Below are 72,089 nucleotides of genomic sequence, written 5' to 3'. Positions count from 1 at the left end.
GTAGAAAATTGAGATAGCTGTTGAGGAATGATCACTAAATATGTTCAAGGCTGAGATGGACAGAGTTTTAAACAAGGGTTGCAGGGAAAATGCTGGAAAATGAAATTGAAGGTTATCAGAATAAATGTACCCTAATTGAAAGGAAAAACTGAGTCAGCGAGCGGATGGGCATTATATCGCTCATATGTCTAATGGTAAACCTTTTCAAATAGCCTGTATTCACTGGAACACCAGCATCTCTTCCTCCAGAATGAGACACAGTTTGGAAAGCAATCAATAGATTCAAAGAATTCACAAATGCAGTACTAATAGACAGAAAAGATCAGAGGACTGCGACAACGTGGATTGGCTGTCAGGGTGAATATTTGCATCTGTGCAGTCACCACGACGAGAAAGAAAACCTCAGCAAGACACTCTCCAAGTCCAAGTATTTTGGTCTGGTGTCAAGGGGTGCTTAAGTCCCAAACAATGCATCACTGTCGTGTTTCCCTCCTGCCTTAACCAAAACTAAATGTGGAGTGGTCTATTGACGTGCTGTTAGTGGCAGAATAGGTCGTAATGCTTTGGTTCCAGAGGCTTTGGTGAGCAGAGGCTCAGCCAAAGGTACAGGTTCGCTCACGTAAAGTCTTTTTAATGCTAGTTTGACAACAGTTGAGATGGCAGTTAGGGCAGTTGCACGTTCCACCTGCGGGATGTGGAGCTCAGGGAGATTTCCACTGTCCCTGATGACTACACGTGTGGGCAGTGCAACCAGCTGCAGCTCCTGGGAGACAGTGTTCAGGATCTGGAGTTGGCTGTTCTCCGGATCATCCAGATACAGAGCACTTCAGAGGTAAGAGCTTTCGTGAGGTGGTCACACCCAAGTCCCTCCCTTCGCCGTGTTTCTTTAAAGACTGTCATATCCCAGTCCCATGTAAAGATCCACGCCCTGAGTTCATCAGCCTTACCTGTCAGCCGTGTTGCATTTAAATAAACGCAATTTAATCCAACAGGCGTTCCTTGCTTCCTGTCGTGTTCCAGGCAGAGAGTAGCTGGACGACAACCAGGAATGGGGAAGGGAGTAGGCAGAGAGTGCAGGAATCCCCTGTGGGATTCCTCTCGAAAACAAGTATACCATTTTTGATACTGACTTTGTGGTGATGGGAAATGGGTATCAGGAAATGACCGTTTAGGGGAAAGCAGCAGTAGCCAGCTTAGTTGCATTACGACTGGGTCTGGGGAGCAATGGGAAAGGATAAAGCTAAACAGGGTCTTCGATATAAGAGATTCTGTGCCCTCAAACGGCAAACCAGGATGGTGTGTTGCCTCTCAGTTGTCAGTGTCCAGGATGTCTCTGAGTGTCTGCTGGAGTTGGCGGGGTGGAGGGTGGGGGGAGGTGTGAACTGTTAGAAGTCATTATGCACGTTGGCACAAATGACACAGGTAGACATAGGAATGTGGTCCTTCAGAGTGATTACTGAGATCTCGAAGAAAAGTTAAAAGAACAGGACCTTGACAGTCACCTGATGACTTCCATTGTCATGAGCTAGTGTAGGTAAGAAAAGGAAGATATGGCGGATAAGTATGTGACTAAAGAATTGATGCAGGGGGTGGGATTCATATTTTTAGATCATTGGGAGCTTTTCTGTGACAGAGTTGACCTGTTCAAGAGGGACTGGTGGCACATGCACTGGACGGGGGACCAATATCTTCGCAGCCAGTTTTGATCGTGCTACAAGGGAGTGTTTAAACGAGATTGGCAGGAGGTGGTATCCTCAAGAGCAGGGAGGCAAATATGAGGCTGGAAGGAGATACAGTATTCAGAAATAGTACGTTGAAGAGACAGACCAGGCTGGAACATGATAGGGAGCAAGGAATTTCCTGTTGATTAAATTGCATTTATTTCGATGTGAAAGGGCTGACAGGTAAGGCCAATGAATTCAGGGTGTGGATAGATAATCGGCACTGGATAGTCTAGCTATTACAGAAACATGGCTGAGGGATGGGTAGGACTGACCTTGAATGTAAAAGGATAAATGCATTAGGAGGGACAGAGATGGTGGAAAGTGGGAGGGGAGTAGCATTTCTAATCAAGGGGAGTAGAAAGCACTGATCAGAGATAAAATAACTGATGAATCATCCAGTGAGGCTTTGTGGGTGGAACTAAGAAATAAGAAGCGGATGGTGACTTTATTGGGGTGGTACTATAGACCCCCTAACAGTCAACAGGAATTACAGTAACAAAAATATCTAGAGAGGTTGGGGAGACTTGCAGGGAACATTCGGGTTGTCATAATAGGGGTTTTAATTTTTATAACACAGACTGTAACTGCCAGAGCATTTAGGGATTTGATGGGATGGAATCAATTCAGTGCGTCAGGGAAGTTTCCTCCAGCAGTATATAGAGGGTCCTAATCAGGAAGGGGCAATATTTGACCTACTCTTACGAAATATATCAGGATAGGTGAGTGAGGTGACAGTAGATGTGCACTTTGGGACCAGTGACCATAGTTCTGTTAATTTGAAAATAGTTATGGAGAGGGAAGAAATTGGTCCACAGATTCAAGTTCTAAATTGGGGCAAGGTTAATTTTGATAAACTCAGACAGGCATTTGCAGGGGTTGATCGAAGTAGTCAGTTTGCAAGCAAATGGACCTCCAGCAACTGGGAACTTAAGATCTATATGTTCCTGTGAGGATGAAAGGAACATTGACAGGAATGAGGAACACTGGATAACAAGAAATGTTTATGCTTTGACCATACAAAATGTGGAGGCATGGCTCAGGTAGAGGCAGCTTGGATCACGGAAATCCCTGGAGGTGTACAGGGGATATCGGAGTTCACTGAAGAAGGAAATCAGGAGGGCGAAAAAGGGGGTATGAGATAACCTTGACTGAGAAAATCAGGGTGAATCCAAAGAGGCACTTTAAGTATATTAAAGGAAAATAATTAACTAAAGAGAGAATAACACCCCTCAAAGACCAAAGTGGACATGCATGTGTAGTACCAGAAGAGATAGGTGATGTCCTCAACAAATATTTCTCCTCTATATTTACATTGGAGAAAGATATGAATATATGGGAATTTGGGGAAATTAGTGGTGATATCTTAGGGACAGTCTGTATCACAGTAGAGAAGGTAATTGATGTACTAGAATCTTTGAAGTTGGAGAAATCTCATGGTCCTTACCAGATATATCCAAGAACACTGAAAGGGGCAAGAGAAGAATTTGCGGGGGCCGTGGCTGATAATTTTGACCATCAGTTACCACAGATGAGATCCCAGAAGACTGAAGGAGAGCAAATGTGCACTTAATCAAGAAGGACTGAAAAAATAAAGCCTGGGAAATACAGACCAGTCAGCTTAACATCTGTGGTAGGTAAATTACTTGAGAAGATTCTGAAGCATAAGCTTTACATGCATTCGGAAAACAGGGTTTGATTAGGAATAGTGAGCATGGCTTTTTGAGTGGAAGTTCATACCTGAAGAATTTGTTCAATTTCTTTAATTATGTGACCAGGAAGGTTGACTAGGGCGGGCCAGTAGACGTCCAAATGTGTGGTGCTGGACAAGAACAGCAGGTCAGGCAGCATTGGAGGGGAAGGAAAATCGACGTTTTCGGCATAAGTCTATCATCAGGAATGTCCAAGGTTTCGATACTCCTGCTTCTTGAATGCTGCCTGACCAGCTAGGCATTTCCAGTGCCACACTTTGCAACTCTGATCTCCAGCATCTGCAGTGTTCACTTTCTCCGAGGGTGGTAGATCTGGACTATATGGATTTCAGTTACACCAGAACAGGATGAGGCTTTTCAGCCCCTGGAGTATGATATACAGTTACAGGAGGAGGCCAATCAGCCCTCAAGGCAATAGAACTAGACCCATTCTAGATCATGCAGCAACATGATCAGGCTATTCAGCTACTTGAAGTCAATAACACAGGAAATGGAAGAGGCAACAAAATGACTGGCCTATGTGGTACACTGGAATAACACCAGACTATATAGCCTGTAAAGCCTGCCCTTCCCTTCAATAAGGTCAGGGCTGATCGCTTCCGGCATTAATTTCTCTTCTCTGCCCAATTCTTTGTCGCCCTCAACTCCCTGATGTGTCAAGATCCATTAACACCATTCTGCTCCCCAAACATTTCAGAGATGTAGCTGTCTGGGATAGAGAGGCCAGAATAGTCACTACCCTCTGAGAGAAGGAAACAGTCCACACGGATTTACCTTGACCTTTGACATGAACAAAATATATGAGCACAGTATCAGAGTGACTGGCCCTGACATCACTGCAGGGCGTAACTGAGGAAGGTGTCAAGGAGACTAAATAACATTGAATCTAATGGGAAACAGTTGTCAACTCCCAGGTGGTTGGGCCATTCAGGACACCATGTGGCTGGTGCAGATCAATCCTCTCAGTCCCTAGATATCTATGTTGGTGATCTTTAGGGTAGCTTCCTCGGCACAAACATCTTCAGCGGGTTCATTAACGTCTTACCCTCCGTCATTAGATCAGAAAGAGGAAAGAGAAAATATCGCATAAAGCATCAAAACCTGGTCAACATTCAAGCTCATGCTGTTAATATCTAGGTAACATTCATGTAACAGTACTACTAGACCCTGAACATTTCCAAAGAACTAAAAAAGAGTAGCTCATTCTGTATCCCAAGCTGGTGTCACAGAAATGTGAGAACGCCATTCAGCCCATTGAAGCTATTGGATAAGAAGAGGCACAGCCCATTACAAATGTTGGAATGCAGGAGACTGGAAGAACACAACAGGCCAGGCAGCATCAGGAGAAGAAGTCCACTCCTTAGGCATAAGCTTTCTTCATGACTGGGGGTGGGGTAACGGTGTGTACAGATAAAGAGTCGAGGTGCACGAGTCGGAGGAGGCAGTGTGGTGAGGTGGGGAACACAGGTAGAGGGTACCACTGGGTTGGTCAATGGGAGGAATGAATCCAGTTGACAGCTGGAAGATGGGTTGATCAGAGGAAAGGAAGGAGGAGAGGCTGGGAAGGGAGTCGGGGTATTGGAAGGGAGGTTACTAGAACTTGGAAAACTCAATGTTGAGTCTCCCGGGCTTTAGGCTGCACCGGTGGAATATTCAATGTTCCTCCAGATGTGCTTTGGTTCGTTGTGGCAATGGAGGAGGTCAAGGATGACCATGTCGGAAATGGAGTGGGAGGGGGAATTGAAATCGGAGGTGATTGTGAGGTCAAATCAGCCTTTCAGGCCCAGCTGAGATGCTCAGCAAAGCATTCCATTTAGTTTATATTTGGTCTCCCTGACATAGAGAAGACCACATCAGTACCACCAGATACAGTTAACTAGGTTGGATCCCATCACCTGACACATCTTCCACAAGGACCAATCTCTTCGCCAATTTTGGTTCGTGCCACACTCCCCACCAAACCCGCCACGCCCCACTGGCAACTGACCCTGCAGATGAAAATAATGCATCACCTGCTGGCACACCACCTCCCTCATCTCATCCAAGGCCCCAGACAGTCCTTCCACGTGAAACAGAGGTCACATGCCTCTCCTTCAACCTAGATTACTCCATCAGGTGCACCTGGTGTGGTGCACATCGGGGAGAGCAACGTAAATTAAGGGCTCATTTCGCCGAGCATCACGACAGGGCCCACAGCGGCCGACCTGAACTCCCAAGCACCACCCATTTCAATTCCCCTTCCCAATTCCTTTCCAACGTGACCTCCTTGGCCTCCTCTGTTGCCACAGTGAGTCAGACCGCAAATTGGATGAACAACATCTTACCTTCTGCCTGGTTAGCCTACAACCTGAAGGACTCAACATTGGGTTCTCCAATTTGGAATAAACTTCCCAGCCATGGCCCTACTCCCTTTCCAGCCCCGCCTTCTCCCTTTCATTGCACCAAATGACCCACCTTCTAGCTCCCAACCGGATTCATCCCTCCCATCGACCAACCAGGTTGCACCCACCAATTGTGTCCACCTATCTGCTACCTCACCATCCTGCTGCTCTTCCCACCCCAACAACTCCCTTCCCTCTTTATCTGCAGTTCCCCCTACCCCCACCCGCAGTCCTGAAGAACGGGTATACTTGAAGTGTTGACTTCTCCACCTCCTGATGCTGCCTAACTTGCTGTTTCTTCCAGCCTCCTGTTTGTCTAATGTTACACAGGAAGATAAGGAATCTAGTCAGCACAACACGCAGGTAAGCAGCTACCACGGGTCACCCAATAATGAAACTCTTCCCTGGAACGAGGCAGAGGACATTCAGCCACCCGAGACATTGACAAATGAACAGAAGAGGCCATTCAGCCCGTCCAAACAGTTACACTGAAATTGGAGGATGTAATTGATGCTGCAACACTACAAACTAATGAAGCAGAGGCTGCATAAACAGATTGCTCCATGTTGTGCCTCCTGGCTCCTTTGCTAATGTTTCACACGTGTTACATTAACATGGTTTGCTGATGGTAAGGAGGCACACCGGATGGTATGTGGCACATCTCAAGGAGTAATCTTCCATCTCCGAGAAGACAGGGCTAGTCTTCTGTATGGATGTCAGAAGCCTTTGAGAATGACCAACCCTGTCAGAATGTGGCTGCTGACAAGTTTGTGAACAACATGATGCTCAGTGCAGGGTCTCACTCCAACTGTGCGTTGAGACGGAGAGAGTTTGGTCAGAGCATGGAGCTGTCTCTCAACCAACATGTGGGCTCCACAGGGACATGTAAACTATCACAGAGTCATAGAGTTCAACAGGCCCTTTAGCCCAAACTGGTCAATTCAGACTAAAATGTCCATCCATGCGAACTCCATTTTCCTGTACTTGGCCCATGTCCTTCTTAACATTCCCTATCATATATTTGTCCAAATGAGAAAACATAAATTGCGGGAAACACGGAATATTTAACGGTATCAATGCTTAGTTTTGAAAATAATGAATACTGGTCCATAACGCTCAAGTTTTATTGCAATCACTTTTTATTCTTTTTCCGCATTACAGATTAATCACTCATTTCCTTCACACTCTCCTTGTTGTACCTTCAACGCAGGGATTACTCTGGCGCATTGCCTGTATTCTGTCTCATTGTGGCAAGGAGATCATTCCTCATAAAGGAGAGAAAATCTGTTCACAGCGTCCCAAGTACTGTTTCAATAACACTTTACCAATTCAGTAAGGTGTCTTCATACTTATACTTCCATCATTTTACAATGAAGGACACTGTACATTACTGTGCTGATTACCTACTGCTCCGTATGAATTCTATCAGTGGCTCATGACCAAGGACACCCACCTCCTTTTCACCAAGAACACTTCCCATGATCTCACCTTCGCATAAATACAAACTGAGAAGGATGGTATGTTTTGCCAAATCATTTTGTTGCCTTGAAAAACGCTAAGCTTTAAGCACAGCCACGCCAACAACAACACCACTATTGCCATTGGAGATGGTTGGAGATGGTTGCAGATGCTGCAGAGGTGATGGCCTAGCTGTATTTTCTCTGGAATAATAACCCAGAGACTCAGGTGATAACCGAGACCCCGGTTTCGAATCCCACCACGGCAAATGTTGGAAATTGCATTCAATAAAATATCAGGAATTGAGAATCTAATGAAACCATTGTGTTTGTCCTACCTGGAACACTAATGCACTTCAGAGAAGGAAATCTACTGTCTTCACCTGGTCGGATTTACCTGTGACTCCAGACCACAGCACTGTGGTTAACATACAGTTGTAGTTTGAAATGGCCAAGCCAGCCGCTCCGTTATATCACTCACTAAAATTTTCAAATAAATGAAACCGGGCGGACCACAACACTGACTACTTACAGCCCACAGGCTGCAGTGGGTCAGGGAGGTGGCTCACCAACACCTTCTCAAGGACAATCAGGAAAGGAATTAATTACAGGCCCAACATCCCATTACTGAATAAAAGAAGATGATGACACTCAAGGAAGAGAGACAAAGGGACATAGCTGACTTCAAACTGGGACATGGAGGTACACCTCACATGGGCATGCATTTCAGTAATATGGGAACAGGAGAAAAATAAATAAGATTAGTCTGGACTATTATTTCCATTCCAGCTAATCATCAACATTCCCTCTGTTTGTCTCTTTCTCTCTACCTCTCTCTTTCTCTATCTATTCAACTCACTGCTTCTCCCTTTCACAACAGCCATCCCTGTCATCAACAACAAACACACTATATACCAACTGCATTCAGTTCTGATGTATGGTCATTGGACGCGAAATGTCACTTCTATTATTCTCTCGACCTGAGGCTACCATATCTGTTCAGTTTCTCTGGCACTTACTCGCTCCTTTTGTTTCTAATCTCTAGCAACATTCTTTTTTTTTGCCTCTACCTTTCATGGGATGTCTGCATCACTGACAGGGCAGCATTTGTGGACCTCACTAAATGCCTTTTACTGTGAGGCCATACCTTAAGGTATTGGGTCTGACGTCAGTTTTAATTCAGACCAGACAATAATGTGAGATTTCTTCACCAAAGGGCAACAGTGAAATAGATAAACTTATTGACAAAGTGCTGGTGGGATTATACTAGTAAAATTCACTTTTATTTCCAGTTCCTGTCATTTGAATTTAAGTTCTGTCATCATCTGTGATAGGATTTGAAACAGTGTCCATGGTGTAGTTACCTGGGCCACTGAATTACGTGGCCATCGACATTACTACTCTGACACAGTGTCCCTGTCATGAATTTAATTTACAGACAAGAACAAGATTTTGATGGAAACATTTGTAACGGAAAGACTGATTAGAAGAGAACAGGAACCATAAAGTCTGACTTTTACAAAGGTATAGATAATGGGTTATTTAGCACTCGCACTGACGTCAAGACGGCGTCTGGCGATACCATGGAGCTGGGAGTGGGTAGCTTTGGTGATGGAAAGAATACCAAGACATAAATCAATTCGGGGAAAATAGGTACTTTGTGATTGTGAACAGTCTTGTTTTCAGATGTTTATGTGTGCGGGGGTGTGGGCGGTTCTGAAATTTGTGGGTAATGAATGCATTTGCATTTAAAACTGAAGATAACAGTTTCAGCATTTACTAAATATAGATAACAGAAATAGCACTGAAGTTCATCATGGGATTAATAAATCGATAGTGATGGGAAGACTTACCAGGAGCACCAACAATAGCGAGCATTGGATAGTAACCAGCCTGAATAATCAGCAGTACACCGTATATCCTCTCTGGTAATATGTGCCAATATCAGGAAAGATACAAAAGACCCCAAGATAAACTCCTGTCCATTGTTGCAGCATTCCAGTCTATTTTTCTTAGATTCTGAACCATTGATGCGTCATTCCTGTCGACTGTTCTCAGATTCAGATCCATTGTTTGCATATTCCAGTCTAATGCTGTCAGATTCTGATCCACTGTTGAAACATTCCAGTCTATGGTTCTCAGATTCTGATGTTCGCTGCAACTGCTGATCCTTGTCAGTGTTGCTGCTGATACATCTGCAGCAACAATGGGGTAAAGCATTGGAAGAAGCCCCGTACAAAGAGAAGAAGAAAACCATCCAGTGACATAATTAGGAACCATGGAGAGTGACATCAATCACAGTCACTGAACAAACAGATCCAGATAACTCCTTTTGGAATGCGACCTTCAGTTCAAAATAACAACTGGATTGAACTGAATGTTCACATTGCTGGCTAATGGTCACATCTCCCATTTCCATTTGCTCTCGAGAAGTTAATTGTGAGGGAGAATTATTGACGTTTTCTTATCGCGGGTTAGATGATTCTGCTGTGTTATTCATTTGCAATGCTGTAACCACCTGAACGCTCCACCATGACCATCCACAAAAGAAAAATCACAATCTAGATGTGGTTTCCATGCTGGTCTCTCCTCGACTAGAACAGGCGCTAAGCAACAGATTCTCAGTGGATATATTTGCCCTGACCATACACAGGAAGTGTGGATATTTCTGGACATTCCACTCGTGACAATGCTGAATCTTCAACACACAATATGATTGAGCACTGTTTTATGTAAACTAACAAACACCTTAATACATTATATTGGCTTCAAAGCGGTAAGACTTACATTTTTGGAATTCAGTCCAACGCCAAATGTGCATGTTCTCACAAAGCCAGTCCTTTTACAGGGTTATGTTGTCCTTGGTTTTTTTGAAAGAAGGTCTAAAGGACCCAAGATTCCAAGATGTCAGAATTTTGAAAGGTTCTTTGTTGTCCATTTGTTTATACCTAACAGATAATGCCTCATCCAGAAGCCTTTCAAATCTTTAGAAAGTACCCTGTATAATCAGGAGGACCTGTGCTGCTCCCTAGCTGGACAGGTTGGATCAGTTCGGGGTTAGTTGAGTCAGAGTCACTGGACGCTCTCTGCCTCCTTCTGCACTTCCGACATTATAACCTGTAAGCAGTTGTGTCAGTTTTATTCTTGGTGCGAAGGGGTTTTGTTTATTGGAATTGTTGAAAGTATATTGGAACAGCATCCTTAAATCGGGATAGACTGTCAGGTTCGGATACGATACGTTATTCAGGTATTCTGTTTTTGGTTCCTTATGTTTAATGGGCGGCACGGTGGCACAGTGGTTAGCACTGCTGCCTCACAGCGCCGGAGACCCGGGTTCAATTCCCGCCTCAGGCGACTGACTGTGTGGAGTTTGCACGTTCTCCCTGTGTCTGCGTGGGTTTTCTCCGGGTGCTCCGGTTTCCTCCCACAGTCCAAAGATGTGCAGGTCAGGTGAATTGGCCATGCTAAATTGCCCGTAGTGTTAGGTAAGGGGTAGATGTAGATGTAGGGGTATGGGTGGGTACGCTTCGGCGGGGCGGTGTGGACTTGTTGGGCCAAAGGGCCTGTTTCCACACCGTAAGTAATCTAATGTAATTTGGCAAATAAATGTCATTTGTTTAAAACTCGGCAGTCTGACCAGCTAATTCACTCTGGGAATATCAGCTATACACTAACCTTCAACAAGTAGCAAATTTACCGTCCGGCTACCTGCTTAAAATGTTTTGAGGGTTCGGGTTTGGTCCATAACAGATTAGGGGCCTTCGCGGGATTTAGACAGCGAGTGGCGGGTATTATGTCTCTTATTTCGTGTGTTGATTTGGTGAGTAAACAGACCTTCAGACAGCAATGGTTCTTGCTGGAACCAAGCTTGTTTTGGAGGTGGAGGAAGTGACCTTGGGGGTTTTACAAAATGCACATAAGTCCAAGCCGTGGGAATTAGAAGACAAAGGGAGTTAAAGCTACCCTCTGATGTGAGGAAAGAGGAGATGATTACAGCAGTAGCTCGGCATTCCAATTTTCTGCAAACTCCATCAGGATCTGTGGAGATGACTAAACTTCAATCGCAAAAGAGGCAGCTTGAGTTGGAAGCAGAGGTGAAGCAGTTTGAGCTACGAATAAAATCAGAAGAGGAGGAAAGATAACGAATAGGTTTAACAGAGGAAAGAGAAAAAAAGAAATAGCTTCAGCAGGAGAGAAAGAAAAATAGGGATCATTTGAGCTTCCGAGGTGGACACTTAGAATGGAACGTCAGCTGAAAAGGATGAGGATGAAGGCTGAAGGTCAGCTTAGTAAGGTACAGAGTGAAGATGGGTAAACCCATGGTCGTCCAAAGCCTGGTGAGAAATGTGTTTCAGTATATTCACAGCTTGCCTAGATTAATGAGGAGGAAAGTGGCTAAAGAATTTCAGTGGGCAGTGACCATGTAGGTTTTGTTGACCCAAACAAAACTTGTAGGTAGAGCTAGTGAGGTATGCGCAACACTATCAGAGGAGGGATCCGGGGAGTATGAGGAGGGGAAAATGTACATATGAGCATGTGCCAAAAGCCTACAGACAACGTGAGGAATATAAGGAAGGATCCTGGTCGAACCCATATTGAGTTGGAAAGAATCAAACAAAGTAATTTTCAGAGATGGATAAGAGATTTAAAAAGAGAGCAAACCTACAATGCTCTGAGAGAGACAATTACTTTGGAGGAGTTTAAGCATTCACATAGTGCAAACTCATTTGGAAGATACTAGAGTAATAAAGGCAAGACTGGCAGCTGAAGTGGCTGATGATTATGACTAGTGATTATTGTTATGAAACTTGTTTTGGCTTCCAGAGTCAATTTCAGTCCATGATGGATAAAAATTGGGGCAAAGAGAAATCCCCACGTAGAAAGGGAGACGTAGATCTCGGTGAAGGCAATACTTGAAGGAGGCAGAGAAGATTTTTTTAAAAACTCCGGTGTTTTCATTGCAACAAATTAGGGCACATGAAATCACTGTTTTGGTGGATTCAGAAAAAAAACACAGACGTAGGAAAAAGGAATAAATCTGGGAGTTTTTATGGAGCGGTAACAGAAGGCACAGTGGAAACTAGAAAGCTGCATCAGAGTGTATAATCTGATTGGAGGTTTGTTACGGAGGGAGTACCAGATCTGCTTATAAAATATACCTGCAAAGGGAAAATTTATTCACATAGGGCAGTTAAAGAGGATGCAATATTAAGAGAAACAGGATCCTCTGTGAATAGAAAAGGAGATATGTACTCCTGAAGGAATATTTCCAGACAAGGTACAGCGAAAGGCAATTCACCATGAGTTAAAAGGTGCAAAATCATGTAAAGTGAGCATAGCGTGTCCAGAAAAGTGTGGGGAAATTGCGGTAGAGGTATTGGACAAACTCTCAGCTCCAGGAATACAACTTGTCCTTGCGGAAAATATAGCTGATTCATTGGTAGGATTACTGCTACTCTCGTTGGAAAGCCAGTGGATATGCAGGCAACTGAATCAATGTAGGAGTCTTATCCTTGAAATTTTCCTGATTGTGGGTAACAAAGTCCCAATGTCACGAGTCGAAACAGAAAATACCAAAAATGTAAAGATAAGGAAGCTGAAGTGGCATGAACAGATACTTTGTTCCATCAGAAAGTTGAGACAAAACAGGAGCAAATAGGTGATCATGTAAATATTTTTTGCTCAGCTAAACTAACTGAGTCACAGCAGAAAGATAAAAGTTTAAAGCAGTTGTATCAAAAAGCACATATGTTAGGAATTTTGAATGTATCCCTGAGCTTTATTACCTTAAAAATGATGTCCAAATGAGGAAATGGAGACTATCATATATTCAAGGAGATGAGAAATGGGAAGAGATTCATCAAATCATATTGCCAATAGGTTGCAGAAAGGAGGTGGTGCGAATGGTGCATCAGTTCGGAGTGATGAAAAAACAGACTGAATACAGAGACATTTTACTGGCCTGGACTGCAACAGGATGTAGTTGAATTTTACCAGATGCATCATACATGTCAGGTAATTGGAAAAACACAAGCGATAATAAAACCTACACCTTTCTTAACTATTCCGGCATTTGAGGAACCTTTTACAAGAGTCTTAAATGATTGGCTAGGTCCCAGACCACAATCAAAAGATTGGGCATCAGTATTTTTTTAACAATAATGGATGCATCGAGTAGATTTCCAGAGGCCATCCCAAGGTGCAGTATCACAGCTAAAAGAATTGTAAAGGAATTAGTCTTTTTTAAAAAAATAGATACGGACTACCAATGAAGATACAGTGAGATCAAGGTTCAAAGTTCACATCTAATTAATCACGATAATGTCTTAGGAATGAAGCAATTCAAATCTACTTCAAACCATCCACAATTGCAGGGAGCACTAAAAAGGTGACATTAAACATTAAATACCATGTTGAGGGCTTATAATCAGGATTATCCAGATGATTAGGGTGAGGGAATTCCATTTCCACTTTTTGTGATCAGGGATACCCCAAATTAACAGAGCAAATTCGTTCCATTGGAATTATTTTTGGGGCATTAAGTGAGGGGACCATTAAAATTGATTAAGGAGAAAATAGTAAATTAGAGTTCAAAGGCCACACATTTGGACTAGGTCTCAAAATTTAAGGAACGATTAATAGCGCTGGGGAGTTGGTTCGACAGCATTTAAAAGAAATGCAACATACAATAAAACAGGAAGTGGACAGGGAATAAAAAAATGCAATTTTGCGATCGGGGATAAGATATTACTGTTACTTCCAGTTGTAGGTAAACCTTGAAAAGCAAGGTTTAGTAGACTTTATCAAACACAACGGATATTGAGTGAGAGTAACTACATGATAGGGACTCCAGACAGAAAGAAATCTCACAGCGTATGTCATGTGAATATGCTCAAAATGTACTTTGACAGGTAAGGACAGCCAGAGAACTAGGTGTTAATGATTATGGCACAGAAGGAAAAAAACAACTTCAGAGGATTCTGATTCGGACATTCCTCAAATTAAAGTGGACAATGAGGTAGTTGTTTAAAAATGTGTTGCGAGAAAAGCGCAGCAGGTCAGGCAGCATCAAAGGAGAAGAAGAATCAACGTTCCGGGCATAATCCCTTCTTCAGGAATGAGGAGGGTGTGCCAAGCAGGCTAAGATAAAAGGTAGGGAGGAGGGACTTGGGAGAGGGGCATTGGGAATGCGATAGGTGGAAGGAGGTTCAGGTGAGGGTGATAGGCCGGAGAGGGGGTGGGGGCGGAGAGGTCGAGAAGAAGATTGCAAGTCAAGAAAGCGGTGCTGAGTCTGAGGGTTTGGACTGAGAAAAGGTTGGTGGAGGGGAAATGAGGAAGCTGGAGAAATCTGCATTCATCCCTTGTGGTTGGAGGGTTCCTAGGCAGAAGGTGAGTCGCTCTTCCTCCAGGCGTCGTGTCGCTATGGCCTGGCAATGGAGGAAGCCAAGGACCTGCATGTCCTTGGCGGAGTGGGAGGGGGAGTTAAAGTGTTCAGCCACGGGCCAGTTCGGTTGGTTGGTGCTGGTGTCCCAGAGGTGTTGTCTGAAACGTTCTGCAAGTAGGTGGCCTGTCTCCCCAATGTATAGGAGGCCACATCGGGTGCAGTGGATGCACTAAATGATGTGTGTGGAGGTGCAGGTGAATTTCTGATGGATATTGAAGGATCCCTTGGGGCCTTGGAGGGAAGTGAGGGGGGAGGTGTGGGCGCAAGTTTTTCATTTTTTGCAGTTGCAGGGGAAGGTGCCGGGAGCGGAGGTTGCGTAGGTGGAGTGTGTGGATCTGACAAGGGAGTCACGGAAGGAGTGGTCTTTCCGAAACGCTGATAGGGGTGGGGAGGGAAATACATCCTTGGTGGTTGGGTCCGTTTGGAGGTGGCAGAAATGACGAAGGATGATCCGATGTTACTGGAGGTTGGTGGGGTGGCAGGTGAGGACTAGTGGGGTTCTGTCCTGGTGGCGATTGGAGGGGCGGGGTTCAAGGGCGGAGGAGCGGGAAGTGGAGGAGATGCGGTGCAGAGCATCGTCAATCACGTCTGAGGGGAAATTGCGGTGTTTGAAGAAGGAGGCCAGTGGATTGTTCGGTATTCGAATTGGTCCTCCTGGGAGTAGATGCGGTGAAGGCGAAGGAATTGGGAATATAATCCCACCTTTTCCTCCACTACATTGATGACTGTATCGGCGCTACCTCGTGCTCCCACGAGGAGATTGAACAGTTCATCCACTTTACGAACACCTTCCACCCAGACCTCAAATTTACCTGGACAGTCTCAGACTCCTCCCTCCCCTTCCGAGACCTCTCCATCTCTATCTCGGACGACCGACTCAACACGGACGTATACACTAAACCGACTGACTCCCACAGCGACCTAGATTACACCTCTTCCCACCCTGCCCCCTGTAAATACGCCATCCTACGTTTCATTCCAGCTCCAACTCTGACATGTCCCTGGCGATGAGGAAAATTACTCAACTATATCCAGTCCCTGCATAGGAGAATAATTACAATCTGACCAATTACCACACTCTCAGTCCCATCTCGACAGACAAATTGGTGGGAATACTTTTCGATAAAGCTGTCAAGTAGCACCGAAATAATCGGGTCAGTGTGGTTTCTGATAGGTCCCCATGTGGGGATGGTGCTGCAGTGGACATATCATTGGTTTACGAATCCAGTCCAGGCCAATGATCTGGCAGCTGTTGGAAGTTAAAAATAATTAATAAAATCTCGATACCTAAAATCTGGTGTCAGTAATAGTGTCCAATGTTGATTGTAAACATCGGTCTCCTTCCCCAAGTGATCTCCCGTGCTTTCTTGGCCTAAAAGTGACTCCAGACACACAAACATGGTCTCTGAATCGGCCAAGTGAGACACCCAATAGTATTAAACTGCTCTGAGGTCTTAAAGGATAAAACCTGACAGATCATCTAGCATCAGCCTCGTTATCAGAAAAGGGAGTGAGAAACACAGTTCTGTCGACCCTGCATAGACATCCTTCCTAACATCTGAGAGCTTATGACAACCTTTACAGAGCTTTCCCACAGACTGAACAGAAACATCGGGAGAGTAGGAGGTCATTCAGCACATTGAGCTTTCCGCATACTATTTCATGGCCGAACATCTCCTCAAAGCAGTTTTCCCCACACAATGTTCATATCCCAAAATATGTTTAAACATTATGAAATATAGTGCCTTTGGCCCATCAATATTTTGGGAGTTCTCTGATAACACGTGTTTATTAAGTATGATTTGACTGCAATGTGATTCACGAACCATTTTCTAGAAAATGAACTAACATCCCTGCTTCCAATCTGTCACATCCTGTCAGAGTTTTATATATCTCACTGAGATCTCCACTCATTTTCCTAAAGCCCATGGAATATAGGCCCAGTCACCCCAAACTCTGCTCCCACAACTAACTGTCATCCCAGAGATCAGTCTGTCATCCTTCACTGCACTCCCTCAATGTCAGATTTGCCCTTTACTAGCTAAGGACTGCACACAATACTCCACAATGTTCGAGATGGGATCCCACCAAGGCCCTGTATAGTTGCAGTAAAAGACCCTTACTCCTGTATTCTAAATCACCCTGAAATGAAGGTGAATAAACCATTTATCTTCCTACCTGCTTTCTGCTCCTGCAATATTGCTTTCAGTGACTAGTGTACAGGGAGATCCAGATTCTTTTCAATGTTGCAGCTCCCTACTTGCTGGGTCTACGTACACTGTATACAGCGCGCCAATGCCATTCCCAGTATTGACTTCCGTGTTCAGAACTCATTGCCCTACATGGACTTGGAATGCTGCACAGAAATAAACAAAAATGCAGCTTAAGTTCACTTATATATCAACAAATTTCAACCAATCCCTTTTCAAATGATAGGCTGCCATTCAATTGATCCCATCAATGTACACAACCTCTCATCTCTGCCATTGCTCTCCATCTGCCAGGTATTTGCCCAGTCACTCCACTTGTCTCAATCAATTTGGAGCCTTTTTGACATCCTCCTCATCCACTCACAAGCTGACATCGTTTAGAGCTGTCAGCAGTCTTGGAAATATTGCAATTGAGCCCCTCAACCAAAGATATGATGTGTATTTGGAATAGTTGGATGCCAAATCTCGATCCTTGTTATATCCTCCAAGCCTTCCATTCAAAAAACATGGTTTTATTCCTACTCACTGTTTCCTGCCAATTCTCCCATTCTAAAACCATGACCATATATTAGCCCCAGTCCCATAGGATTCGAATTTGCACAATAGGCTTGGGGCTTTATCAAAAAATCTTTCTGAAAATCCAATCGTATTGCGTTGATACCTTCTCCATAATTTTGCTAAAAGCCATTTTCCCAAACATGATTCCTATTTCATAAACCTCTGTTGACTTTGCCTATGCCCATTAATTTCAGTCCAATATTTTCTCTAAAATGTTTTAGTTACTAATTTCATTCTATTCCTTTTTTCTCTCCAGACTAAAGTTCCCGAGTATTGCGAGGAAATGTTATTTTTGTTTTTTCTTCTTCTGTGAAGGCATAACCGAAGTATTTGCTCCATTGATCTGCTATTTACCTATCCTCAATTATCTGTTATCAGACTGTAAGGAAGCTGCACCTTTTTCTCTTCATTTTGCCATTGGCGTATTTTCAGAAGATATTACAAGTTCACTCATATACACTGTGATAAGATATTCTTCAGAAAACCATCAATTCCTATCTTAAGCTGCTGAATGATTGACCTTCCACAGCCATATAATCACAGAAGCACAGACTCTGTACTATCAGAAATACAGCACGGTCTACATTAGCCCCACTTTCCAACACAAAACCCGTCGCCGTGAATCTTATGGCATTTCAAGTGCACAACCATGAATTTTCTAATGGTTTTGAGGTTACCATGACAATTCCCTCTCACAAGTGCATCCCAGACCCAAACACACTTTGCTTCAAAAACAGTCCTCAAATCCTCACTAAGCCTCAAACCCTTCACTTCAAAAGTGTGTCCCTTTGATTAAAAGGACCAGCTGCTGTCTATCCACCCCATCCATATCCCTCGTAATCTTATCCTCCTGATTCAGGTCCCCCTTAGCTTTCTCTGCACCAAAGTAAACAATTCGAGCTTATCCAGGCTCTATCCATAGCTGATACGCTCCATCCCAGGGAACATCCTGGTGAATCTCCTCTGCACCCCCTCCAGTACAATCACATCCTTCCTGTAATGTAGCTCCCAGAATTGCACACAATATTCCATCTTGGCTAATGAAAGTTCCACATAGCTCTTATAATCTATGCTTTGATATGTGAAGGCGATGTTTACGCTCCCATACGCTTTATCAAATTGTGTGTTACCCTGTCCAGCCACATTCAGAGATGTGTGGAGAAGCACCCTCTCAGCTTCCTTCTGTGTTGCCATTCATTGAGTCCTTGCCTGTCGGGTTCCTTCTTCCAAAGTGCATCACCTCATAGTTATCAGGGTTACATTCCATCTGCCATCGATCCACCCATCTGACCATTCCATCTGTATCTTCCTGCAACGCTAGGCCTTCCTCTTCACTGCCAACTACCCGGCCAATCTTTGTATCAAACACAAACTTACGTAAGACACTCCCCACCCCTCGTCCATATTCACAGCTGCATCCTTTATGATAAGGTTTAAAATCAGAAAACATCAGCTTGTAGTCCAACAGGTTTATTTGGAGGCACGAGCTTTCAAAACGCTGCTTCTTCATCAGGTGGTTGCACGCTTTGATGAAGCACTTCAAAAGCTAGTCCCACCGAATATACCTTTTGGAGTATAAACTGGTGTTATGCAATTTTTAGCTTTGTCCACCCCAATCCAACACCAACACGTCCGAATCACAAATATTAAGAGACACAGCACTTATCCCCGTGGTGCACCATTGGACACTAGCCTCCAATCACACAAACAGCCCTCTACCACCACCCTCGGTCTCCTAACACTTAGTTTAATTTGGTTGCAACTTGGCAAGTCACTAATGAGTCCTACCTGTTCCCTAGTTATTCTGTTCTGCTGGAGACACTTGTAGAATATCTGGTGATTCTCCCGAATCTTTCCTACCAGTAGGTTTCCATGCCCCTGTATTAGTCACTCCCATCCAAATGATGAATTTCCTCCTTATTGCAGCCTTAACTGGCCTGTCCCAGATCCTGCCATTATTTGCCTTGAATGTGGAATAGACAGCGAGGGAAACGTTCTGTTAATTTCCAACTTGTCAAATGTTTTGTGAATTATCTAAATTTCACTGTGACCCACCTCTCATTCTTTGAAACTCTAGAGAACACAGGCCGAGATTCCTCATCAGACAATCTCACCATCTGAGGAATTAATCTGGAGAATGCCCACTGCACTTCCTCTCAGGTCAGTATATTCCTTCTGTGATTCGGTCACCAAAACTGTGCACAATACTCCAGCTACAGTCCCACCAACACGCTGTGAAACTGTTTCAACATGTCTTTACATCAATGTTCTGACTCCCTTAAATGAAGGCGAACCAAACTTTAACTTTCCACTTACATATATTCCTCCAAACACCCTTCACATTCATTACATTTACGAACTCACTGAGATCTTATAGAAACCCTTCCGAAAATCCAGTATATGCCAATTCTACTATTTCCCCATTATCTATGCTATAAGAAACAACTTCAAGCAATTCCGAAGTTTACCAAGTATGATTTCTCTATCGGAAATGCATGCTGATTTTCTCCATTGTTGCTGCTAATTTCTAAATAGGAAAAATCTCATCCTGTGTGATAGATTCCAACAGTTTCCAGACAAATGTCAAGTTTCCTGGTCTACAGTTCTCCACACTATGTCTTTTTCCCTTTGTAGCTGTTTGGATCCCTTCCATTCATCTATAGTTTATCCATAATAGTTTCCGGTCTCTGCAGAATGTCCAGGAAAATAAAACACAGTCATCGACAGTGCAATTAATACTACTATTGGTATTTATTTCTGGCATTTTGATATGAAGTACATCTGTTTCAGCAGACTTAGCAATGCTCAATCCAGCTACATGTTCAAGTACTACCTTGTCACTGATATGAATTGAGTTTGTCTTTAGCTCCAGGAGTCCGATACGATAACTTGGCATTACTGGGTGATTTTCTGAATCTTCCTCCATGAAGACAGATGCAATGTAACTGGTTATTTTGTTGGCCATTTCCCTGTTCTGCACAAGGACCTCTCCTCTCCCGATTACAAATTTCCATATTTGACTTTGCTTTTATTTTGTTTCTTTTGAAATGTAGATCGCAGATTGATGTCGTCTTTGTGGTCCAGTTTGTTAGCCGGTATGTTCTCTTTTTGATTTCCTTTTCAGTTTCATGGACTTCCATTTTTGTATCGTTAATTTCTGAGAATTCTCAGGTTTTCACAATAGCTGGAATTCTTCTGAAGTCAATTCCTACGATTAATATATTTTCTAATTTGTTATGTTAACCATCACTGAGTCACTTTCTCACTCTTTGGTGTTTGCACCTGAAATAAATAGATCTATGTTTCAGACTTTGCAGTATTTCTAAAAACACCTGGTCCTGACCAGTTATATTCAGGAACACAGCAGGAGGATAGGGGGATAGAGAAAATATTGCGGGAGCACTATTTGACTCTTTTCTATCATCACTGGCCAACGAGTGCCGTCCTGGACGACTGGAGTATAGCGAATACTGAGCCCGTATTCAAGAAATGCTACAAAGATAAACTTGGGAACTAAAGACCAGTAATCCTAAAATCTAGTGGGTAGGTTACTTTAGAAGATTTAGAGAGACTGGATAGACATTCATTTGAAAGGCAGGGTATGGTTCGGAGTAAGACTAAAATGGTGCTGGAAAAGCAGAGCATGTCAGGCAACATCCGAGGAGCAAAAAAATCGATGTTTCTGGCAAAAGCCCTTCATCAAATTCAGCACAGGAGTTTGTGCAAGAGATATCGTGACTCACAATTTTGTTGGAGTTCTTTGATAAAGTGACCAGCAACGTTGAGGAGGTCTGGGTGGGAAACGTAGTATAGGTTGATTCCAGTAAGGCCTTCTGTAAGTTTCCACATGGTACTCTGGAACCTCTGGAAGGTTAGATCGCATGGAATTGAGGGGGAGCTGGCAAATTAGGTACAAAATTGCCTTGATGGTGGGAAGGAGAGATTAATACTGGAAACATGCTGATCAGACTGGAGGCCTGTGAAGAGTGGAATGCCTCAGGGGTTGATGCTGACACCATTACATATTCCATATATTACATGAGAATGTACAGGCATGATTTGTAAGTTTGAAGACGGCACTAAAACAAGCGGCATCACGGAGAGTGAAGAAGGTTATCAGAATTTTCAGAAATTTCAGCAGTGCTTTGATCAGCTGCAGAAGTGGGCTGAGAAATGGCAAATGGATATTAATATAGATCAGTGTAAGTTCTTGTATTTTATAATGTCAAATAAAGTTTCGAGTTTGATGGTGAATGGTTGGGTCCGAAGGAGTGTAGTGGAACAGAGGAACCTTGGAATTCAGATGCATGATTCTCTGGAAGTTGATTCAGATGTAGACAGTGAAGAAAGCTTTTGGCACACTGGCTTTAATCGGTTTATATCACTGAGTATCGAAATTAGAGAGTTATGATGCAGTTATACAGGATTCTAGTCAGGCCTTATTGGTAACGTTATGTTCAGTTTTGCTCACTTTTCTATAGAAAGGATGTTATTAAACTGGAAAGAGTGCAGAAACCATTTACAAGGATATTGCCAAGGTCTCAATGGTCCGAGTTACAGAAAGAGGTTCGACAAGCTAGGACTTTTTATTATTGTATGCATGAGGCTGAGGGAGGATCATATTGAAATTTATAAGATCATGTCAGGCATGGATAGAGTGAATGCACCCAGTCTTTTTTCCCAGGGTTGGGCAACCACAGATTAGAGAGCATCAGTTTAAGGTCAGAGGGGACAGAATTAAAGGGAACTTGAGGAACAACTTTTTAACACAGGGGCTGTTACACATGGATTGAGAAGTGGTTGAGGCGGATACATTAACAATATTTAAAAAGCATTTGAACAAATACATGGATAGTAAAGGATTAGAAAGATATGGGACAATGGCAGGGAAATGGGTTTAGCGTGGATGGGCATTTTGGATGCAATGGACCAGTTTGGGCTGAAGGGCCTGTCTCCGTGCTGTCTGCCTCTATGACTCGAACAACCATTGCTTGTCTCCCACTGAATGTTATATTGTACTTTCCCAATTTACTGAAGACATCTTGACACTCTAGCCTCCAGTCTTCCATGATGTTTGACTGGAATATTTAAGCATTCTAAACTGTATGCAGACACCTTGCAAACTTTACCTTATAAATGGCATTATTCCTTAAATGCTGCTTCAGACCAAGGTTAATAATTCGTCCTTCTGACCACACAACATCAAATCCGAAATAACCTGCTCTCTAGTTTACTTCACAACATACTCTTCAACCCAAATCATATACACTTATGGAACGTATTTTTTTCACAGCTTCAGCAGTCACTTAGTTAACGCTGTTAACCATTCAATAAGACTGCGGTATCCACAATACTTGTCTATCTAATTTCCAGAGCATGTGATGCTCCGATTTTCTGCTACCGTTTTGGGTTCGACATATAACACACCAATATTTGCTTCTTCTTGCTATCTGTAAATTCTACCTAAACTGATTCTGTGGAAGCTGAGGGACAGGTCTGTGTCGTTATTAGTGGTAGACCTGGGCAAGACATTCAGGGAGGCTCACCTCAACGCTGAGATGATCTGAAGAAATGTCCCACAATACTGGACAAGCAACAATATCCTCCTCTCTCTGTTAGGATAAGACTTACCATATACTCTCTGCTCCCTCACACTCACTGTATATCTGTTATAGCACCTAACCCAGAACAAGGTTCACGCTCTGTCTCCAAATAAGATCAGGCATTACCACTCTCAGTATTGAATTCAGCAACTAATAATACTATATGGATTCAAAACTGTCGACTGACTCATTCCAGAAACCTCAAAACTCCCTCCACCTATACCAGCACAAACAGCATAGAACATAGAACACAGAACAGGCCCTTCGGCCCACGATGTTGTGCCGAACTTCTAACCTAGATTAAGCACCCATCCATGTACCCATCCAAATGCCGCTTAAAGTTCGCCAATGATTCTGACTCTACCACTCCCACGGGCAGCGCATTCCATGCCCCCACCACTCTCTGGGTAAAGAACCCACCCCTGACATCTCCCCTATACCTTCCACCCCTCACGTTAAATTTATGTCCCCTTGTAACACTCTGTTGTACCCGCGGAAAAAGTTTCTGACTGTCTACTCTATCTATTCCTCTGATCATCTTATAAACCTCTATCAAGTCACCCCTCATCCTTCGCCGTTCCAACGAGAAAAGGCCGAGAACTCTCAACCTATTCTCATACAACCTATTCTCCATTCCAGGCAACATCCTGGTAAATCTCCTCTGCACCCTCTCCAAAGCTTCCACATCCTTCCTAAAGTGAGGCGACCAGAACTGCACACAGTACTCCAACTGTGGCCTAACCAAAGTCCTGTACAGCTGCAACATCACTTCACGACTCTTGAATTCAATCCCTCTGCTAATGAACGATAATACTCCATAGGCCTTCTTACAAACTCTATCCACCTGAGTGGCAACTTTCAAAGATCTATGTACATAGACCCCAAGATCCCTCTGTTCCTCCACCTGACTAAGAACCCTACCATTAACCCTGTATTCCGCATTCTTATTTGTTCTTCCAAAATGGACAACATCACACTTGTCAGGGTTGAACTCCATCTGCCACTCCTCAGCCCAGCTCTGCAACATATCTAAGTCCCTTTGCAAACGACAAATGCCCTCCTCACTGTCCACAACTCCACCTATCTTCGTATCATCTGCAAATTTACTGACCGACTCTTCGACTCCCTCATCTAAGTCATTAATAAAAATTACAAACAGCAGAGGACCCAGAACTGATCCCTGCGGAACTCTACTTGTAACCGGGCTCCAGGCTGAATATTTGCCATCTACCACCACTCTCTGACTTCGACCGGTTCGTCAGTTTTCTATCCAATTGGCCAAATTTCCCTCTATCCCATGCCTCCTGACTTTCCGCATAAGCCTACCATGGAGAACTTTATCAAATGCCTTACTAAAATCCATGTACACGACATCCACTGCTCTACCCTCATCCACATGCTTGGTCACCTCCTCGAAGAATTCAATAAGACTTGTAAGGCTAGACCGACCCTTCACAAATCCGTGCTGGCTCTCCCTAATCAAGCAGTGTCTTTCCAGATACTCATAAATCCTATCCCTCAGTACCCTTTCCATTACTTTGCCTACCACAGAAGTTAGACTAACTGGCCTGTAATTCCCGGCGTTATCCCTATTCCCTTTTTTGAACAGGGGCACAACATTCGCTACTCTCCAGTCCCCTGGTACCAACCCCGTTGCCACTGAAGACGAGAAGATCATTGCCAACGGTACTGCAATTTCCTTTCTTGCTTCCCACATAATCCTAGGATATATCCCGTCAGGCCCGGGGGACTTTTCTATCTTCAAGTTTTTCAAAATGTCCAACACATCTTCCTTCCCAACAGGTATCTCTTCTAGCTTAACAGTCTGTTTCACACTCTCCTCTTCAACAATACGGTCCCTCTCGTTCGTAAATACTGAAGAGAAGTACTTGTTCAAGACCTCTCCTATCTCTTCCGACTCAATACACAGTCTCCCACTACTGTCCTTGATCGGACCTACCCTCGTTCTCGTCATTCTCAGGTTTATCACATACGCATAAAATGCCTTGGGGTTATCCTTGATCCAGGGTCACCATTCACACTCTCCCTCCATCCCTTTCTCCCATTCCAGGAGAAACCACCTGGAATAGGATAGAAAGGACCAAGCCGGGTAGTGGAGTGGTCTATATCCGTTCTCTCACTCTCTTCACCCCGCCATGTGGGGAGGACTCTTAAAGAGCTGGAGAGGACCGGGACGCCTCGTGTGGAGAACCTGAAACATCCAAGTCCTACTGACCAGTTAAGGAGCAATGTTCAGTGAAAGACAATTCTCAGTTTAAACCCACTGGCAGCTCCCACAACAGTCACAACAGTCCTTTCACTTCCGGAAAAAAAAACACAGATACCTCACTGCACAGAGACGCCGACACAGAAATACACAGACGAACACACACAATACTTACAAGGAGATAGGCATACACACACGTATAAACAGACAGAGACATATACAGCCACATACAAATCAACACAGGCTGAAAAACAGACAGACAGCTGTAGACACGGAAACACACAGATAACAAGCACACGGACACACACACACGCAGGCACACACTCACACACACACACATACAAACACACACAAACAGAGGCACAGACACACACACATATAGACACACGCACAAACACTTACTCACATACAAACACACAGAGGCACAGACAATAGAGTCATTAAGACACAAATCAATATGGTTTTGATTTGTAAGGGGATCAAGGATTTCAGGGTGAAGGCAGAAGAATGAGGTCGAGATACTAATAAGAAATTATTGAATGGAATTTCAGACTCGATAGGCTGAATGGCCTCAATCTACTAATTTCCTTAATGCTCCTGCGGTATTATGCTATCAGGCATTCTCTTCCTAAGACAGCAGCAGAGGTTGGGTTGTGATAGATATTTGATTGGAAAAGGTCAGTGGGAATGTGCGATAGGTTTGGATTATCTTTATTCCTAATTATTCTGTCCTTATATCTGAAAAGAGGTGGTGATTTGATGTTCAGTCAACACAGTTTTAAAATAAAAGTTGTCCCACAATGAAATAAGGACGTCCCTTTCACTTTAGTCTTGTGCTACCTGTGGTGTCCTCATCCTCAGGGAGCAGTGAAGACTCGGTTATAGAAGATATTCCAGGCTGAGATCTTTACCGGATAGAAGGGTCAGTGTTTATTGGGAATAGACAGGAAATGGTTGGTCAAGCACACTCGGATCAGCCATGAGCATTCTGAATGGTGCAGCCGAATGGGCAATTTCTGCCCCTACCCCATGTGTTCCCTCAATCCACCCCTCGAGGCTGTTACAGGGTTGGGGACCACTCCATTAAGTCAGACAGGATCGTTACAATGACACAGGAGTAGACCATTCTGCCCCTCAAAGGAATTACACAGGAATATAGAATAAAGTAATTCAGCTCGTTCAGTACACGACACAGTCTAGGAGGAGGCCTTTCAACCCACCTGAGATGCTACACAGGAACAGAGAAGCTGTTCTAGAGAGTAGAGACAAATGTTTATTATCAGGCTGCAAAGCTGTAACTGATGGAGTGTCTCAGACATCACTGTGGGGTTATCAATGATCAATAATCTTTATCAAAGATCTGGAGGAAGGGGAGGGAATAGCTTGGAGCTCAATTAGCATGTACACCAAGATGGTCATTCAATGTGTCGTCAAATGGAGATAGTGAGTCTGCAATGTGATACAGGCAGGGAAGGTTAGTGAGCAAATCTTCAGCAGAAATATCATAAGGTAAGTTATTTATTTTGGAATGAAAGATGAAACAATGGTAAACAATTTAAATGGAGAGAGATTGCCGAACTCTTTGATACAGGAGGTTTCCATGTTCTTGCGACATGAATCATATGAAGTCAGATGTAGCAAGTGATTTGGAAGGTAAGTGGAATAATGCTGCTTTTGGCAAAAAAAGCATCAGGTTTAATTGCAAGAATGGTTTACTGCCTCTGTACAGGGCATTTCTCAGACCACACCTAATGTACTGTGTGCAGGTTTGATCCCCTAAACTAAAATAAAATATAGAATTCTTTTCGAAGATTTTCAAAGAGGTTTCCCTTTACTCATTTCTGGAATGCCGGCCTTATGTTATGGGGGATTATCAGTTTTGATCTTAGTTGAGAAATAGTATTGAACCATCCGTGACTTTCTGAAAAGTGTATCAGCTGGATGCATATTATCTCCTGTCAGGGAGACTAAAGCTAGAGAATAAATTTTAAGGAAAAGATGCATTGATATTAACACACATACTATGCAGACACCAACCAATATTTACAAATTAAACAGACACATATAAGCATGTCATCAAATTATAAAGTGGGGATATTTTTGGGATTGGAATGAATTGTGTACAACAAGAGCAATGACGCACCTGCATATAATCCATAATCAGGTTTTCCAGAGAATGTTCCAGGAGATCGCACATGGTCCAGTTTGGTATTCTGTTGACATAATTGTTTGTTCCAACACAGAAATGGAGAAAAATGTTCCCTGCCTGAGAAGAAGCAGCCAATTTATCTCTCTCTCTCTTACTTTGTTCCGCCCGATAGCAAAATGTGAGATCAGAAAATCCCTGAGTTATCTGTACCACTTGTGAAGGATTCCTGGTGAGGATTCATTGGAATCTCTCCACTGCCTGAAACGAAGGGAATTCAGCCAAATCCAACTGTTCCAGAAAGAAATCCCACTACCAGTAGCTTGTGTGAGCAGAGTAACTTCAAAGGCAGAATAACATTTGCGGCACTCTGCCTTTTTACCATTTGTTATGAGTTCAACTTTCTGTTTCTCACATTTTTCTCAAAAATGACCTACTCTGAGATCTATATCATTGGCCACATCACTAAACTGGTTGCATTTAAGGTTGGTGTAACCAGTGGAGGAGTGGGACTGGAAAAGGACATAGTGACCTTCCAACATTGGTTGGAACACAAATGAGAAATTCTCAAAGGGCTGCTCAAGTGGAAATTCCCTTCCCCAGAGGATTGTGGTTTCTGGATGTTTGCAGTTATTCAAAGTTGTTTTTGGTATTTAGTAAAATGGTATAAAGATAGAAACGCGCTGCTGAGACCAAAAGCACATGGAGCGGTGACAAAGTATCTAATGGCTCACGTCTGCTGCTCAGTCTGTGTTGCTATGTTCGATTCAATCCCCCACAGCTGCTGAAAGGAGCAGATGGAGGCCACTTGTCCCAGATACCTGGTCAACAGTAACACAGGATCTCATTCAGTCCCTCAAGACTGTCACACATGGTTTGGTGTAGGTTGGAAAATGTTATTTGGTTCAAAAGACGCATCTGGTCTCATTACAGAGTGTTTCCTCTCTGCAACTTGTGATTCATTTGTTGGTCATATTATCGACCCAGGTTCACTGTGAATACAGTCCCCATACCTCAACCAGAGATGACTCACAAAATACTTCACTCTCTCTGATTGCAAAGTTCATTAAAAGAACGTTCAGGAAAATTTTAAACATTAACATTGCAGTTACTGAATATGAGGACAAAAGGAACAGGATCAGGTAATTCAGATGATCAAGACGTTGCATAACATCATGGCTGATCTACTGTTGATATTAACTCTTCTTTAATGCCCAATTCTTCACCCCGTAGCTCTCTGACTCGTCAAAAATCCATCTACCTCCTCCTTAAATGCTTTCAGTAATGTAGCTCCCCTAGCTCTCTAGCCCAGATAATTTCTAACAGTGATTACCTTCTGTGAGAGGATAACACTCCCTATGCATACATTGTCACCTATTGATATGAACAAGAGGCGAACACAGGGGCACAGGAAAGAGTGAATGGCTATGATACCAATGCAGTATTTGACTGAGGATGGCATTGGGACCACTTATGTATTTGAGCTGAATGGGAATCAGGTGCAACTTTCCCACTGGACGCGGTCTTTCACAACACAATAAGGTTTGGGGTCAGTCGCCAATAATCCTCTCAGCCCTGGGGCATCTCTACAGGAGATCCTCGCGTTAACCTCCTCAGCACAAACATCTTCAATGTCTTTTCCCATCATATGATCGGAAGTGGGTATGATGACTGAAAATCACACAATGTTCAGAACATTTTGTTCCTGATCAGCTCCTGAACCATTCTGCGTCCATGTGCAGCAAGACCCGGACAGCATTCCGGTTTGTGCTGTTAAAATGTCGGTAACATTTGTGTAACAGCACGGCCAGATACTGCACATTGTCACAGTTAAAAGAGGAGCTCATAGAGCATTTCAAGGTGGTTGCACACTGGTATGAGCTAGCATTCAGGAACAGGAAAAGTGACAACACATTCAATACTCCTGCCTGTTACATAGGAAGAAGAGTGGTCTGTTCAGTGCATCGAGCTGTTAAACATGAACAGGCAGATCCCAATCAGACCCTTAAACCTGTTCCATGAGACCAGGAGGAGGCTAATCATCCCCCCGAGACAGTTACACAGGAACTAGAGGGGGTCATTGATATTCCAACAACACAAACTAATGAAACCGAGACTGCACTGATAGAGGATTCCATGATGTTAATCATGGTTCCATTGTTTGTAGAACTTGTGCTACTTTAACAAGGTTTGCTGGCAGTGAGGAGGGAAGCCAAATGATTTGTGCCAAGTCTCAAGGAAGCAACTTCCATCTCCGAGAAAACACACCCATGTTCTCCATGGGGGTCAGAATCTGGTGGGAAAAGTTAACTGTGTTAGCATGAACGTATTGTGTCTGCTGTAGGGATTGCGGATAACGAGACTTTCAGTGTAGGACCACACACCAAATGCACTGTATTACGGTGGGGAGGGTTTATTCAATGACTGGCCCGCTGTCTCTCTCATGCAAAATGGGGATTGGGTGTGGAGTGAGGGGAATATTCTCAGATGGTCTTAAACTATTGACAGTCATGTAACCCGAGTAAAAAAGAAGCCATGGAATTTTTCACCGTATCAGTGTCTATTTAGAACACCGTGAGTGACTGTCCCTCCCCCCAAAGTTCAATGCAATCGCCTCTCATTCTCTCACAACGCCGGAGATTAATCATCATTCTCTCCTCATTGCACCATTATCCCAGGGATTAGTCTGGTGAAACCCCATTGCACTCTCTCTGTGGCAAAGCGTTCATTCCTTATAAAGGAGAGAAAGTCTGTCCACAATATTCCAAATGCTGCCTCAACAACACTCTCAGCAATGATCACAATAACTCTTTTTCCTCTTAGACATCTCCGTTTCTTTCCAGTAACGTAAAAAGACTTTCCTTCTCTCTACACTGCTGGAAAGAGTTAACTCTTTTATAATGACGGTATTGTTGTTGCTGTCGGGATTATGGATAACATGACGTTCATTGCAGGATCACGCACCAATTGAACTGTACTAATGTTGGGGCAATTCATTTAAAAACCTGAACCTCTCTCTCTCTCTCACTCTCTCTCTCTCTCCTCCCCCCCCCCCCAACTCTCTTTCTCCTCTCTTTATCAGTCGAAATAGGGAGTGGGAGTGGTTATGTGGAAATTTCTCAGAGGCTCTTAAACTCTCGAGAATCATGTAATCTGAGTGAAAAACGCCATGGAACTTATCACCGTATCAGTGTCTGTTTAGAACATCATGAGTGACTGTCCATCCCCCTTAAGGTTCAATCCAATCACCTCTTATTCTCTCACTAAGCTTCACTCACTGCTCATGGTGCCATCATCCCAGGGATTAGTCTGGTGAAACTTGGGAGAAAGTCTATCCACAGTACCCCAAATACTTCCTCAACAGCACTCTCCTGGATGATCACAAAGCACCTTTTCTCTCACTTAGACATCGCCATTTCTTTCCTTTGCCACAAAAAGCCATTCCTTCTCTATGAACTACGACTGACATGGAATTTATAAGTCCCTTACATCTGTACGTCAGCATCAATAAAGCGAGCACCAGAGTTGCCTATGGGGCTGTGCATCACCCTCAGGGAGAATTTCAAGGAGATTGAATACATTTAAAATCGGGGATGGTCACGGACCTGAATGGAAATGAGATGTCGCAATACAGAAAACAGGCAGAGAAAGGGAGCTACCTTTACTTGTGTTCTTCTCTCACAAGATGTATGCAGCCCTGGTCAGGGCAACATGTTATGCAGATCTTGAACTGAGTGGCTGGTTCAGCTGTTCCACAGTACTGTAAAGAGTAAATCGCATAGCTGTGAGTTTGTAGTGTTATAACACAGGATAAATCTTCCTGCTTAATTAAAACCAGCAACAGAGAAAAGATTTATCCCATGCAGTAATCTGTAATAATTCTTGAGGCCAAATCTATTTAAAGTTAAAATTAATAACTTTATTTCTTAAAGTATAACAGAGAATAATAAACGAATGACCATTTACAACTTCTTCCTCTAACCTGTCTTTTACCTTCCCCCTCCACAGTACTAGGCCGATAAGACTCCGAATTAAGATTTACAAAACCAAACTTCTTATCTCAAAATCTGGAAGCTTTCGGTTCTTCTTCATATTCCTGTCTTCTTTTCTTCTTGGGGATTCTGCTTCACCAGTTACTAATCAGTAAAGGTACCAATAGGAGAGCTATTTTTCAGTCAGTTTTGCATGCTGGTAGCTTGGCAGTTCTCCTCTCAACTGTTCAATTTTCCATGGTCTTGTCCCGCTAAATTATTGGGGATTGTATCATTGGCATTTAGGATTGTCAATATAATAAATTCATATTTGGTTGGAGGTGGGTATTTTGGGGTATAATTTAAAATGTTTTGCTGAATTTGTTTTTGTTTTGAGACAATGACCTAATCGGGTTGTTCGATCAAATGTTACATTATATCTATTTATCAGAACACTTGGTGCTGTCAGATAGTTATCGCTGACTTTTAATTCTCTCAATGGCACAGTACACCCACGTGTTCATCACAGAAGTCACACCGAAACCTGATGAAGGTAGCATGATACATTGACTTCCCTCAAGGTATTGAGGCAAGCAGATTGGTTTTTATAACAAATGATAATGGTTGCTTTTAAACACCCCAATTTCCTTCATGAGATATCAACAGACCATTATTCAGTGGCTCTAATTTATCAGTCAATGGCTTGTCCACCATAAACTGTCTTCCCGTACGTGCAGAAAACAAGTTAAACATCTTCAAGAGCAATTATTTAGTGATGGACATGTGGTTAGAAAGAACGTGAAACTATTGCATTCGGATTGAACAAAGGCACAAATGGTTTATTCAGAAGTTGCTCTGAGACTGAGGACGAGACTGGGATATCGTGATGGTGGTATTGGACAGGATTGGTGAGTGGGGAGGACTTGGAGATGTAAATCTGTGAAGGACAAAATGGATTATGGAGTTTGAGAACAGTCTGGTTCCTTCTCGCATATCAGTGAGTAATTTATAAATAGTAGTTCGATAGTTATAATATATAAGGAAAGGAATTTTTGTTTGGAACTGAAGGCATTGACTTGCACTTTCCAAAATTTATATATAATGAGCAGAAATCAGGTCAACCCGGTAGACAAATATAATGACTTGAAAGCTGAAAAATGTGTTTCTGGAGAAGTGCAGCAGGTCAGACAGCATCCAAGGAGCAGGAGAATCGACTTTTCGGGCATAAGCACTTCTTCAGGAACTTATGCCCGAAACGTCGATTGTCCTGCTCCTTAGATGCTGCCTGACCTGCTGCGCTTTTCCAGCAACAGATTTTTGAGCTCTGATCTCCAGCATCTGCAGTCCTCACTTTCTCCTATTAAATATAATGACTTACTAGGAGCACCAACTATAGCGAGGATGGGATAGTAACCACCTTGAATAATCCAAAGGATATCCTGGATCCGCCATGCTAATGATATCCAAGTCCGAGAAAGCCAGTAAAGACCCGAGGATAAGCTCCTGTCCATTGTTGGAACATTCCAGTCTAATGTTCTCAGATTCTGATCGCTCCTCCCCGTCTCTCTCTCTTTCGATCTGCTGATCCATGTTAGTGCTGTCAGTGATGCTGCTCCTCATACTGTGGGATAGCACATTGAACAGAGCCCATTTATCTTTCAACAATGAAAACTCTCCATTGTGATAATTAGGATTCACGGAGATTGACATTAATCACAGTCACTGAACAAATAGCTTCAGTTAACCCCTTTGAATGCAATATTGATTTTATTAAAATTTAAAAAAAACGTTTAAAGCTACACATTTGGCATAGGATATGTGTGTGTGTGTGGGGGGGGGGGTGAACAGAGGAAAGAAATATTTGAGATGGTAGATTGATTGTATGTAATCATTCAATCTGCCTTAGGTATGCGAGTAATGTCAAAGGATTGTCAGAACTTTAAAAAGTTTCTCCGTTTATAACTCGAAACATATAGTGTGTAACTACTGATCAGTGATTATAATGTCAGTAAAATAGGGAGAGAACTTTTCTAGTCCATATTCTGACAGGAAAATGTGCATACAACAACATGAGGATAACAGACAAATGGCATGGATATATTAACAGAGAATAAGTTGTGACACACAATTCAGATGGTTATTCGAGGATCAGAGAGGGCAGGTGAGGGTCATGCTGTTCATGTTATCGATGCCAATCAACTATGGTGAAGTAAATTTCACTGGATTTCGACTGCAGTGTGATTATGATATTGGGAACTTGGCTCCTGAGACCAGAGGGTCGGAATATGATATTTCCCAGCCATCAGTATTGGAATTTTATTCTTCACAAATCATATGAAGATCAAATTCCGGGATACAACTCCAATGAGGAATTAGGAGAGCCAATATTAACCATACAACCAGAAGACATTGGAGCAGAAATTTGGCCATTAGGCCATTTGAGCCTGCTCTGCCATTCCATGATGGCTGTTAAGCTTCTCAACTGCATTCTTCCACTTTCTACCTGTAACCCTTGATCCCCTTTACAATCAAGAACACATCTGTCTCAATCTTAAATATACTCATTGACCTGGCTTCGACAGCCTTCTGTGGCGGTGAATTCCATAGATTCACCATTCTATGTCTGAAGAGGTTCGTCCGTATCTCTGTTCTGAAAGGTCTTCTCTTTACTCTTTCCCATCTGGGCCTAGTCTCTCCTACCATTGGAAATATCGTCTCAAAATCCACTCTGTCTAGGCCATTCGTATCCTCTAAGTTTCGAGTCGACCTCCTAACATGTTCTGAACACTATCATATACAGACCCAGAGCCCTCAGATGTTCGTCATATGTTAAGCTTTTCATACCTGGGACCATTCTCGTGAATATCCTTGGAAAACGCTCCAGGACGAGTACATCCTTCCTGAGATATGGGACCCAAAGCTGTACACAATAATCCAAATGAGGCCTGACCAAAACTTTTTCAGCCTCAGAAGTGCATCCCTGCTTTTATATTCAAGCCCTCTTAAAATAAATGCCATCATTGTATTTGCCTTCCTAACTATTGACAACCTGCAAGATTATCTTTCAAGACTCCTGGACTGGAACTCCCTCGGCTGTTTGCACTTTTGAATTCTGAACTTGCTCGCTATTTAGAAAATAGTCCATGCCAGTATTCTTCTGCCCACGTTATACTCCATTTGCCACATCTTTTCTCACTCCCCTAACCTGTACAAATCCTTCAGTAGAAGAAAGTGAAGACAGCAGATGCTGGAGATCAGAGTCAAAAAGTGTGATGCTAGAAAAGCACAGCCAGTCAGGCGGCATCCGAGGAGCCGGAGATTCGGTGTTTCAGGCATACAGTCTTCATCAGGAATGAGGCGGTTGGGCGGAAGGGGGCTGAGAGACAAATGGGAGGGGCTGGGGCTGGGAGGAAGCTAGCTTGGACAGCGATAGCTAGATGAAGTTGAGTGGTGATAGTGAAAGGTCAGAGTGGAAGGTGGAGTGGATACATGGGAAGGAAGATGGACAGGTTGGACGGTTCAAGAGGGCGGTACTGAACTAGAGGGTTAGATCTGGGATAAGGTGGTGGGAGGGAAGATGAGGAAATTGGCGAAATTGCCTTTGATATCGTGTGGTTGGAGGGACCCTCGGTGGCAGATGATGCATTCTTTCTCCCAGACGACTGCTGGATAGGAATTGGCCATGGAGGAGGCCAAAAACTTGCATGTCCTTGTTGTAGTGGGAGGGAGAGTTTAAGTATTCAAGGATAGGGAAGTGGGGTTGTTGGGTGTGTGTGTCCGAGTGTGTTACCTGAACCGTTCTGCAAATTGATGCCCTGTCTCCCCAATGGGGAGGAGATCCGTTGCAATGGACAGAGTAGATGTGGTGTTTGGATGAACAGGATGCTCTTTGCCTGATGTGGAAGGATCCTTTGAAGCCTTGGATGGAGGTGAGGAGGGAGCATTGACATATGTTTCATACCTCTTGCAGTGGCAAAGAAAGTGTCAGGAGTAGAAGGTGGCTGGGTGTGGTTGGGGGGCGTGAACCTCACGAGGGAGTTGTGAATGGAATGTTCTCTGCTGATATGGGTGGGGAAGGAATTATACCTCTGGTGGTGGGGTCTGACTGTTGGTGAAGGAAATGGCGGAGGATGATGCGTTGTATCCTGTGGTTGGTGGGATGGAAGGCGAACACCAGAGGGGTTCTCTCCTTGTTGTAGTTGGAAAGGTGGAGATGAAGGGCGGAGGTGCGGGAAGTTGAGGAGATGCGTTAGAGCACCCTCCTGCAGCCGAACCACCTCTTCAATGTCCCTCCATCTGTCTTTGCACTGTTTGAAAACTTAGCCAGAATCCCCTCAGTTCCTTCATGCAAATCATTAATGCATAAAGGGAAAAGTTGTGGTCCCAACATTGAGTCTTATGGAACACAACTTGTCCCTGGCTGCCATCCTGAGAAGGACTCTTTAATCCCAACTCTCTGCATTCTGTCAGATAGCCATGCTACTATCCATGTTCGTACATTGCTTTTAACACCATGGGCCCTTATCTTTCTGAATAGCCTCCTGTGTGGCACCTTGTCAAAGGATTCTTGCGGAGCCAGTGGATAACATCTATTGATCTTCTTTGTCTAATCTGCTTGTTACTCTCTCAATGAATTCTAACAGGTTTGTCAAGCCTGACCTCCTCTTGATGAAACCATGTTGACTCTGTTCTATTTTACCAAAGACATCCAAGTATTCAGAAATCCCATCCTTCACGATGGAGTCCAGGTTGTTGCCCATTACTAATGTAAGGCTAATCAGTCTGTAATTTTCCATTTTCTGTTTAACTCCCTTATTAAACGGGGTGTGACATTAGCAATTTCCAGCCTCTTGGCCCTTTCCTGATTTTAGTCATTCCTGAACGATTACTACTTATACTTGCACTACCTCTTCAGCTCTCTCCCTTACAAGACTGGGGTGTAGTCCGTCTGGTCCAGGTGACCTATCCACATTCAGGCCATTCAGTTTTCTAACATGTTGTTCTTGCTGATGGCCACCACACTCAGCTCTGCCCTCTCACTCTCTTCAACTTTTGTGAAATTATTCATGTCTTCCACCATGAAGAATGATGCGAAGTGCCTCATTCATTTCTTTGTTTCCCACTTCTGTCTCTCCAGCATTATTTTCCAGTGTCCAATTTTACTTTTACCTCTCTTTTGCACTTTATATATCTAAAGAACCTCTTACAGTCTCCTCTATATTTCTGGTTCGCTTATCCCTATATTCAGTCTTCTCCCTCCTTATTTTTTTGCCCTCTGTTGGTCTTTATAAGTTTTCCAATTCTCTATTTCCCACTGCCCTTCACCACATTGTATGCTTGATCTTTTGCTTGTATGCAATCCCTGACTTCCCTCGTTAGCCCTGGTTGCCTTATCCTCCCTGTATCATGCCTCTATTCCTCAGCATGAATCTCTGCAGTGTCTCCTGAATTAATCTTGAAATCACCTGCCATTGCTGTTCCACTGTCTTTCCTGCTATACCCCTCTCCACATATCAGAGACTGCTGCAAGTTCAGGTCCATCCTGTCCTTCTTGTTTAAGTCCTACCGACTCCGGAATCCCAATGATCCACATATCAGAAGTGCTGCCTCACCTGCCAGATGTTTAGCCACGTATTTAACTGTGCTACCTTCCTATTCCTAACCTCACTCGCACCTGACATATTCTAGTGTCTCCAAAATTCAAATATCCTTTCAACAGAACTCTCGCAAGACCTTTTATTTAAAGTGGATAGACTTGATAATAAAAACTTATGTGTGACCTCAGGAAAGTGGAGTCCACTGAATCAGTCCAATGCCCAGAGGATCTGATATCTATCCCCGCCACTAAACCTGTTTGACAAGGTATACATATGGATTAGTGGTGTTGGAAGAGCACCACTGAATTGCTGTACTCTTCCAGCACCACTAATCCAGAATCTGCTTTCCAGCATCTGCAGTCATTGTATTTACCAAGGTATACATATGAACCATATATTTGCAGATGGACGAGGATAAACAGAAAACTAGAAAATGTCAGAGCAGATGGATGTCATGCAGCTTGTTTACTCTGCTTTGCTATTCAATTGGACTTTAGTTATTCTGTTCCTTTCAATGGCAGGATCTTTACCCAGCATCCCCAGTGGGTCAGAAAGTGCCCAGTGTCGTTGTGTGCACAGTCCTGCGAAGGGAGTGTCCAGTGCCAGGCAATAGGGTGTGGTGAGTCCCAGGGGTGGCACAAGAAAAGGCTGCATGTAATGACGATGGACTGAGGGACTGAAAGGGATGGAATGGGTATCCAGGGACACTGCACACACTGAAGGGGCCGGGGAAGATTCCTAAACAACCAGGGAACCCGCGATGCACGGCTGCTTTTACGAAAACCTGTCACGTTTGCTAGATTTCTCTGTCGAACCAAAGCAAAAATACTGTAGATGGTAGAAACCCGAACCAAACACAGAGACATTCTGTGGAGAGACGAAAGAGTTAATGTTCCCAATGCAGACATGGGAAGAATTTCCAAAGCCCACACACACAGGGTCCAGAGATTGGAATTGAACCCGAGTCCCTAGCATGTTGATGCTGCAGTGTTGTGTCACCGTGCCGCCCAATGATGGATAATCGGAGTTAGAGACATAGCTACCGTTCTCTGTGATTGGGATTGAGAGTCCTGAATGATATGTTGCCTACCTGGTGCTTTGGTTTGGGATATATCATCTGGGCTGCAGAAGAACTTGGATTGGGCGGGGAATGATCCAGTGGTCAGGGTGCATGTAGGTACCAATGGCTGGAGAAACAAATGACAGTGAAAAGAGCGACGGGTAATACAGGACTAAACTATCATATCGAAATGCTTGCAGCATAAGGAATAAGGTAAACACGCTTGTGACTCATTCACAAATTGGCAGGCACGACATGGGCATTACAGTGATATCACTGCAAGAGGATCAGGATTCGGAGCGGAATATTCAAGGATATTCATCCTGTCGAAAGATCGGCAGGTGGGCAGAGCGATGGGGTTGTTTCATTATTAAGAATGGAATTGAATCATGAATCAATAACAAGAAATGAAGTAAGGTCAGATCGTGTAGAATCTGTATCGGTAGAATTGAGGAATCAAAAAGGTGAAAAAAATGCAGTTAGAGTTATGTACAGGGAGCTGGGGTGCAAGATACACCAGGAGCTAGAAAGTTCTGTAGGAAAGACAAAGTTATAGTGATCCTGTGGGATTTCATTATGCAGGTGAACTGGGAATTCAGGTTGGTAGTGGTTCGCAAGGAAAGGAATTTGTGGAATGTCTATGAGATGGCTTTTTGGAGCAGCTTGTACAGGCAAAATAGATGAAGGAGCTTAAGGTGAAGGAATTGTTATCAGGCAGTGATCATAATATTATTGAACTTATACTGCAGTTTCAGATGGAGAAGGTAGAATTAGTAGTAATGGTATTACAGCTGAATAAAGGCAATTACAGGGACATGAGGGAGGAGCTGGGTAGAATTGACTGGGAGACGGGCCCAGCAGGAAAGACAGTACAACAGCAATGGCAGGAGATTTTTGGAGTAATTCAGGGCACAGCAGAGATTTATCCTGAGGAAAAAAGAGGCTTATTTAGGGAGGATGGGGCAACCATAGCTGACTAGGGAAGTCAGGTATAGCATAAAAGCAAAAGAGAAAGAATATAATGTGGCAAAGTGCAGTGTAAAACCTGAGGATTGGGAAGCTTACAAAGATAAAACAGAGGAAAAATAAAATAAAATAAGGAGGGAGATTATTAAATAAGGGGGGTAAGCGAGCTAATAAGATAAACGAAGACTGTAACAGTTTGTTTCGATATATAAAGTTCAAAAGAGCGGCAAAAGTGAACATTGGATTGCTGGAAAATGATACTGAGGAGATAGTAGTAGGGAACGAGAAATGGCCAAGGAACTGAATAATTACTTTGCATCAGCCTTGATTGTGGAAGGCACGAGTAATACATTAACCATTCAAGGGATTGAGGAGCCAGAGCTGAGTATGATGGCCACTACCATGGAGAACATGCTAGAAAAAAATGTAATGGTCCTAAGTTGGTTAAATAACCTTGACCAGATGGACTACATCCCAGTATTATAAGGGAGATAGCTGAAGAAGGAGTGGAGGCAATCGTGGTTATCTTTCAGGAATCACGAGAGTAAGGAACGATCCCAGAGCACTGGGAACCCACTAGCGTGACACCCCATTTTAAAAAGAGAATAAAGAAAAAGACAACAAAAACCCACCATGAATAGTTTAACCTCGGTCGTGGGTAAGATCCCGGAATTCATTGTGAAGGATAAGATTTCTGAATACTTGAAAGTGATTGTTAAAATAGGGCAAAGTTGGCATGATTTCGTCAAGGGAAGTTCATGCCTGACAAATCTGTTGGAATGCTTTGAAGACAAATGAGCAGGCTCGACCAAGCACAGCCAATGGATGTTATCCACCTGGACTTCAAGAAGGCCTTTGACAAGGTATCACACAGGAGATTACTGATTTTGATAACGGTCCGTGGTGTTAGAGCAAGGGTCGTGGTATGAATAGATGCTTGTCTGTCTGGTAGAAAGAAGAGAGTGGGGATAAATGAGTACTTTTTGAGTGCGAGCAGCAGCTAAGGTAAGACTGTTTGTTTTAAAAGTACTTACCGGAAGCGGGCAGAGATGTTTTTTTTTCACTCTCTCTTCACAGAAAGAGCGGGAGAAGCAGGGGAAAGTGACGACGACCAGAGAGGCAGCCGAGACCCGGAAGCAGGTAGAGCGTAAGCTTACCTGGGTAGGTTTGTTTCCCCTTTAAAAGCGCGCAGCCAGTGCAGGGACCCCCTGCGGCCGTTCCCCTCAAGAACAAGTATACCGTTTTGGATACTTGTGGGGGGGACGACTTACCAGGGGTAAGTGACGGGGCTCAGGCCTCTGGCACGGAGCCTGTCCCCGCTACTCAAAAGGGAAGGGTGGAGAAGAGCAGAGCAATAATAATTGGGGACTCGATAGTTCGGGGCACAGATAGGCGATTTTGTGGGAACGAGAGGGACTCACGTTTGGTATGTTGCCTCCCAGGTGCAAGGGTACATGATGTCTCTGATCGTGTTTTCCGGGTCCTTAAGGGGGAGGGGGAGCAGCCTGAAGTCGTGGTCCATATTGGCACCAATGACATAGGTAGGAGGAGTGCTGACGATGTTAGACAGGCTTTTAGGGAGCTGGATTGGAAGCTCAGAGTTGGAACGAACAGAGTTGTTGTCTCTGGTTTGTTACCCGTGCCACGTGATAGAGAGTAGAGGAATAGGGAGAGAGAACAGTTAAATGCGTGGCTACAGGTATGGTGCAGGAGGGAGGGATTTCGGTGCTTGGATAACTGGGGTTCTTTCTGGCGAAGGTGGGACCTCTATAAACAGGATGGTCTGCACCTGAACCTGAGGGGCACCAGTATCCTTGGGGGGAGGTTTGCTAGTGCTCTTGGGGGGGGGGTTTAAACTAACTCTGCAGTGGCATGGGAACCCAGACTGTAGCTTTAGGGTGCAGGATCAGGAGTGTAGGGAGGTTAGGAATATGGCATCAATCTTAACGGAGGGTGCCTGTAAACAGAAGAGTGGCTTGAAGTGTGTATACTTTAATACCAGAAGTATACGAAATAAGGTAGGTGAACTTGCAGCGTGGGTTGGTACCTGGGACTTCGATGTTGTGGCTATTATGGAGACATGGCTAGATCAGGGACAGGATTGGCTGTTGCAGGTTCCAGGGTTTAAATGTTTTAGTAGGGTCAGAGGTGGGGGTAAAAGAGGGGGGTGTGTGGCTTTGCTTGTCAAAGATAGTATTACAGCGGTGGAAGGGAAGATGGACGAAGATTTGCCATTTGAGGTAGTTTGGGTTGAGGTTAGGAATAGGAGAGGTGAGGTCACCCTGTTAGGAGTCTTTTACAGGCCTCCTAATAGTCCTAGAATCGTTGAAGAAAGGATTGCGAAGATGATTCAGGAGAAGAGTGAAAGTAATAGGGTGGTTGTTATGGGGGACTTTAACTTTCCTGATATTGATTGGGAAAGCAAAAGCTCAAGTTCGTTAGATGGGTCAGTGTTTGTCCAATGTGTGCAGGAGAGTTTCCTGACACAATATGTAGATAAGCCAACAAGAGGTGAGGCCATTTGGATTTGGTTCTGGGTAACGGACCAGGCCAGGTAATAGAACTAGAGGTAGGTGAGCACTTTGGGGACAGTGACCACAATTCGGTGATTTTTACTCTAGTGATGGAGAGGGATAAGTGTGCACTACAGGGCAAGAGTGAAAGCTGGGGGCAGGGAAATTATGATGCGGTGAGGCATGACTTAGGATGTGTGCATTGGAAAAGTAGATTCCAAGGCAAGAGCGTAATTGATATGTGGAACTTGTTCAAGGAGCAACTATTGAGTGTCCTTGATAAGTACGTACTTATCAGGCAGGGAGGAAAGGGTCGTGTGAGGGAGCCGTGGTTTAATAAGGAATTGGAATCCCTTGTTAAATGGAAGAGGGCGGCCTTTGTAAAGATGAGGCGTGAAGGTTCAATAGGGGCGATTGAGAGTTATAATGTAGCCCGGAAGGACCTGAAGAGAGAGCTAAGAGCAGCAAGGAGGGAACATGAAAGGTCCTTAGTTGGTAGGATTAGGGAAAACCCTAAGGCTTTCTATAGGTATGTTAGGAATAAAAGAATGACTAGGGTAGGAATAGGTCCAATCAAGGATAGTAATGGGAAGTTGCGTGTGGAGGCTGAAGAGATTGGGGAGGCACTGAACGAATACTTTTCGTCAGTATTCACTCAGGAACAGGACATTGTTGTCGATATGAATACTGAGGCACGAATAAGTAGAATGGATGGCTTTGAGATATGTAGAGAAGAGGTGTTGGAAATTCTGGCAAGGGTGAAAATAGATAAGTCCCCTGGGCCTGATGGCATTTATCCTATGATTCTCTGGGAAGCAAGGGAGCAGATTGCAGAGCCATTGGCCTTGATTGTTGTGTCCTCTTTGTCTACAGGAGTAGTGCCGGAGGACTGGAGGCTAGCAAACGTGGTTCCCTTGTTCAAGAAGGGGAGTAGGGATAATCCTAGTAACTATAGGCCAGTGAGTCTCACTTCTGTTGTGGGCAAAGTCTTAGAGAGAATTGTAAGGGATAGGATTTATGAACATCTGGATAAGAATAATGTGATCAAGGATAGTCAGCATGGTTTTGTGAAGGGCAGGTCGTGCCTCACAAACCTTATTGAATTCTTTGAGAAGGTGACTAAGGAGGTAGATTAGGGGAAAGTGGTAGATGTGGTATATATGGATTTTAGTAAGGCGTTTGATAAGGTCCCCCATGGTAGGCTACTGCAGAAAATACAGAGATATGGCATTAAGGGTGAGTTGCAGGTTTGGATTAGGAATTGGCTGGCTGGAAGATGACAGAGGGTAGTAGTTGATGGCAAAGAGGGTAGAAGTTCATCCTGGAGTGCCGTCACTAGCGGTGTTCCGCAAGGATCTGTTTTGGGACCATTGCTGTTTGTCATTTTTATAAATGACCTAGAGGAACGGTTAGAAGGTTGGGTGAGCAAGTTTGCGGATGATACGAAAGTCGGAGGAAGGATGTGGCAGGTTACAGCGGGATATAGAGAAGCTGCAGAGCTGGGCAGAAAGGTGGCAAATGGTGTTCAATGTAGCTAAGTGTGAGGTGATTCACTTTGGTAAGAGTAACAAAAAGATGGGGTTATGGGCTAATGGTCGGATACTTAGTAGTGTGGAAGAGCAGAGGGATCTTGGTGTCCATGTACACAGATCTCTGAAAGTTGCCACCCAGGTAAATAGTGCAGTGAAGAAGGCATATGGCGTACTGGCTTTTATTGGTAGAGGAATTGAGTTCCGGAGTCCTGACGTCATGCTGCAGTTGTATAAGACTCTGGTGCGGCCACATCTGGAATATTGTGTGCAGTTTTGGTCGCCATACTATAGGAAGGATGGGGAGGCACGGAAACGGGTGCAGAGGAGGTTTACCAGGATGTTACCTGGTATGGTATGAAGATCCTATGAGGAAAGGCTGAGGCACTTGGGGTTGTTTTCATTGGAGAAAAGAAGGTTTAGGGGTGACTTGATAGAGGTGTACAAGATGATTAGGGGGTTAGATAGGGTTGACAGTGAGAACCTTTTTCCACGTATGCAGTCAGCTATTATATCGGGGCATAGCTTTAAATTAAGGGGGGGTAGATATAGGACTGATGTTAGGGGATGGTTCTTCACTCAGCGAGTCGTAAGCTCATGGAATGCCCTGCCAGTAGCAGTGGTGGACTCTCCCTCTTTATGGGTATTTAAGCAGGCATTGGATAGGTATATGGAGGATAGTGGGTTAGTGTAGGTTAGGTGGGCTTTGATCGGCGCAACATCGAGGGCCGAAGGGCCTGTACTGCGCTGTATTCTTCTATGTTCTATGTTCTATGTTCTCAGGATGGCAGCCGGTGACAAGTGGTGATTCACAATGCTCAGTGTTGGAATTATATCTGGCTTGGTTTGCAGACGATACAAAGATAGGCAGATGGCCAAGTCGTATTGAGTAGGCAGAGAGGCTGAACAAGGATTTGGACAGGTAAAGAGATCGGCAGATGCATTCCAATGTTGGAAAGTGTGAGGTCATGCACTTTGCACCGAAGAATAGAGGCATGGTCTATTTTTTAAATGGCGAGGAAATTCAGAAATCTGAAGTGCAAAGTGACTGGGGAGTTCTAGTGCAGTGTTCTTTCAAGGTAAGCTTGCAGGTTGAGGCAGTAGTTAGGAGGGCAATTGTAATTAGGATTGGGACCATTTACTACGAGAAGAATTGAATATAAGAACATGATATATATGGCTCTTATCAGACCAGATTTGGAGTATTGTGCTCACTTTTGAGCTCCATATGTCAGGAAAGATGTACTGGTCCTGGGGCATATTCAGAAGACTTTCACGAGAATGGTGATCGGAATGAAAAGCTTATTGTATTGAGAAATGTTTGACGACTCTGTGTCTATAGTCGATAAAGTTTAAAAGGATAAGAGGGAATAAAATTGAATATACAGAATACTGAATGACCTGGAGCGAGTGGATGTTGATAAGATGTTTCCATTGGACTAGGATCCAAGGGCACAAAGGAACACGTTTTAGAACTGTGATATGGAGAAAGTTATTTAACCATAAAATGGTGCATGTTTGATATTTAATGCCACAGAAGGCCGTGGGGTCAGGTCATTGAGTATATTTGAGACGGAGGGAGATAGATTTTGATTATCCAGGGGATCGAGGGTTACGGGGAGAAGGTCGGAGAATGGGTTTGAGAAACCTATCAGCAATGATTGAATGATGAAACAGACTCAATGGGCTAACTGTCCTAATGTATGCTCCAATGTTTTATAGTATTCTGGTCTAAAACTCAAGGCAGTACCTTGCAACTCTGAGAAGATAGATTCATGTTCTTCATGAATGTCAGAAGCTGTTGGGAATAGTTAACTGTTTTAGAATGAAGGTACTGTGGTTGCTATCGGGTTGGTGGATAATATGACATTCAGTGCAGGATCACACACCAACTGCCTTGTATTAATATGCTGAGAGCGTGTTTGGCGTCACGGTGGCACAGTGGTTAGCACTGCTGCCTCACAGCGCCAGAGACCGGGTTCAGTTCCCGCCTCAGGCGACTGACTGTATGGAGTTTGCACGTTCTCCCCGTGTCTGCGTGGGTTTCCTCCGGGTGCTCCGGTTTCCTCCCACAGACCAAAGATGTGCAGGTCAGGTGAATTGGCCATGCTAACTTGCCCGTAGTGTTAGGTAAGGGGTAAATGTAGGGGTATGGATGGGTTGCGCTTCGGCGGGTTGGTGTGGACTTGTTGGGCTGAAGGGCCTGTTTCCGTATTGTAAGCAATCTAATCTAAAACCTGGACCTCTCTGTCTCTCACAATGGGGAGTAGGGGTTGGGGTGGGTGGGCGTAACATCATCCCAGGCATTTCAACTATCCTGAGTGATTCAGCAGTCATCAATGTATCACCTTCTCATATATGTTTCGAATATAAGGAGTGATTGTCCATCTCTCTTAGGGTTCAATACAATCATCTCTTATTCCCTGACAGCGCTATAGATCAACCTTCGCTCACTCCTCATGGTGCCATCATCCCAGGAATTAAGCTGGTCGAACTTCTCTTCACTCTCTCTGTGGTATGAAGATCACTCAATTTCAAAGTTAGAAAATCTGACCACAATACCTTCAGCTAGTAGGAGCCAAGGGGGATTAGTGAGTAGTATGAGCTCTCCCTGTGGGGAAGGGGGTACAATCTCTTCTTATTTGTGTTATATGATGGTTCATTGCACAAGGAGTTATTAGGAGTTTTGAGTTGGTTGTTTTTGCAGTTGTATTTTCAAGTTTAATCGAACTGTTTACCACGTTTGCTCGATGCACAATAAAAGGGGTCCTTCCTCACAGGGGGGCACAGGCTGTTTCGGATGGTTATGGCTTATCGCTCGTTTAAATGGTGCTCCTGGAACATTAAACGGGTGTCATTCACCAATTGATGCTTTCAGGCCTTAGAAAGGAAAGGGTCGATGTAGCCTTGGTGTCACAAAAAAAGATATCTAACCGATAAGGAACATTTAAAGTTACAGAAGAGAGTGTTTTGCTTGGTGTTATTATCATTCTTTAATTCGAAATGTAGAGGAGTAGCTTTTCTCATTCAGAAGAACCTTCCATATCAGTTGTTTGACTAAATTAAGGACGAATGTCAGCTGGTTCTGATCCTTAAAGCTTAATACATAGAGAGGAACATGAGATCGAGTCAACGTGTCATAGAGATGCATAACATGGAAACTGACCCTTCGGTCCAAAAAGTCCAGGCTGACCAGATATCCCAATCCAATCTAGTCCCGCCTGCCAGCACCCGGCCCATATCCCTCCATACCCTTCCTATTCATATATCCATCCAAATGCCTCCTAAATGTTGCAATTGTACCAGCCTCCACTACTTCATCAAGCAGCTCATTCCATCCACGTACCACCCTATACGTGAAAAATTACCCCTCAGATCTCTTTTATATCTTTCCCCTCTCACCCTAAACCTATGCCCTCGAACTCGGGACTCCCTGACGCCATCAATAAGACTTTGCCGATTTACCCTATCCATGACCTCATACTTTTGTAAACCCCTATAAGGTCACCAGTCAGCCTCCAATACTCCAGAGAGAACAGCCCCAGCCTCTACGGCCTCTCCCTCCCGCTCAAATCTTCCAACCCTGGCAGCATCCTTGTAAATCTTTTCTGAACCCTTTCAAGTTTCACAACATCTTTCCGTTAGGAAGGAGACCAGAATTGCACCAAATATTCGAATAGTGGCCTATCCAATGTCTTGAACAGCCGCAACATGACCTCCCAACTCCTGCACTGACCAAGAAAGGAAAGCATATCAAATGCCTTCTTCACTACCCTATCTACCTGCGACTCCACTTACAAGGAGCTGTGAACCTGCACCCCAAGGTCTCTTTGTTCAACAACTCTCTCCAGGACAATTAAGTGTATAAGTCCTGTTCAGATTTGCTTTCCCAAAATGCAGCATCTCGCATTTGTCTCAATAAAGCTCCATCTTCCACTTCTCAGCCCAATGGCCCATCTGGTCAAGATCCTGTTGCAATCTGAGGAAACCCTCTTCGCTGCCCACTACACCTGCAGTTTTGGTGTCATCTGCAAACTTACTAACTGTACCTCATATGCTCGCATCCAAATCATTTATGCAAATGACAAAAAGTAGGGGACGCAGCACTGATCATTGTGGTACTCCACTGGTCACGGGCCTCCAGTCTGAAGAAAACCCTCCTCCACCACCCTCTGTCTTCTTCCTTGCAGCCAGTTCTGTATCCAAATGGCTAGTTCCCCCTGTATTCCATGAGATTTAACCTTGCTAATCAGTCTCCCATGGGGAACCTTGTCGAACACCTTATTGAAGTCGACATATATCACATCCACAGCTCTGCCCTCATCAATTCTCTTTGTTACTTCTTCAAAAAATCTCAATCAAGTTGATGAGACATGATTTCCCACGCACAAAGCCATGTTGACTATCCCGAATCAGTCCTCATCTTTCTAAATACATGGACATCCTGACCTCAGGATTCTCTTCAACACCTTGTTCACCATCGACATCTGGCTCAGCGGTCTATAGTTCCCTGGTTTGTCCTTACCGCCCTTTTTAAACAGTGGCAGCACATTTGCCAACTTCCAGTCTTCCACCACCTTACCGGTGACTATCGATGATACAACTACCTCAGCAAGGGGCCCAGCAATCACTTCTCTAGCTTCCCACAGAGTTCTCTGGTACACCTGATCAGGTGCTTGGAATTTATTCCCTTTACCCGTTTCAAGACATCCAGCACTTCCTCCTCTGTAATCTGGACATTTTGCAAGATGTCACCATCTATTTCCCTACAGTCTATATCTTCCATATCATTTTCCACAGTAAATACTGATGCAAAATATTCATTTAGTATCTCCCCCATTTTCTGCAGCTCCACGCAAATGCCGCCTTACTGATCTTTGAGGGGCCCAATTCGTTCCCTAGTTACTTTTTTGTCCTTAACATATTTGTAAATAAAACACCCTTTGCATTATCCTTAATACTATTTGCCAGACCTATCTCATGTCCCCGTTTTGCACTCTTGATTTCCCTCTTAAGTATACTCCTACTTCCTTTATACTCTTCTATGGATTCATTTGATCTATCCTATCTATACCTGACATACGCTTCCTTCTTTTTCTTAACCAAACCCTCAATTTCTTTCGTCACCCAGCATTCTGTATACCTACCAGCCATTCCTTTCACCCTGACAGGAATATCGTTTTGCTGGATTCTTGTTATCTCATTTCTGAAGTCTTCCCGTGTTCCAGCTGTCTCTTTACCTGCGAGCATCTGCCCCCCCCCCCCCCCCCCCCCCCCGGCTCCCCAGCTTTCGAAGGGTCTTGCCTAATACCGTCAAAATTGGCCTTTCTCCAATTTAGAGCTTCAACTTTTAGATCTTGTGTATTCTTTTCTTTCACGATTTTAAAACGAATATAATTATGGTCGCTGGCCCCAAAGTGCTCCCCCACTGACACCTCAGTCATCTGCCCTGCCTTATTTCCCAAGAGCAGGTCAAGTTTGCACCTTCTGTAGTAGGTGCATTCACATATTAAATCTGAAAATTGTCTTGTACGCACTTAAGAAATTCCTTTCCTTTTAAACCTTTAACACTATGGCAGTGCCAGTCGATGTTTGGAAAGTTACAAAATCCCCTACTATAACGATCCTATTATTCTTCCAGTTAGCAGAGATTTCCTTAAATGTTTGTTTCTCAATTACCCTCTGACTATTGGGGGATCTATAATACAATCCCAATAAGGCTATCATCTCTTCCTTATTTCTCAGTTCGACCCAAATAACTTCCCTGGCTGTATTTCTGGGAATATCCTCCCTCAGCACAGCTGTAATGCAATCCCTTATCAAAAATGCCACTCCTTCTCCTCTCTTGCCTCCCTTTCTATCCTTCCTGTAGCATTGTATCCTGGAACATTAAGCTGCCAGCACTATCCATCACTGAGCCATATTTCTGTGATTGCTATGAAATCCCAGTCCCATGTTCCTAACCATGCCCTGAGATTATCTGCATTTCCTGTTAGGGCCCTTGCTTGAATAAATGCAGTTTAATTTATTAGTCCTACCTTATCCCTGTCTGCCCTGATTGTTTGACTCACTTCTGTTCTCAACTGTACCAGTCTCAGATTGGTCTTTTTCCTCACTAGCTCCCTGGATCAACCCCCAACCCTCACCTTACTAGTTTAAATCCTCACGAGAAGTTCTAGCAAATTTCCCTGCCAGTATCTTAGTCCCCTTCCAATTTAGGTGCAATCCGTCCTTCTTCTGCAGGTTAGTCCTACCCAAAAGAGATTCCAGTGATCCAAAAATGTGAATCCTTCTCCCATACACCAGCTCCTCAGCCATGCATTCATCTGCTCTATCCTCCTATGCCTACACTCACTAGTTAGTAGCACTGAGAGAAATCCAGATATTACTACCCTTGAGGACCTCCTCTTTAAATTTATGCCTTACTCTCTGTAATCTCCCTTCAGAATCTCAACCTTTTCCCTTCCTATATCGTTGGTTCCAATGTGGACAATGACCTCTTGCTGGTCCCTTTCCCCCATGAGAACATTCTGCACCCTCTCTGAGACATACTTGATTCTGAAACAGGGAAACAACACTCCATTCTGCTTTTTCTCTTCTGGCCAGAGAAACGTCTGTTTGCACCTTGGACTACAGCATCCCCTAACTCAATTGATCTCTTGGAAGCCGACGTACCCCTCGTTGCATTAGATCCAGTCTCAGTACTAGAAACTTGGCTGTTCGGGCTACGTTCCCCTGAGAATCCATCACCCCCTACATTTTCCAAAACAGCATACCTGTTTGAAATGGGTATATCCACAATCGACTCCTGCCTTAGGTGCCTATCGCTCTTACCCTTCCTGAAGTTAACATGTCTTTGTGACTGTATCTGAGACTTTCCCCCCTTCCTGTAACTGCCATCCATCACATACTGTTGCTGTTGCAAATTTCTTATCGCTTCTATCTGTCTCTCCAACCGATCCACTCGATCTGGTAAGATTCGCATCCAACAACATTTATGACAGATATAATCCGCAGTAATCCTTAAACTCTCTTTAAACTCCCACATCTGACAAGAAGTACATATCACTGCAAAGGCCATTTTTGGTCCTTCACAATCTACAGACCCAGAAAATAACACCGCCTTATTCCTCTACAAAACACTGCACCAGTTTAACTTAATAGTTATGGCTTATATTTTAAGTTTAATCAAGATACTTATATCTAAAAACATATACTCAAGAAAGAACCCACTGCACTCACTACTGCAGCCTTTCTACTGGACAGACTTAAAACAACGATGAACCGATCTGATTCTGTGTTGTGAACTTCACCCAAACAGGCTTCTCCAAAATTAGTCGTGAAATTCACTGTTTGTTAATTTTCCCAGATGCACTCTGATGTCCAGCGTTACATGAATTAAAAAATAGCAAAGGGAATAAGTGTGTAGGTTCTCTCTCTCTCTCTCTCCTCTCTCTCTCTCTCTCTCTCTCTCTCTCTCTCTCTCTCTCTCTCTCTCTCTCTGTCTCCCCTCCACTGTCATCACCATGTGCTTCCTTTGTCTGTTCTTCTCCCTTTTTAAAAGTGCTGTTGTTTTGACTTTTTTTTTCCCAAAGTTCCAAAACAATACAACAGCATAAAACAGCAATTGCTGCTCCTGGACTTCGAGGAAATAACCTCTACCACCTAAAACACCTCAAAAAAGGTGGAGCTCTTACAGCCAGAAATGTTTCCTGTCCTCCATCTTGCCCCTGGTACACCCCTCAACTTTGTAACAGATGCGCTCTCCAGGTTGATGTCCCTGGGGGTGGGGCACCATACAATTATAGGGGGAGACTTTAACCCGACATCTGGATCCCAAGGTGGATAACATGTTTCAGGTTCTCGACGATATTTCCTTGCAATCCAGGCAGCTGGTGGATCTAAACAGGGAATTGTGCCTGGTGGATGTGTGGAGATGGTTCACTCTAAGGGTTGGTACTTCACCTTTTTTACCTAAGCCACAAAAGTGCCAAACTAGGATTGACATGTTTTTGCCCGATTGGCCTTTTTGAATTCAGTGCTGTTTTGTAGAATTGGTAACATAGCCATTTCTGATCATGTGGCAGTTTACATGGAGATTAAGGATGGTGGCGACGGGACAGGCTCACAGTACTGGTGCATGGATACTTTCCTCCTGAACGATAGCTAGATTATTGAATATTTTTAAAGGGATTTATTAATATTTTTGTACCTTAATTTGGACAGCCAGTAATCCGACCGTGCTCTGGGAGACTGCACATGCCTTGGCAATGGGATTGATTATTTCTTACTCGGCGACTCGGAAGCGGTAGAATGGAACAGCTGAGACAGCATATTTTGAAGACCGTCTGTAACTAAGTTGCAGCAGATCACAATGCTCCGGGCTGCTCTGAACGCTGCCTTCATCCAGACAGTAAAGAGAGTGATTTCATTTGCGAAACAGAAGTTATTTGATTATGGTGATAATCTGGGTAGATATCTGGCATACTTGGCCAGAAAGAAGTGTCCCCAGTCTATCACATTCATTCGTGAGTGTTCTGTTACTATCACCTGCGATCCCAGAAGGGTTAATGCAGCATTCAGGAAGTTATTTTCTGGGATGTTCCAGTCAGAGGGCTGTCAGGACAGATTGGCGACGATGGAGCACTTTGTTTGGACCCTGGAACTCCCAGGTGTAACTTCAGAGCAGGCTCTCGTTTGAATGCCCCTCTGACAATCCAAGAGATACAGGAGGCGGTGAGGCAGCTCCAGAGTGGTAAAACACCGGGCCCAGATGGATTTTAGAGTTAGATTTAAAAGGAGTTCATAGACCTGCTGGCTGGGCCAATGTTGGATATGTACAATTATTCTCACAGTCAGGATTACCTCCCATCCTCTCTGAGAGAAAGAAATATTTATCTTATTCTCCAGAGGATTGCACTTCATGTAGGCCTATATCCTTATTATACGTGGACTATAATACTTTGGTGAAAATGCTGACGTTGAAGCTGGAGAATATCTTGCCCTTCATTGTGAAATAATACCAGACAATTTTTATTAGGGATTACAGGTCGTCTAATAATATTAGGAGAGTGTTAACATGGTTCAGGTGTGCCAGCAAGGGTCGATTCCAGGCTTGGTAGTGGATGCAGAGAAAGCAGTTGACTGAGTGGAGTGGCTGTACCTCTTTTATGTCCTGGAAAGGTTTGGCGTTGGAGGGGTCTTTGTCAGTAAGGTGGCAGTGTTATATAGGGAACCTAAAGCAGTGGATTTCACTTATGGTGTAAGGTCTGAGAATTTTACCAATGGCTGAGGCAGCCGTCAACGGTTTCCCGTTACACTGTTACTATTTACACTGGAGATTGACTGTTGGCAGAGGCCGTCCGGAGTGACCACAATATAATTGGCCTGGAGGCAGGATCAGGATTGCATAAGATCACCCTTTACACAGATTACGCTCTTCTCTTTCTAACGAGCTCGATGATATCTATGCCCCATTTAATACAAGTGATTAATTTATTTGGATCTTTCTCAGGATATAAAATCAATTTTATTATATCAGTGGCCATGCCTGTCTCGGATCTTCTTAGATTACCTGATCTTGGAAGTTGAATCCGATTCCCTTCCAGATGGTCAGAGGGAGGTTTCCTGTATTTAGGCATTTTTATCACCCCCGCCTTCAATCAATTAGATTAAGCTAACTTCCTGCAGTTGCTTGAGAACAAAGGGCAGGACCGCCAGTGCTGGGAGGATCTTCCGATACCATAGTTGGGTAGAATTGCTCTGGTTAAAATGAATGTACTTCCTCGTTCATTATATCCCATGCAAATGCACCTTTTGATGCTGCCCAGGTAGCCTATATGGAGGGTTACAGTCGGCTTTGATCTTTTATTTAGCATCACGTGCGGCCTCTAATGGACCTCACCCTATTTCAGCTTCCGCGGGTCTGAGGGATGTGGATTTTACACACTTTAAGAAATACCAATTGAGTTCCCTACTAGCCTAGGTGGCTGCTTGGGCGTGCCAAGACCCGCGGTCAATGTGGTTGGACATCGATGACTCCCAGGCAAAATGTCCCCACATTAATCTGTTGTTCATGGACAAGATGAGGACTGTTATGGACCATTGCAGAAATCCACTGTCCTTAACACAGTTAAAGCATGGAGAATGATGCAACAAAGTGAAGGCAATCTACAAAAAAAACTTATCCTTTTACTCCCATTGTAGGATTGTTGGATGCTGGCTTTTGGCTTTGGGAGTCCAGAGGAGTTTCCTGTTTGGGAAACTTAGTTAACGGGGAGGGCATGACGCCTTTCGAGCAGCTGAGCCAGAAATATGAGCTATCGAGGAGATTAGGGATTTTTATACAGAACTGACAACATTAATGGTTAGTCCCCATAGGTCGACTATCGAGGTGAGAGTCCTTCAGTCCACTCTCTCAGTCAGTACTTTCTGGCATTTAATAGGAGGTAGTGTCTCAAAGGACATCGAACAGCTGTGTGGATTTTGGGTTCAGCAACTGGGGGTGGATATCTTCACCAGAGGAGTGGGCAAATATTTGGAAGAATGCCTGGAAGATTTCAATTTGCAATAGGACGCAAGTTATGCAACTGAAGGTACTCCATAGGGTTTATTTGACATCGGAGGGGCTTGCCAAATTTAAGACAAAATCATCCCCAATGTGCCCAAATGTAAAACAGATGTTGGTACTCTTATTCATTGCTTGTGGCCACGCCACAAACATCGTAGATTTTGGGGCGCAATAGCGAGGGTTTTGGAAGGGGTCTTGGGAACCGAGGTCAAGATAGATCTGATTTCCCGCCTCTTGGGTTCGCCGAATCACCCGTCTTTGGGAAGAGATTGTTTAGCATCCTTTCATTTTGTGTGAGGAAGAACATTCTGATGAGGTGGATGCCGGAAAATCCCCCAGGGTTCTCGGAGTGGTGTAGATTAGTTATGGAGCACATCCCCCTGGACTTCCTTGCAATTATCTTGCATCAGAAAATTGAACTTTTTTATAGGATGTAGCTGCCCTTTTTGAACCATGTAGGCGCGGACGTATTGGCTATTTTGTTCAGGGCCTTTTTGTAACCATAAGCATTGTGTCTGCTGTCCTAGATGCCCTACGGGAGGAAAAATTCTCAACAAACACGGCCAACCCATACTGTGCACAGACAGTGCAGACCACACCATCCATGGAGTGCTGTGCAGTGTATAACAGTGAATTGTTCTGTAAAGCTGGTGCAGTTGCCCTCCCAGCATGTAGAGTTGTGTACCTCACCCCAGTGCATTGATCTGTAAACCTGGACCAGTTACCCTCCCAGCATGTAGAGCTGTGTCCATCACGTTAGTACATTGTTCAGTAACTTTGTGTTCGATCACTTCCCAGCGTGGGGAAACTTGCAACTCATGCTGGAAGTGACAGGATATGCAGCTCCCATCCATTTACAGCTTCATACTTCCATTGTGCAAAGTGATGCAGAACAACTGGTGAAAAGGAAGGAGGAAGTTTACTTAAGGTTGAGGAGGCAAGGATCAGACAGGACTCCAGAGGGTTACAAGTTAGCCAGGAAGGAACTGAAGAATGAACTCAGGAAAGCAAGAAGCTGTCATGAAATGTCCTTGGTGGGTAGGATTAAGGTAAAAGTGAAGACGTTCTACACGTATGTCAGGAACATGAGGACGGACAGAGTGAGGGTAGGCCTTATCACAGATTGTGGAGTGAATTTGCCTCATGAGTTGGAAGAGGTAGGGAATGTCCTTAATGAATGCTTTGCTTCAGTATTCACTACTGAGAGGGGCATTGAAGTTTCTGGGGAGAATGTGAAACAGGCTGATATGCTAGAACAGGAGGATGTGATGAACAATTTGAGAAACACAAGGATAGGTAATTCTCCTTGGCCAAACAGAATATAAGCAAGGATGCTCCAGGCAACGAAAGAATTGATTGCTCCGCATTTGGCAATGATCTTTGCATCCTCACTGCCCACTGGAGTCAGGCCAGATGAAAAGAGGTTGGCAAATGTTATTCCCTTGTTTAAGCAATGGAATAGGGATAATCTTGGGAATTATAGACCAATCAGTCTTATAACAGTGGCAGGTAAAGAATTGTAGAGGATTCTGAGAGACATGATTTATGATTACGTGATAAAAAACATCGTTTGATTGAGATAGTCAGTATGACTTTGTGAGGGGCAGGTCATGCCTCACGAATCTTTTTGAACTATTTGAGGATGTGACAAAACATGTTTATGAAGGTAGTTCAATGGATGTGGTGTATATGGATTTTAGCAAGACTTTTTTTAAATTTACACACAGTAGGCCCATTCAGTAAGTAAGGAGGGATGGGATTCAGGGAAATCTGGTTATCTGGATACACAATTCCTGGCCCATAGAGGACAGAGGGTGGAAGAAGATCGAAGCATTCAGTCTGGAGCTCTGTGATCAGTGGTGTCCTGCAGTATCAGTTTTCGGACCTCTGCTCTTTGCGATTTTTATGAATGGTTTCGATGAAGAAGTGGAAGTGTGGGTTAGGACGTTTTCCAAAAAACACAAAGGTCGGTGGAGTTCCGGATAATTTTGAGGTATGTTGTAGGTTGCAATGGAACATTGAGAGGATTCAGAACTGATCAAGTTAAACCTGGAAAAGTGTGAAGTCATTCAATTTGGAAGTTCGAATTAGAATGTAGAGTATTGGGCTGAAGGCAGTATGCTTGGCAGTGCGGAGGAACAGAGGGATCTTGGGCTCCATGTCCAGATATGCCTCACAATTGCTACCCAGTTTGATGGCAAATCGGCAAAAGGGAGGACTGCAGATGCTGCAGAAAAATCGACATTTGAAGCAGGAGCTCTTCATCATCTGATAAAGAGCTCCTGCCCGAAACATCAATTTTCTCCCTCTTCGGATGCTGCCTGACCTGCCGTGCTTCTCCAACTCCACCCTAATCTGGACCCAAGTTGATGTAGTTGTTAAGAAAGTATATATTGTGTTGGCTTTCACAAGCTAGGGAACTGAGTTTCAGAGTTGTGAGGTTGTGCTACAGCTCTATAAAGCACGGATTAAACTACTTTTATTAAGTTGAAGGTATGTGTAGTACCTTTGAAGAAAGAGTGAATGTCGTTCTCCACTGAGAGCTTGCAAGCACTTGTTGGATGACGAGCTAGCAGTTCCAGCGTATACTGGAAAAAATAAAACATGCAATGTTTGACTGTGAAACAGATACCTTGAGTTGTGGTTGCTGTTTTGACAACAATTTGAATTTAACCAATCAGTTTAAATTATGCCCCAGGATAATAAAGTCCATCGATTTTGAATTTATTGCTTTGCCAACATCCAACCAAAGAGATGATCTAATATTGAGGGGCATAATAGAAACTGGCAGTTCGTGAGTTAGGCTGAGAGTAACTGCCATCTAGCGAGAAACCGCCATGCAAAACTCTCTCTGTCAAAGATACTGTTTTTGTATGAAACATCCTTGCACTAAAATTCAGAAGACAACCCAGGAAGATCTTCAGTTGAAAGAAGGAGAACACTGGAGATGACAGATGCTGTGTGGTTTTGAAATTAAGTAAATGCAATTTTAATATGTGCTTTTATTGTTGGAACATGATGTTGTTATAAAGTTAGAGGCAGATGCCAATCAGTTCAGAGAAAGAGGAGTTTAGAGTTGTGAATAGTTGTTCAATGTTCACTTTTAGAGTTAAGGAATAAATTGATATTATTTATCCTTAAAGAGTGAAATTTGGGATTTGTCACTCGTACTTTAACAGCTTACGAGGCGACTATAGCTTTTCTGGCTGTTTGGTTTAATTAGCGGAAGGGTTCATCGCTGTGAGGTAACACTACACGTGGAAAATTGTGTTTAGTTCTGGTCGCTTTGTCATAGAAAAGGTGTGGAAGCTATAGAGATGGTGCAGAGGATTTCCTGCAGTGAGATAGAAATATTGAGAATGTCATCACACGAAAAAAGTAAATACTGGCAGATTCTCCATGTCTGTATAAACATCAGTGTGTCAGTGTGTGTATAGTATGTATGTATTGATTACAGTGTATCTGTGTGTGCATGTGCATCAGTGTATCAGTATGTGTCGCTGTATGTCTGTACTAGTATCTGTGTGACTGCATCAATTTCTGTGTGTGTGTGTGTGTGTGTCTGTATTCATTACTGTGTGTCTTTCCGTGTCTTTATTCGTCTCTGTGTGTACCTGAGTGTCTCTGTTTGTATCCGTGTGCATAGCAGATATGTCAGTCTCTGTGGTGTTTAAAGTGAAGCAATGCCCACGCGGCTAGCTTTCATACTCTACTACGTCGACGGCATTCCTGGTGAAGTCCTTCGGCCCAAAACATTGATTTTCCTGCTCCTCGGAAGCTGCCTGACCCGGTTGCTTTTGCAGGACCACACTCTGGACTCTGATCTCCAGCATCTGCAGACCTCACTTTCTCACATCAGAGTTTCAGTCTGGGAGGGAGACAGCTCACAGCACCATCCAAACTGACAGCACCGTCACCCCACACACACGCAATCACACATATAGGCAGGTATAGGGAGGATCGTAATTGTACTGAGGACCCTAAGAGTGGAGAATGTTTATGTAGAGTAATGCCTGCGCTCCTACTACAACGTGGAAGTGATTTGTCTTTGAAGATTATTCACACAGTGTACACAATAAAGAGTATTTCGTCTGCAACTGCACCCAATCAATGTCGAACGAAACATTTGTAAGGTGATATAATGCGTTTATTGCACGTTCTTTAACTTGAAAACTTTTGTAATGCGCTCTTACAAATTATAAGTGAGAAAGGTTTGAAAGGTCCTGAACCTGACCCAGTGATGATGGTAATATCTCTGGAACAATATTATTAGGTATCAGACGAAACTACTCTGTGCTTAAAAAGGGTTATTTGAAAACCCAAGCAGCTGTGCAATCTGAGTGATTCACAGAATTTGATGTCCCCTGAGAGAGAAAAAAATCTGACATTGTGCAGGGGAGGCCAGCAGAGGGTGGCATTGTATGGCTCTACACTTAACGTTGACAGACAGTAGAGATGGAGGAAGAGGGAGGGTGTTGGTATCAATTTCAGGGGATTTACCCTAAAAGCTACAAAGAGCACGTTTAACAGAGATGCAGACAAAGATACGCACAAACATACATAGACACATTGAACACACAACACATATAGATACAGGTATGAACACTTACACACTAACACATGCAAACTCCTTCACTCAGAAAAAGTAGTTTACTAACTATAGAGATCAATACGATTTTCATTAACAAGGGAACCATTTGATCGGTTGGCGAAGGAAAACGAATGCGGCTGAAAAACATTTCACCCATAATCAAACAGCACAGCAGATCCGATTGGATAAATGGCTTAATTCTGCACCAATTTCTTATTTTCTGTAGTGATTCATTTTGGAAGGTCGAATCCAAATGCAGATTACAGAGTCAAAGGTAGCATTAATGGCCGTGTAGAGGAACAGACGGATCTTAGGGTTCACGTCCGTAGGTACCTCCAAGTTGCCATTCACGTTGATAGGGGTGTTAATAGGAGTATGGTGAGTTGGTTTTCGTTAACAGGGAGATTGAGTTTAAGAGCCGCGAGATTATGCTGTAGCCCTGGTTAAACCACACATGAAGTATTGTGTTGAGTACTGGTTGCCCCATTATGGTACGAAATTGGAACCTTTCCAGAGGGTGCAGACAGGATTTACCAGGATGTTGTCTGTGCAGGAGGGCATGTCTTATGGAGAATTTCTAAGGGAACTAGGCTTTTCTCATTGAAGTGAAGAAGGATGAGAGCTACATAACATAGGTGTGCAAGATGATGAGGCATGCATAGAGTGGACAACTGGAGACGTTTTAGCGGGGTGGAAATGGCTATCACACAGGAAGTATAATTTTAAAGTGATTGGAGGAAGGCTGAGGGGAGATGTCAGAGACAGTTTTTTGTTCTACAGATAGTGGTAGGTGCGTGAAATGCACAGCCAGCGGTGGAAGTAGAATCAGATACATTAGGGACATTCAAGCAACTCTTAGATAGACACATGGATAATAATAAAATGAAGGGTATGAAGTTTAGCTTAGTCTTAGACTACGATAAAAGATTGGCACAACATTGAACGTTGAAGTACTATGCTGTGCTGCACTTTCTATGTTCCAATTTCCTACACTCTTGTGAGCTTATGGTATCTGGAGTTCATCTAACCTCAGTTGAGGCTAAATGTGGACAGTATTTGATTGTCGGTTGTTAAAGGAAATGTGGAAATGTTTGAGTTTTGAATGGCCTATATCTGTTTCTAATTGTTGTGTCCCTGTGTCAAAAGAGTGGTGATTGGCTTGAGGGCGACACATTTTAAGAATAAGGGCATTCCCATTTCTGACTGAGACAGGGATGTTCCATTCTCTTTAGGGTTGTGTGATCTGTACTGTTCTCACGCCCGAGCAGCAGTGAAGACTGTGTTACTAAAAACATTCAAAATTGGGTGTCCTACATCATTGATGAACAAAAGAATCCACGTTTATTGGGAACAGAGAGGAAATCGAAGTTTAGTTACAATCACATCAACCATGCACATTCTAAAAGGAGCAGCAGACGCGAAGGGCTGAATGGCCACCTGCTGTTCCGAACCCATGTCTTGTTCTCTCACTCAAACTCTCGATTTGTTACAGAGGGAGAGGAAGATCCAATTCCGCCCGTCATCAATGAGACACGAGGAGAACGTTTTGCCCTTTAAGGATTTACAAAGGAAGATGATAAAGTCATTCAGCCATTTCAGTACATTACAAGTCACATGAGGCGACCATCCAATCTTTCTGAGCTGCTATGCAGGAACAGGGAACCCCGGGTACCTATCAGGAAACAGACAGTAGGGATTGATGCTTGTTTTCAGTTTGGAAATCTTTAACGTGGTGGAGTTCCTTCGATGTCAATGCAAGATCAACAACTATTTCGAACCTGTCAATGCTTTGGATGTGGGGATTGATTGGAGTCGACCTCATTTGGCTCAGCCACCAAGACATTCATTCAATAAGATGTCAAGTGGAGGTAGAGAGTCTGTAATGGGGGTAGAGACAGGTGGGGTTAGTGTGTAAACCTTTAGCAAAAACAGTATAACCTGCGCGAATGAAGTTTATGCTGTAACAATAGGGTAAAACAACAGTAAACAACTTAATAGGAGAGCGATCACAAAACTCAGTGGTACAAAGGGATTCGAGCATCCTGGTACATGCATCACACAAAGTTATTATGCCGATGTGATAAGTGGTTAGGAAAGTGTATGCAATTATTCTATTCCATACAAAGTTTATCAGTATATTTTACTGCATCTGTAAAGGGGCTTTCTGAGGCCATATCTGATGTATTGCGTGTAGTTATGATTCCCTAAACTGAAAAATAAATATAATCAATTGATTCGGAAGCTTTATGAAGTTGTACTTGTTCCTGGAAAGAAGGCCTTATTCTGCCTTACACCTCAGAAACAGACCTTTCGGTTCACCTTGTCCATGACGACCCGATGTCCTCAATTAATCACGTCCCATTTGCCAGCACTTGGCCCATAATCCTTCCTATTCAAGTATCCAGTCAAATGTTTTTTATATGTTGTAATTTTCCCAGCCGCCAACACTTCCTTTGGCAGTTCATTCCATACACTCCGAGAAAAGATTACAACTTTTATTTCTTTTAAATCTTACCCCCTCACCTTCAAACTATGTGCTCTAGTTTTGGACTCCCTAAACCTCAGAAAATGTCCTTGGCTATTTGCCATTTCCATGCCCCTCATGATTTTATAAACCTCGACAAGGCCAGAAAACTTCAGGTTTGAGAATGAGGGATTTTCATACTATACCATATAAGATCTTGAGGAGAGTCCATCAGGTGCTTGGGCGGATGGACATTTCTTCTGGTGTGGGAAACTAGAACTAAGGGTTCCAATTTAAGAGAACAATGTATTCATTTTGACATAGTTATTCCAAAGAAATGACTTTATAGGACAAAATTATGAGGACACATACAAACGCATCTTCAAATGAAGCTTATAAATTTCTCCTAAATGGAGCAGGGAACAGGGACGGATTCATTTAGTCCCAAGCATGTTCAACGAGGCTTCACATGGTCCAATTAGTTGGTCAGGTAGCATTATTGCATATTTCATTTAAAAGTTGGAGAAAATGCAACCTGCTGGAGAAGTCACGGCTTATTGTTCCCTTAGTTTCCTTTTTCCTTCTCACAGCAACGTATGAGAGAGGAAAACTAATCTTTAGCACTGGTGAAGGATTCTTGTTGAAGTTTCATTGTAATCTCCACACTGCCAGAAGCAAATGGAATTTAGCCAAATCCAAATGTTCCAGGAAGGAATCCGATTGACAGCAGCTTGTCTGAACAGAATGACCTCAGATGCAGAATACAATTTAATATTTCCTTTTGTCTTGAATTTACCTTTTGCTACGAGAACCTCTTTCAAACTGATATTCTGCAGAGTTGTTTTTCTGTTTGTCTTCATGCATGTGTATGTGTGTGTCTGTGTGCACCTGTGTATATGACACTGTCAGTGTCTCAGTGTTTGTGTCTGTGTATGTGCACTTCTCTGTGTATACAAACTGCGTCTCAGTCTAAATTGAAAGATAAATATTAAAGTTCATATTTGTCCACACTGCTTGTCATGTATCTTTACATCATAGGTTGAGTAAGTTTACTTTGATAAATTACCTTTCCAAATTTAAGCTATCTCCCTGACTTGTCCCGAACAAAGAACCTGACCTAGTCTGAGAACGACATCATTGGTCATATCACCAACCTAGTTACATTTAACATGTGTCATGAGAAATGGAGGAGCTGGAGTAGAAAATGAAACTGAGACATCTCCATGTCAAGTCTGAACAGGGATGAGGAGAAATTCACAAAAGGCTGTTTGAGTGGGAATGGTCTTCCCCAATAATTTGTGGTGCTTGTGTGTTGCATTTATTCAACGCCATGCTACGACGATATCGGATACTAAAGGACAATGAACTACAGCCTGATCAGCCACAATCTTAGTGCCTGGTGGAGAAGGCTCAAAGTGTCTAATGACCAACCCTTCTCCTCTGTCCCATGTTCCTATGTTCCATTGAACCTCTCAAATCTGCTGGACAGGAACAGTCAGAGGCCATTTACCCCAATAACCTGGTGCACAGAAACAGCGGAAACTATTCAGCAAATGAAGACTGTCACACACATTTTGACATGGCGTTGGAAAATATTCTTGGGAAAAGAAAAGGTAGGTGGTGGAGTGAAACATCTCATTCCTCTTTCGTTACAGAACTGTCTTCAATTGTTGGTCATGTTGCCAATCCAGATTCACTGTAAATACAGCGCCCATACCTCACCCAGCGATGCCCCACAAAATCCTCTGGTCTCCCTGATTGCAACATCCAATAACAGAACTTCCAGGAAAATAATTTCCCAATAACAGAATGAGAGAACGTCAGATAGACGAATAGGTGATTCAGCCCTTCTTGTCTTTTTTTCCCGACAATATGATCATAGATAATCCGCAAAATCCTCAACTATTCTTTTATGCTCAATCCCTGCAGCCCTCAATATTCTGATGCCTCATATATCCATTGTGCCCCCTTCCAAACATCTTAGTGATCTACCTCCCCACCTCTCTGGAATACAGAAGTCCTGACAGTCACTACCCTCTGTGAGAAGGAAACGCCCCTCACAAACACACCGTGACCTATTCTCATGAATAAAAGATATAAAAACGCGGTAAGAGTGACTGGCCCTGATATTAATACAGGATTTAACTGTGGATGGTATCAAGGAACCCGAACAGAACTGAATGCAATGGGAATTAATTGTAAACTCCCCACTGGTTAGATGCATTCAGAGGACAAGGGAAGATATTTGTGGTTGGTGACGATCAATCATATCTGTCACAGGACATCTCAGGGCGCATCCTCAAGGTAGCTTTCTTCCGCTGTTTCAACGTCTTTCCCACATCATACATCAGAAGTGGGAGATGTTCACTAAAGATTGTTAAGAATAATTTGTCACCTGTCCACTGCTGAAGCAGTCCATGTCCATGTGCAGCAGTACCTGGTTAGCATCTAATCTGTGTTGGTAAAGTGAAGGTAACATTCATGTAGCTGTCCAACTAGTCCCACATTTAAATAAGAGGAGTTCAATCAGCACCTCAAGCTGGTTGCGACAGAATGTATTCAACCCACTGAAACTATTGGACAAGAACAGGGGTAGCCCATTCAGCCCCTCCTGCCTGTTAAACAAGGAGGGAAGGAGTGTAGACAGAACATTGAGGTGTTAAACAGGAGGCAGGAGTTGCCAGTTCTGGTCTTTGAGCATCTTCCATGTGAGCAGGAAGAGGCCATTCACCTGTCAACTCAATTATGCAGAAATAGGAAGATGTCATTCATGCCCCAACATGACAAACAGTGAAGCAGCGACTACACAGATAAACTGCGCTATGTTGTTCCTCCTGGATCCATTGCCAGTGGTGCACGTGTTACTTAACTTGGTTCACTGAAGGTGAGAAAGGAAGGTGGATGGTTTGTGCCAAGTCTCAACTTCTGTCTCCGAGAAGACAGACTGGTGTTTTTATGGAGACTAGAAACTGATGGAAATGGCTACATCTTTCAGGAATACGGTATTCCTGACAGATCTGGCTGCTGACTGATTTGTGAACAGTGCAGGTTCACACACCAATTGCATATTGAGGCTGTGAGAGTTCATTCAGAGCCTGGAGCTGCCTCTCAACCAACATGCGGGTCCGCCCAGGGATGTGAACTATTGGGAATCAAATATCATGGGAAAACGTAATGTTTCACATGATCACTGTCTTTGTCTTGACAATATGAGTGTTAGTGCCTAATTTTCAAGTTTAAATGTAAAAGACTTATTCGCTCTCAGCGCCACGGATTGAACACTCATTGTCTTCACACATTCCTCGAGGTACCATCATCCCAGGAATAAGTCTGGTGAAACTACTTTGCACTATCTCAGTTGCAATGAAATCATTCCTTATAAAGGAGAGAGAATCTGTACTCAGTGTCCTAAATATGGATCAAGCAACACTCTACAACTGCAGGAAAATGAATTTACTTCCACAGTTGAATCATTTTGTAATGAAAGACAACATACTGCCCTGATTACTTGCTGGCTCGTGTGAAATGTGCAAGTGATAACTGCAGTTCCCAATCTCTAGTCTTCTAATAAATACAAAACGAAAAGGACTGTATATGTTGTTCACATTCAAATCATTTCTTTGCCTTGTGAGCAACTAGGCTCCAAGCACTGATACATTTGATCCCTATGAGCAATGGCCTTTAGTCCAGAGCAGAATCTTACTCTCTGTATTCCCCCCATTATCCAGTTCTCATTTCCATGTAGTATATTCACCCCTTACACAAGGACTCTAACGTACTTCCTTTCCTGTCAATAGCCTCCTGAAAATCCAAATGCACAGTTCCCATTGGTTCTCATTTGTCGATGTCACAATCAACATCCTCCATAAACTCCAGGTAGTTTATCAAAACGATTTCCCTTTCTAAAATCTAGGCTGACTCCGCAAATCATATCATTATTCTCCAAGGATATAGTGACTGTGAATTACTAAAGAAATCTAATACTTTCCCTCACATCTGAGATCGATTTATTTATCAGTTGGTATTCTGTTTTAAATATTTATGGTCACAGTAGTTACTTCTAAGTCTGCAGTATCCTTTCCATAACATAAAAAGCTTTGACAAACTTTGTCCTCCATCAAAGAGTTAAGGAATTGACTGTACAGAATCAGTCCATTCTGTACCTGCTCCTGAAAGAGCTACCTGACAAACACAACTCTCCAGCCCTAACTCTGTAACCCTCTCAATTCATAACTCATTTAGTCCAGCAACTTACCAACATTCAATACAATGAGCTTTGTTTTTTTCCCAGTACTTCATCTTCGATAATTTTATCTTCTTGCATTTCCACATTTTCGCCAGTCACCCTAACATTTCGAGAAGATTTTCTATTCCTTCCTCTGTGGAGACATAAGCAACATATTCACCTCACCGGACGGAGATGGCCTCCGTCACCTTGTGAGTAGAGGATCGCACTCTGGCAAAGTGGATGCTTCGCCCACACCTGCCTGGAAAGTTCCAGAATCAAAACAGTTGATGGGCATTTTGAGTAATGTCCTCTCCCTGGTGTGAGACTATAGTTTGTGCTGATGGAGTTTTCACGGCTCGGTGAACCCATTGTTGAAATTAACTGGCTTCACACTTTGCACAACATTGGGAAAGGTACAACATTGGGAAATATTTGTGGAAATCTCAGAAAGGATAGTGTGGTGTCCTGCTCCTTCCTATGCAGTGTCTGCAGACCCAGACTCTCTTCAAAGTGCAGTGCCCAAACCTTGTCCAGAATGGGGACACCAGACCCTCAGGTTTCCCTAAGTCATTGCAGTAGCTGATAACACAAACCCAAGAAAACAATCCGGAGAACCACCACACTTTCCAGTGATGGGTACAAGTCAAATCGCTGAACACATGTCACACCCAATCAGAGTTTAGAAATTACTTTTTCTCCTCAGTTTCTACTCCTGGCTGACAAACCATTGCAGCTCTGCACAGTCCCTGTGAGCTGAAATATTACTGGTTCTTTTCTCCATGGAAGTAGTTGACAATGTAACTGAAAAAAAAATTATGTACCTCAGTCACAATTTCAGCAGCACTACAATTACCAGTGTAGAAACTGAGAATGCGGTGGTCTAGTGCTATTGTCTCCAGACTATTAATCCGGGGCCCCAGCTAATGACTCAGACCTGGACTTGAATCCTGCCTCATCAGATTGTGGAATTTGAAATCAATTGAATATTTGAGTTAACAATCTAATGAAGATTATCAATTGTCAAATAAAAACAAAACATCTGGCCCACTTCTGTTCTTAGTGGAAGGAAATCTGTTATCTTCACGTGGTCAGGCCTACACATGTGATGCCAGCCCCAAAGCAATGTGATTGACTCTCAATTGCACTTTGAAATGGCCAAGCCATCCATTCAGTTATATCACGACAAGATCTCAAAGAAATGAAAGCAGACCGATCTAAGCACTCGCAGCCTACAGTATTTGGACTGCATTGGTTCAAGCAGGCAGCTCTCCAACACCTTCTCATGGGCAACCCGGAAAGTGAAATATATACTGGCCCAGCCAGTGACACCCATGTCCCATTATTGAAGAAAAGAAGATGACCACACTCAGGGAAGAGAGACAGAGGGGACGTACCTCGTTTTAAGCAGGGACTTGGATATATAGGCATGATACTCAGGAATATGGGAAAGATTAAAAAAATCTACAAGATTAATATCACATTTTGTTTCCATTCCAGCTGATTATCAACAATTCCTTTGTTTGATTATTTTTCTCTATCTCTCTATTCTCCATACATTCACCTCACTCGACCAAGACAAATTAACTATTTCCCAGCTGCTTTCAGATCTGGTGCATGGTGAGTGGACTCAAAATGTTAACTCTGTTTTTCTCTCAACAGAAACTGCCAACCTGTTCCCTTTCCCCAGCACTTTGTGTCTCTTTGTTTTAGATCTTCAGTAGCTTTCTTTGTTTGATTTAATGTTTTGCTTTTGTATTTGATGGGAGGTCATCATCACTGCCGATGGCAGCATTTGATGACCATCACTAATTGCCCTTAATTGTGATCATTCCACAAGGCAGTACAGAGCCAAGCACATTGTTGTGGGTCTGAACTCACTCTCAATCCAGACCCGGTAACGATGTTAGATTCCTTTAGCAAAGGACATCAGTGAAACAGGTAGATTTTTAGACAAAATTCTCCTCGTTTTATGGTTACAGTTTGTGCAATTGTTTTATTTAGATTCTTATCATTCGAATTTTAGTCCTGCGATCTTCGAACAGTATCTTTAGTATTCTGACCTGTGCCTCTGAATTACCCATCCAGCGACATTCCTACTCTGACACAGTGTCCCTGTCATGAACTTACTTTAGAGATTACAAGTTTGTAATCCATCTATTCATAACTGGAGCAGTGGCGAAAAGAGAACTGCATCTGTAAAATCTGACCTTTACAAAGGCATAGATAATGGTTAATTCAGCAACAGCACTGACACAATGGTGGAGACTCAGGGTATTATGAAGCATATTATGAAGCGTGTAATGGGCAGGTTTGGTGATGGAGACAATACCAAGACATACATCAGTTCAACACAAAAAGGGTCCTCACAGTTTTGTTTCAGATGTTTGTGAGGAAGATGTCTGAAATTTGTGGAGAATGAGTGGAATTTATAATGAAACTGAATACAGTATTTTCTGTTTTTACCAGATAAAGATAACAAAAACAAAAACAATGAAGTTGAATGTAATTATGTATTTAATAAATAGATAGAGAAGGAAAAACTTACCAGGAACACCAACAATAGCGAGGATGGGATAATAACCTGACTGAATAATCATCAGTACACAGTATATTTGTAATGCTAATGTTGACCGAGACCAGGAAAACCAGAAAAGACCATCGGATAAACTCCTGTACATTGTAACATTCCAGTCTAATGTTTTCAGGTTATGATCCATTACTGGAACTTTCCAGTCTGTTGTTCTCAGATTCTGATTTCTCTTCTCTCTGTCTCTGTAGCTGCTGACTCCACTAGTGTCGGAGGTGGCGTATCTGCTGCTACCATTGGATAAGGCACCGAAAGAAGTCCCTTACTAATAGGAGAGGGAAAGCCTCTATTGACACAGTTGAATCCATGGAGGCTGATATCAATCACAGTTACTAAACAAACAGTTCCAATTAACCCTTTCACTACTGCACTTGCAGCTCACATGAACAACTGGGCTGGATTGGATGTTGACATCTCTCGCTATTGGCCACATCTCCAGACACTAATTGCTCTTACAATGTCAGTGGCGAGGTGAGGGCGGGGTGGGAGTGATGGATGTTTTCTTTTTGCAGGTTAGCTTATTTTGCTGTGTTGTTCATGTACAATGTTGTAATGGCTTGCAGCCCCAAAAATCACACAATCAAGTTGTTGTTATTTTGTTGTTCTCTCCTCCACTAGAACAACTGCCAACCAAAAGATTATCCCTGGGCATAGTTGCTGTTGACGTACAGAGGAAGCTTGGATTCGTCTGGACATGACTCTGACTGTGGTCTGAAGGCAACACTGTAATGTCAACACACAATGCGCTTCAGGTTTTTTTTAATCGACAAGTATCTTATTGCTGTTTTATTTCCTTCAGTCTTTTTTTGACTTCAGTCCAAAGAAAAATAAAACGGAATGTACAAAGACCTGGTTCATTAAAACCCCTGGATTAATGAGCCAGGGACAGAATGAATATAACATTAGTTAGGAGATAGAAAGGAAAGGGAGCAGTGGTTGTGGAGATTTGAGGGGAAGACAACATATTCCCCTAGTCACCATCACGCTTTCTGACAGACAGAATGAAATGCAAAGCAAAGCAACCAAAATGAGACAGAATGCTGATAGCTGATGTGGCTCTGTGGGTCAGGGATTTGCACTACACTTTCACAGTTTTAGGGCCTGGTTCGATTCCAACCTCAGGCGAATCTCTGTGGAGTTTGCATATTCTCCCCAGGTATGCATGTATTTCATCCCACAGTTCAAAGATGTGCAGATTAGGTGAATTGGCCAAGCTAATCTTCTCATTGTGTTCACCGATGTATAGATTAGGCACAATAGTGAGGGGTCAATATCGGGGGCGGGTGGGGAGGGGGAGACGAATGGGTCTGGCTAGGAGACTCTTCCAAGGACCTGTTTCCACACTACATGCATTCGATGAATGTCAACAGGGCTATTTCAAATGGAAAGAATAGTATGTTACATAAGTATTTCAATCACTGGATATACAGTTTGACAGGGTTGTGCACATATAGAACATAGAACATTACAGCACAGTACAGGCCATTCTGCACTCGATGTTGCGCCGATCTATGAAACCAATCTGAAGCCCATCTAAACTACACTACTCCATTTTTTATCCTTTACACTATGCCTATCCAATGATCACTTAAGTGGTTTTAAAGTTGGTGAGTCTACTACTGTTGCAGGCAGTGCTTTCCACGCCCCTGCTGCTCTCTGAGTAAAGAAACGACCTTCTGTCCTATGACTCACAGTGGGAACGAAAGTGTTAGGTTACAGGAGGGTACAAAAGGATTGTTCAAATGGCAGATCAATGACCGAAAAACTTAACACTACAATATGTGAGATGCTGCACTTTGACAGAAGTAACAAAACAAGACAGTACTCAAACCATGGAGATATGCTAGATTTGCTTTTGCTTTACTTTGGAGCAGAGAAGGTTATGGGGTGAACCTGACAGAGGTGTATAACAGCATGAGATATAGACAGAGGGAACAGACAGCAGCTGTTGCCCTTAGTCAAACGGTTAAATACAAGGGGATACACGTTTAAAGTGAAAGACAAGAGATTGAGTGATGATTTGTGAAATCTGTTTTGAACCCAGAGGGTGATATGCTTCTGGAATGCATTGCCTGTGAGGGTGGTTGATGAAGGAAACCGTACAAACTTGGCAAAGAACTTGTATGAACGCTCGATGGTGCCCAATTTGATAGGCATCTTCTTTATTATATGATTCCATGATATATTGTGAAGCACCACCCTCTGCCAGCTGTTCATCACAGTACCGCAGCTTGTTTAACACGACCTCCACCACCAGTAATACTTACTCTCAGCTAAACTGGCACGAGATGCACAGCTGGCACTCCCTCCCAATAGCCACTTTGGGTGGATCAACACCAACTGGACTGGAACTGCTCAACGGCAATTAATGTTGGACTAGCTTCATTAAAATCCCTAATGAATGTTTGAAAAATCTAATTTTCTAATAATAATTGAACAATGTAACCGTGTTTATTGATCTGATGAGCTTGTTGCGGCCTTTGAAGTCGGGTGATGCATTTACAGACGCCATTTTGTGAATACATTGAAGTAAAAGGCCAACTGACAGCCCAGGTCACGAATAACCACGTGTTCATGCAGCATTTAATCAGCAGCTGAATGAGCACAAAATGCCAGAGCAGAGTCGGCCATGCGCTTTGAGGTAACTTCCATTAATGTAGTTTGGTATTTTCTGGTTGGTGTAGATATGTTGCGCTAAATGGCCTGTTTGTGTGCTATAAGACTCTAGCACTTTAATTCGTGAAAACAGAAAATAGTCGCAGCATTTCCATAGCTTGTGAGCATCAATTGGTGAAGAATATAGTCTCCAAGGTCACATTGCATCCTGGTTTCAATAGAAACCATTGTCCCTTCACTGTCACTTGTTCACTGTCACTTGTTACTCTCTCTGAAACAAAAATGTTAGGGTTCCAGCACCACGAGGTCCACTGGGGTTCACTAACACATGATGAGTGGAAATTAAACATAGGCAACAGATCGGTGGCTTTACTAATGGAACTCACCTCACAACAACAACTGAAAGGAAGCTGCACTATTAAGACATCTATACGACATTATCTAATTTCTAAAGCAGTTTCAAAGGAGTTTTTACCTTGTTTAAAAAAACACATTTGGAAAGTTGTATCCATCAATCTGAAAGAAAAAGTCTTCAGGTTCATGAGAATGGCCTCCTAATTTTTTGATAGCTGAAGACAACATAAAAGTAGCAGCTAGCATCAGGCGTAAGTGTTCCTTCTTTGCCCTTACAACGTTACTGTGCCATTCTTAGTCAACAGTCTCCCTGCCTCTGCCTCAGGAATATTCAATGTCCTAGCCTTCATCGCTCTCTGGGAAGAGAGTTTCACAAATACACAACACTTTGAGAGGGCTGAAACAACACACATCTTGTGACATGAGATATTCTTTAGTTTTACTTTCCAACCACTTATTGTAATGTCTCATACAAACTGAAGTATTATTTCAGAATTCAACTTAAAAAGACGATTCGGAATATTCTGAGGTTAAACATAATCGCATATTGTCCAGCTAAACTCCAGGAGATCCAGGGCCAGTCTGCTCAATATTTCCTCCTGAAATACAATTCTTCACAGGAGTCAGTTGAGTGAATCTTCTCTGTACTGCTTTGCATGTCATTATGGCCATAGTTCTTTTGATGTCGTCTCACCAGTACCCTGTAAAACTGTAAAAAGTTCTTCCTACTTCTGAATGAATTCTGTTTCAAAAACGTTTCAACATTTGTCTGGCCTCTCTAACATCTTGAAGTACACGAAATTTTTTGTGTGATCCGCGTGCTCTGATTCCTGTGTGCCTCAATCCAATCTCTCCATTTAAACAATTCGTACATTTCCATTAAACTTCCAACATATTTGAACACAGACACATTTTCCATTCTATTCTCCATACACCAATATTTGTTGTTCATTTGACCAACTTATATCTCCTTATTAACTCGTGTCTTCTTCATATAGAAATAAAAACAAGGAAAGTAAAAATATTACATTGTCAAGTCCATTGGAATGTTTTTGACAGCCTATGTCTTTGACCAAATATTCCGTCTGTATTATGGAAGAACACAAACATTTGAAATTGTCTGTGTCTTCTCAGGCAGGTTCACATATTCTTCCATAATGCAAACAGAATATTTCGTCAAAGGCATAGGTTGTCGCCATAATTCAGTGGAATCGACAATGTCATATTTTTAGTCCATTCCAAGCTATTAATTAGCGCCAATGCAAAAGTGTTTTGCAGCTCCATCACTCAGTTCTTATCACTGAAATATGAACAGATGGTGTAGAATCCGTGTGGGTGGAATTGAGAAACAACAAAGGTTAAAAAGGCAGAAAACAGCGAGTGAGGATAAAAATGATCATGTCAGTTTGGTAGCCAGTGACATGTGATATTCCACAAGGCTCAGTGTTGTGACAACGACTTTTTACTTTGTAAATTAATGATCAAGATGAATGGTCTAAGGGCATTCTGGTTAACCTTTTAGATGATAGATAGGTGGAGAGACAGGAAGCATTGCGGAAGTGGAGAGGCTGCAGAAGGGAAAAG

This window comes from Chiloscyllium punctatum, chromosome 12 (assembly GCF_047496795.1).
Source record: "Chiloscyllium punctatum isolate Juve2018m chromosome 12, sChiPun1.3, whole genome shotgun sequence".
Taxonomy (NCBI): domain Eukaryota; kingdom Metazoa; phylum Chordata; class Chondrichthyes; order Orectolobiformes; family Hemiscylliidae; genus Chiloscyllium; species Chiloscyllium punctatum.
Note: the sequence above shows the minus strand (reverse complement) of the source record.